The sequence below is a fragment of the Podarcis bocagei genome (genome assembly GCF_964188305.1).
Source record: "Podarcis bocagei genome assembly, chromosome: 13".
NCBI lineage: Eukaryota > Metazoa > Chordata > Lepidosauria > Squamata > Lacertidae > Podarcis > Podarcis bocagei.
Genome location: NC_138138.1, coordinates 40,418,639 through 40,490,563, shown reverse-complemented (window position 1 = coordinate 40,490,563; position 71,925 = coordinate 40,418,639). Strand labels below are relative to the sequence as shown.

The 71,925-nt window shown below is 44.9% G+C and overlaps 2 protein-coding genes across 2 annotated transcripts; one reads left to right on the top strand and one right to left on the bottom strand.

Moving 5' to 3' along the window:
• The first annotated feature begins 35,665 nt into the window (after nucleotides 1-35,665).
• On the top strand, nucleotides 35,666-43,766 carry LOC308572571 (uncharacterized protein). The gene is made up of 2 exons (XM_081168738.1): nucleotides 35,666-35,889; nucleotides 40,377-43,766. The coding sequence occupies exon 2, from the start codon at nucleotides 40,377-40,379 to the stop codon at nucleotides 42,081-42,083; it is 1,707 nt and encodes a 568-aa protein (XP_081024864.1). The 5' UTR covers nucleotides 35,666-35,889; the 3' UTR covers nucleotides 42,084-43,766.
• Nucleotides 43,767-43,835: 69 nt separating this feature from the next.
• On the bottom strand, nucleotides 43,836-68,448 carry SPN (sialophorin). The gene is made up of 3 exons (XM_081168739.1): nucleotides 68,435-68,448; nucleotides 55,605-55,723; nucleotides 43,836-46,805 (listed from the first exon to the last, which is right to left on the bottom strand). Exon 3 carries the CDS (start codon nucleotides 46,733-46,735, stop codon nucleotides 45,563-45,565), a length of 1,173 nt encoding a protein of 390 aa, XP_081024865.1. The 5' UTR covers nucleotides 46,736-46,805; nucleotides 55,605-55,723; nucleotides 68,435-68,448; the 3' UTR covers nucleotides 43,836-45,562.
• Nucleotides 68,449-71,925: the final 3,477 nt, after the last annotated feature.

Below are 71,925 nucleotides of genomic sequence, written 5' to 3'. Positions count from 1 at the left end.
GGGGGAGGGGTGTTGTGTATTGAGTCAAAGGATTTTATATCTGTATTATGATTGTCTGTTGTAGGACCCCACAGTACCTGAGAGATTACGTCTGCTGTGCTCACTAGGGGGGGAGGGGTGTTGTGTATTGAGTCAAAGGATTTTATATCTGTATTATGATTGTCTGTATTTGCATTAGGGTAAAGTAACTGCCTTTTGGTTCCAGAGGGTACAGCTACTATTGGTTCATTTAAGCTGCTGTATTTGGATCCTCTGTCTTATTGGTTCCCTCCAAAAGGCAGGACTGTGATTGCCTGATATTGTTCCCTCCAAAATGTATCCTTTCTTGCTAGTCCCCTGTCCCTATAAATGTAGCTTTCCTCTCCCCAGACCTTAGTCTTGTTGCTTTAATAAAGAAGTGTTACTAGAGAACTGTCTCCAGCATGTTATATCAAGAGAGCTGAAATCACAAACCCCACGTCACAACAATTACGGTGCTTTGAAGCTCTTTAGATATGTCTGTCATCAGTCACTGAGTGTGTTATGCAAAACCATACTTCTTTCAGTTCAAGCTGAATGTTGGAATATTCCTGGCAGATAAAAGAAAATACTTATTCATGCGGCACGTTGAACAATGGAACTCACTTCCACAGAAAGCAGTTGTTGTTTAGAGCCAGTGTGGTGTAGTGGTTAAGAGCAGTAGACTCGTAATCTGGGGAACTGGGTTCACGTCTCCGCTCCTCCACATGCAGCTTCTGGGTGACCTTGGGCTAGTCACACTTCTCTGAAGTCTCTCAGCCCCGCTCACCTCACAGAGTACTTGTTGTGGGGGAGAAGGGAAAGGAGAATGTGAGACTCCTTTGGGTAGTGATAAAGCAGGATATCAAATCCAAACTCCTCTTCTTCTTCTTAGTCGTTTAGTCGTGTCCGACTCTTCGTGACCCCATGGACCAGAGCACGCCAGGCACTCCTGTATTCCACTGCCTCCCACAGTTTGGTCAAACTCACGCTGGTAGCTTCGAGAACACTGTCCAACCATCTCATCCTCTGTCGTCCCCTTCTCCTTGTGCCCTCAATCTTTCCGAGCATCAGGGTCTTTTCCAGGGAGTCTTCTCTTCTCATGAAGTGGCCAAAGTATTGGAGCCTCAGCTTCAGGATCTGTCCTTCCAGTGAGCACTCAGGGCTGATTTCCTTAAGAATTTAGGAACAGATGGAATATTTGGTCCACAACCACTGTCAGAGGCATTATGCTGGGAACTGCAGGTAGCAATATCAAAAGCAACACGATGGCCAGAAACAATTACAATGTGAAAAACTTCATGGAACAATTCAAAACATCAAAACTAACAAACTGAAGTCTCTGAAAGTCCTTAAATGAATCACTTTATCTGACGGAGAGCAAGCTGTGAAGCTTTGTATAATCAGAAAATGTCCAATTCTGATGTCCAACTCTGAACTCTGCTGAACAGTGTTTCCGGATAGCAACTACTGTTTCATTGAATTCTTCATCAGCCAATTAATTCACCACTCGTAAGTAGAAATATATGTAATTTCTTCATTAACTGAAAATAAAATATCCAAATGATGACCTGCACATGCATAACAACAACTTCAAATAGCGTAGAAATTATAAACTGTAACATTAAAAAAGTTACATACCCAATCTTTTCCTGAATAGATATAATATACATGAGAATGAAAAATACTCTGGAACAGTGCTCATGCAATTATGTAGTCACTGTTACTAACAACATTTTTTGAAAAATATATATAGCCAACCCCAGGTGATACGAATAACTAGGAGACCGAGTTTAAAGACATAGTACAAAGTAACAGCAAAGATACAGATAATCAAATAAAACAATTGAGGTCTAATTCAGAGTTCAGTCCCCCTGCAGGTAGGCAGAGTGTTGTTGAGCTCACAGAATCACAGAATCATAGAGTTTGAAGGGACGTCAAGGGTCATCCAGTCCAAACCCCTGCAATACAGAAATCACAGCTTTCAGCCTTCCTTGAGTTTGATATGCATTCTTGCTTTCTTTGTTGTAAGCCGATTGGAGCATGATTTCTTAAAACTTTTTTTAAAAAAATAATTTTCATTTTTCGCATCACACATAAAACAGGATAACACACAACACATCAGCAACTTTGACAGTGGAATGGTCTCCCTCAGGAGGTTGTGGACTCTCCTTCCTTGGAGGTTTTTAAGCAGAGGTTGGGTGGCCCTCTGTCATGGATGCTTTAGCTGAGATTCCTGCACTGCAGGGAGTTGGACTAGATGGACTCCACAATTCTGATTCTATGCTTCTAGGATTGCAGCCCCAATGAAATCCATTTCTGATTCATTTCCAGAACTAACCACTTCTCCGTTAGAGCAATTACCGGTAAATGATTTATAAAATTACAAGTGAGGAACGCAGCCTATATCCTTGTTCTTCCTGTGTGTGGCAATTATTCTGTCCGTGGTGTTTCTTCCAGTTGTAAGATGCTATGCCTTTCTTTTCCTTGGCTGTTGCTGTTATCCATCATGCCTTGGGCGAATCCGATATACAACGTAGTGTGTATTTAAGAAAAGAAAATCAATAAATTAGCAATGGCAGGGGCAGGGACAGAGGAGATGTTGAAAGGAAGAGGCAAAAATTTAGACTATAAACTGATGGAAACAGAGCACAAAATGGAGGAGACTAGTAACTATTTTAATTAGAAATAGGAACTAGGAATTAGAAAGGAACCAGAATGGGACTTCTTATTACATTACCTCTTAAAATATTGTTGGATACATTATATGAGGGACAGCCAGTGTGGTGTGTCCTCAGCTGGACTACAACTCCCATCAGCCCCAGCCATCATGGCCAATGGTCAGAGACCAAATATCTGGGTGGAACCACAATAGCTACCCTACTTTAGAGTTTGCCTACTCCTAGATGGGCTGCCCTCCCAGGTTGGTGAGACTCATCTGCCCCTCACTGCCCTTCCCAGCACATGCAGAAACTGCATTCTTGACCGGTGGACCCATTCTTGGTCTCGTCTGCTGATTCCACTGGAGCCTATCTTCGCATGCAGGGTAAGTCCCTAACTACCCAAGGATTTGAGACCCACCGATTACCCTCAGCTGGTTTAGCCAGCCAGTCAAAGCCATTCCTGGGGTATGGTTCTCCAATCTGTTACGGTCATCTAGAATCCCAGTTCAGTAGATGCTGAGCCGAGGGGCATAAATGCTATGCATCAAAAGTCTTATGTTGTAAATTTGATTTTTTTTAAAAAAAACACCACATTTTTCTCATTAAAGGAGGTGCAGAAAGGAACCGTTGCTGGATGAGTCCTTCCTAGTTTGTCCTTGACTTGTGAAATGATTTCACCGATAATGAGCAAATGCAAGTTTATTATGGGAAGCCTGTGCTAAATGGAGGGCTGTGGCTTTTTCTCATTTTCCATTGTGAGGCTAAGTGAAATTTCACTCCAACTGGCAAAACAGAAATGATGGTTTCCGTGTGCAGGTGTCACAAGTTTCCAGAGGAGCCAGTGTAGTGTAGTGGTTAAGAGCGGTAGACTCGTAAATCTGGGGAACTGGGTTCGCTTCCCCGCTCCTCCACATGCGGCTGCTGGGTGACCGTGGGCTAGTCACACTTCTCTGAAGTCTCTCAGCCCCACTCACCTCACAGTGTTTGTTGTGAGGGAGGAAGGGAAAGGAGAATGGTAGCTGGTTTGAGACTCCTTCGGGTAGTGATAAAGCTGTCAGCATCGCCCTTGAGCCAGTGCCACCAACTGGACTCATCCACTTCAGCCCCGACCGGGCTAGGCGAGCTGGGTAGCACTTCCAGAGACCACCTTTTGCACAGGAACAGGTCAAAGTGCTGTGGACTCACAGCTTAGAGTTGTGAGCACCGGATTCACTTCCACAAGAAGACAGTCGTCGCACAGCAGAGTATAGCAGCAGAGTATAGCAGAGCATAAATGACTCGGAGAGCAGCTCTGTAGAATATCTTCTTTATTCTATCTACAACTATAATACACAACTATATACAGAGCTAAATGAGGTCTAAGCATAAAGAATGCTGAACTGCACTGAGTGCCTGCAGCTGCTCTTAGCAGCAACTTTATACACACAATCTCTGACACTCAGTCTCTCTCTCTCCGACACACTGACTGACTGACTGATGTGGTGCTGGAGCAGAATAAGTAGAGAGCAGAAAACCGCCCCTCCTCTCTAGAAAATCACCAGACTCATCAGGAGATTCTTGGATATGGGAGGGGTGAAATCTCCTCAAAAGCGGGATATCAAATCCAACCTCTTCTTCTTCTTCTCCAAACTCTGCCCCCAAAATATCAGATGGATAAGCAATTGTTTAGCAGGTCAATAAATGACCATCTCTTTATATGTCAGGCCAGAGTAAAAAGTTACCCACTCTGTTCTGCATTCCACTTTAGGCGACACACCTAGAGATAGATTTCTTTCTTGTTTTTAGAATTTTCTAAAAGGTCAGTCAGGCGATTTTAAAATTTGATGGTTGCTGGCCATTATACATAGAGTACAGAGTTCTCTTAGTTCTTAACCCTTTCCACCGCTCCCAGCTCTCACCTGGGGCCTTCCCTTTCTCCTCAGCCTCTCACCCTGGGAGAGCAACATTTCCCTATTTGAACCATTTAAATCAAGGAGGAAGAACCTGTGAGACTCCAGTTATTGTTGGGCTACAACTCTCATCAGCCTCAGCCAGCATGACCAATGGTGAGCGATGATGGGAGCACATCCCTCATAAATATCCATTCCGTGTTTTCTAATTTTTAAGCAGCTCAGCTGGGTTCACTTGCTTGAATGCTGGGTGGAGCCCACATGGGAAGAGGAAGAAAACTCCAGGTGTTAACTCCAGGTGTTGAAAACCTTTCCCACACCCAAAGCATAGTATGGAAGCTTGGATTGTCAATACTGAGTCAGCGTTTGCAATGTTTAAGTGCAAGCTATTTCTGCAAACGACACCCCGGTCAGGAGCTCTTTGTCTAAACGAAGCCGACCAGACGCTCCAAATAAAATAAGGCCAAGCTATGGCAAGCAGCTTCTGGCAATACAGTGGTACCTCAAGTTACATACGCTTCAGGTTACAGACTCCGCTAACCCAGAAATATTGCTTCAGGTTAAGAACTTTGCTTCAGGATGAGAACAGAAATCATGCTCCGGCGGCGCAGCAGCAGCGGGAGGCCCCATTAGCTAAAGTGGTGCTTCAGGTTAAGAACAGTTTGAGGTTAAGAACGGACATCTGGAACGAATTAAGTACTTAACCTGAGGTACCACTGTACTTTGAGACAAGTGGAGCTGAGCTCTCTCAGGTGATAGAACATTTTGGACTTAGTTCGAGGGCTTTTTTTCAGGTGCAACTCACCAGAACTCAGTTTCGGCACATCTCCGGTGGGTGCCATTGACATTGTAAGAGAACGAGGGAGGCGTTCATGGTGAGTTCCAGCACCTATTTTTCTAGAAAAACAGCACTGCTTAGAGATCCTACCATTTTTGTTTGTTCAGGTGAAATGGTCCAAGGTAATATGTCACATTTCCAACATGTTTGGCTCAGCATAGAATAAAGGTAAAGGGACCCCTGACCAATAGGTCCAGTCGTGGCCAACTCTGGGTTTGTGGTGCTCATCTCGCTATATTGGCCGGCGTACAGGGAGCCGGCGTACAGCTTCTGGGTCATGTGGCCAGCATGACTAAGCTGCTTCTGGCGAACCAGAGCAGTGCACGGAAACACCATTTAACTTCCCGCCAGAGCGGTACCTATTTATCTACTTGCACTTTGATGTGCTTTCAAACTGCTAGGTTGGCAAGAGCAGGGACCGAGCAACGGAAGCTCACCCCGTCATGGGGATTCGAACCGCCAACCTTCTGATCAGCAAGTCTTAGGCTCTGTGGTTTAACCCACAGTGCCAGTGGGTCATAAAACGACATAGCAATTTAAAGAGAGCTCTCATTTTTGAGCACCACAGTTCAGAATAACCACGACAATTTCAAAACCTCCAGAGTTCGAAATATTTGTTGGTATCTTCCATTCATTTTAAACCCTCTGTAGAAAAAGTGAAATCATTATTTGGTCATGTTCGATGGCCCTCTGACCATGGATGCTTTAGTTGAGATTCCTGCATTGCAGGGTCTCTTCCAGCTCTGCAGTTCTATGATTCTATGTTTGCACCATACCCTTAAACCCCAAAAGAATATTGGGAGTTGTAGTTTACCCCCACAAAGCTACAATTTCCAACACTCTTAAGAAACTTCAGTTCCCAGGGTTCTTTGGGGGGGCACTTTCAATGTTTGTTATTGTTGCTTTCTGTCCACAAACAACACTTCAGAATTTGCGTTGCATTTCCTTTGCACTGAAATGAATGGGGCAGAGTAATGCAAAGCAACGTAACTTATGTAATTAATTCTGTCAGAGGTTTTCAAGCTTTTTGAGTCCACAGCTCCCTTGACCAACTACAATTTTTCTGCAGCTCCACAGTGAGGTACCTTGTAGAAACTTGTGTTGTTTCATCCTTTAGCAGCTTTGCCTATCATTTTTTAAAGGCTTCAAATTTACGGTAAGCAGTAGAGCTTTGAAAAGGCTTTTAACAAATTATGAGTCATTCATTGCCCTGCTAATAATTGTTTTTTTAACGTGGCACCCAATACAATAAAATTGAAATAGGATTATTAAACATCCTCAACACCTGGCAGAAACTCAGCCACGAAATGGAAAGGAAAGGCACTCTGCACATGCTAGGATACACCCTTCCCCTTCAATTATGACATCAGCTATCCCAAGGTATAAGAGCTTTAGTGGGAGCAGTAACCTTAAAAGACACAGACGGGTGTGTTTTGGACCGCAAAAAGTGGTTTTATCACCGAGATTAGCATCCCTTATGTAATCGTCGCAACAAGCACAATTAAAAGTGAACTTGCCTCCTGATAAGCATTGCAATTGGGCCTTAACTGCACATTTCAAATCGTTTATCTAGGGAACAGACTGGAACAAACAACACCAGATCAAGACAAGGTATTTCAAGACAAGGACATCTTAACAGCGATATGCCTGTCAGATCCAGTATGAGAAACTTGGAAATTCCTGTCAAGCAGCAGGACGGAAGGGAAGTAAGAGGGCACAACTGCAGAAAGAAGCAAGGACTGTGGAAAGGGATGCATGCGTTCTACAGTGGGGGACCTGGATGCATGTGGGACGGGAATCTCTTAATTAACAAAAGCAGCAGGAGAAGATAACTTGTTTGCTTGCTTGTTTGTTGCAGGTGGGATCTTCTGGCTTGCTTCGGGAGTGGGGAGCACTATAAACGAGAAACCGCAAACTCCTCACAAAGGTGTACAGCTTCCCTTGAAGTGAAGAGGGTGTTGTAGATTTGAGGGGGACCCTTGCTAAACACTATAAATTAATAAATGGTAGGATTTTGAAGCATGTGAATGGAGAAATACAAGCTGCAGAGGAACTCCTGGCATAGCTGTCAACTTACAGATTTGAAAATAAGGGACCAGCAGCCTCGAAAATAAGGGATCAGCAGCCAAAATAAGGGATTTTGCTATTGTAAAGAGTTACATACATTGGTAGGATTGACAGATGCTGTCAATCCAGCATGAGGCGGTTGTGGCACCGCTGCTGCTAAAGCACCGCCCTTCTGATTCACTCCCCATCCCCTCCTCTTCCTCCTCCCTCAGGCCGCCTCCTCAGCTGCCACCACCGCTGCCGCCTCCGGGCTTGTGGGCGGCGTGGGCGAGAGTCTCTCTCTCTCCCTCCCCCCCCTCTCGTGCGAGAAAGGGCCGATGGAACTCCTCGTGCCAGGACGGCGGTGCAAGCGCATGCTCTCTCTCGCAGTGGAGGACCCTGAGTGCTTCCCTCCCGAGCCGGGTGAGCATGAAACCCGGGAAATTTAAGGGACATCATCAATAAGGGACAGCAGCGGGACACGGCACTGGGATAAGGGAGTTTCCCGCCAAATAAGGGACGGTTGACAGCTATGATTCCTGGGCTGGCCTATGCAAAATGACCTGGCCAAGCTATGGCCATTAAGAAACAATACAGGGCCATTGGCAATGCAAGAGACCTGTCTTTCCCCCTTGCCCTTCAGCAAACCTGATGGAATAAACCCTGCTTCCTATTTCTCCCACGGATGGAAAGGCAGCCCCCAGATGACAGTCGACCTTTTATAAGCTGAACAACTTGGCGACAGAAGAAGCTTCCTCCTCGCGGGCTACTCATGGGCATCCAGCTGGCCTCTGTCAGTACAGGATCCTTTGGCTTAATCCAGCAGCCCAGGATCTTCTTATGAGACCCCAGAAGTAGAACAAGAAAACAAGATCAGTTGCTTCTGCTGGAAATGTTGTCCTTTATCCCTACAGAAAGATTTGCTTATTTGTTTGCATCTGAAAATGTGATGTCTCGTCAGCGTAACTGGGCTAAAGCAGCCTATTGGACTGGCACATTCAACGCCGCCTCGCCCATAAGCCTCGGGGCTTCCTAGATGTGATATCTGTTTGGAACTGCAGCCAAGCATTCCCTAGTAATTCACGCCAGCCAGTGTGAACTGTGTGGGATCTGTCAGCTGCAACATTAATGCTACTCCTCGAAATTGCTTAATTTTCTCTTTATCGGGAGAGACCTTGATGGGTGTCTTAATTCAGAAGGGTAATTAACTTTTAGGAAATGGAAGGTAGGTGGCAGAGCTTCTGCCTGGCTTGGGTATTAGAACAATATTTGTCTCATGTAACGTCTCTGGCTGCGTTCCTTTTTCTGGAATAACATTAAGTCGAATTCAGTCACCCACTGTATGTCTTGTAGACTTCTGCTGGAAGGTCAACCCTGTCTGGGGTTTCTTTGGGAGGGTGTTATTTCTACCACATACACCCCCGTGTTCCAAACATTATTGCAGAATAAATAGTCAAATTGTTTTGTAGACATTTGGCAAACTCACCTACATAGTTCATCGAAAATACAGTGGTACCTTGGTTTACGAACTTAATCCATTCCGGAAGTCCGTTCTTAAACCAAAGTGTTCTTAAACCAAGGTGTGCTTCCCATAGCAGCAGGGGACTCAATTTACAAATGGAACACACTCAACAGGAAGTGGAACATGTTCTGCTTCCAAGGCAAAGTTCACAAACTAAAACACTTACTTGCAGGTTTGCGGCATTCTTAATCCAAGTTGTTCATAAACTAACCTGTTCTTAAACCAAGGTACCACTGCACAGAAGTATAATTACGATTTATCAATCTCTACTAGCCATGATGGCTACGTTCTCTCTCCACAACAGGAGAGAGTTTTGCTCCTTGAACGTCCTTCATCAAAAACAACTCTCATTCCTGGAACTGCACATGCCCTCGGTTCATAGAGCTCCCAAGTTTGGACAGTGTGTATTAATTTTATATTAAATTAATCACACCACACACCTTTCAAGCCGTTGTGAGTTTTCAAGACTGAAAGCCAATGCAAACACAGGACAGACTCCAGTTTAGCACTGGTTGGAAAGAAGGAATTCCAGAATTCTTGCTGCTGTGGTGGAATTCTGGTGGCAAGGAAATGGAAAAATGAAACAATACCAACAATTACAGATTGGCAGATACTCATGTTAGAATATTTACAACTAGCAAAACAGACGGAAAGAGTTAGAGGAGTATTGAACCAGAAAATATTTGGAGAACGAAGAATATTTAAGGATTATATAAGATCATATTGTACCAACCACACCATATTAGCAGAACTTGAGTGATACTTGTAAACACAACAAATACCATTTGTGGAGTAGACGGGAACAATGCTAAAGAATATAAAACTGTGCGAAAAAAAATGACAGAATAAACAGTACAATGAGAATGATTGGAAGACTCATTTTGTTAGAAATCTTTTTTAATTAAGTGTTTATTTAAGTATTAATTAGGAAGATTAAGTTTTTTTATGTACGTAAATCTGCTTTTTTCTTTTTTTCTGTATTCTCTTATTTTCTTCTTTCTTAATTGTTTTTTCTTTAATTTTATTTTTGTAGTATGAGATTGTAAATTCTTTGTATACGTGTGTAGTTTAAATTAATAAAGATTATTTTTTTAAAAAAAGGAAAGAAGGAATTCCAATAGGAAGTCCTTCTGCCATACAAACTGGTCCTTCAGCTTTACCTTCTCAGGTGTACTGTGACACACAGAACATTATCTGAACGAGCTCCTAATTCTCTCTGACCCTCCTGCGCTCTCCTGTCTGCATGCCCTCCAACATGCTGCAAAGGAAAATCAGGATGCGTGACTTTTAGGGCTGCACTCCCACGCAAGTCGCATAACTCGCTTGAGAGCACGGCCCCCCAAAATGTGTGTCTTTGGGGTCCGCACTCTTGTGGGAGCCAGGTGACTTGCGAGAGAGCACGGCACCACAAAACGGACATCTTTCGGGGCAGCGCTCTCACGGGAGCCAAAATAGGGCATCCCGGGATCCAGTCAGAAGCCGGGGTGGCTTCTGTAATTCTGGGATATCCCGCTTAAGTTGGAGCAGTTGGCAGGTGTGCTTTCTGTGCTGAATCACTTCCTTGGTAGTTGTTCCCTTAACCTGTACCTTCCCTTTGAGTCAGTAACTTCCTCTCTCTGTCTGCTATCCTCTCACTGAGTTCTACATACATGGGTATAGTGCAGAGACTTTCTTTATTTTCCCGTACTACACTCTCAGTTCCCCTTGTGGGCCATGCATTTTGGGAATGACCAAAAGAGGCGTTTCTCTTTTTTTTTTTTTTTTGCAAGTAAATTTTTATTCAGAATTTGTAAAAGAAAAAAGAAAAAAGGACAAACAAATACAAAAATAAACATTTTAACATAAATTATTCATCCTAATTTCATGCTATACAAAAAGTAAGTGTACAATCATACAAAAAAATAATATAAACATTAGGCTCTACTTAGCCTTTGACTTCCCTTCACCCTTTTGGTAAGTATCAAATAAATCCCGGGTTGTGTAATTAGTTTATTAAAGTTTATAATTATTAGCTGATAAAGTTTTTCTAATACCGCCAGTTCCTCCTATATATCCGTTCCAATATATTTCCAAAATTTACTCCAATTTTTTTGAAATTTCTGGTCGTCTTGGTCTCGTATTCTGCCTGTTAATCTATCTAGCTCGGCATAGTTAATCATTTTGACCTGCCAGTCACTTACGTTAGGTATAGTTTCTGTTTTCCAGTTTTGTGCCAGCATAATTCTTGCGGCTGTGGTGGCATAGAGAAATATTTTTTTATCTTCATTTTTTATTTCCTTACCCATAATTCCCACCAAAAGGCCTCAGGTCTTTTGGGGAAAGTATATTTAAAAACTTTTTTAAGTTCATTATAAATTGCTTCCCAAAAAACCTTCACCTTGTTGCATTGCCACCACATATGGTAGAGGTCTCCCTCCACTTCACCACATTTCCAGCATGTCTTATTTTCTGATCTATAGATTTTAGCCAATTTTGCCGGCGTAAGATACCATCTATAGAGCATTTTCCAAACATTTTCTCTCAAACTCGTACAGGCCGTAAATTTAATATCTCTATTCCACAATTTCAACCACTTTTCAAACTCGATGTTATAGCCGAAGTCAATTGCCCATTTAATCATTGCCTCTTTGACTTCCTCGTCTTTTGTATGCCATTCCAGTAATATGTCATATAATTTAGACAATGTTTTGTTTTTACCTTCTATTATTTCTATATTGAATTTTGATTTCTTGTCCTCAAAGCCCATTTTTCTTTTATCTTGCTTTAACATATCATTCACCTGATGATATTGTAGCCAACCGGTGAATTGATCCTTTATTTCCTCATACGGTTTAAGTTTAAGCCCTTGTTCTGATTTTCTTACCAAATCTTCGTAAGTGGCTAACTTCCCTTCCATGTTGGTTTTTTTTATTGTTAAGACCTCTACCGGTAAGATCCACCATGGTGTTTTTCTTTCAAGAAGGTTCTTATTTCTTTCCCAGACCTGATATATTGGTCCCCTGAAAATATGATTTAAGAAAGCCCTGTGGACTTTCACCTTCTCATACCAGAGATATGCGTGCCACCCGTACCAATTATTGAAACCTTCTAAATCCAATAGGTCTCTGTTCTCCAGTTTTATCCAATCTTTTAGCCAAAGTAGGCACGCTGCTTCATAATATAGGCTCAAATCTGGGAGAGCAAAACCTCCTCTTTCCTTTTTATCAGTTAATATTTTCATTTTAATCCTTGGTCTTTTCCCCTGCCAGATGAATTTCATCAGGGTTCTCTGCCATTCTTTACATTGTTTTAAACCTTTAATAACTGGAAGAGTTTGAAATAAAAACAACATCCTCGGCAAAACATTCATTTTAACCACTGCTATCCTCCCTAAAAAGGAAAATTTCATCCTCCCCCATATTTCCAGATCTTTCTTTATTTTTTTCCATGTAACTTCATAATTATCTTTATATAGGTTTATGTTTTTTGCCGTGATCCACACTCCCAAATATTTCACTTTTTTCACCACCATGATTTCCACTTTTTGTTCTAGATCTTTCGTTTCTTCCTTAGTTAGCTTTTTAACCAGCATTTTAGTTTTATTCTTATTTACCTTAAAACCTGCCACCTCTCCAAATTCCTCAATTTTTTGTAGTGCTTCTTTTACACTATCTTGTGGATCTTCCAAAGTCAGAACAATATCGTCGGCGAAGGCTTTGATTTTGAATTCCTTCTTTCCTACTCTAATTCCTTTCACTTCTGTTGCCTCCCTCAGTCTCTTATTAAGTACTTCCAAAGTTATAATAAATAATAAGGGGGACAGGGGGCAACCTTGTCTGGTCCCTTTATAAATGTTAAAATATTCTGTTGTATTATTATTTATCACCAGCTTTGCTTTCTGTTCTTTGTATATTGCTTCTATGCCTCTTCTAAATTTTTCGCCAATTCCCATCCTCTCCAAAACCTTCTTTAGGAAGTTCCAGGAAACATTGTCAAATGCCTTTTCGGCGTCTATGAAAACCAGTGCAGCTTTTCTGTCTATTTTCATGTCCAAGTATTCAATAATGTCAATCAAATTCCTTACATTATCCCGTAATTGTCTCCCTGGGAGAAATCCTGTTTGGTCACCATGAATTTTATTAATCAAGACCTTCTTTAATCTTTCCGCCATTATGTCTGCAAATAGCTTATAATCATTATTTAATAATGAGATTGGCCTATAGTTCTTTACTTCCATAGTGTCCACCTCTTTTTTAGGAATCAATGTAACATAGGCTTCCTTCCAGGTATTAGGTATCTTTCCTTCTCTCAATATATTGTTCATAACCTCTCCCAGCACTGGTGATATTTGGTTAATTAATATTTTGTAATATTTGGCCGGAAGGCCGTCCGGTCCCGGCGCCTTCCCAACTTTCATCTTTTTGATAGCCTTTTTTATCTCTTCCTGTGTTATTATCTCATCTAGTGCTGCTCTTTCATCTTCTACAATTTGTTCCAGATGGTGTTTTTGCAAAAATTGATCTATTTCTTGTTCTGTTTCCTCTCCTCTTTTATACAAATCCTTATAATATCTTTGGAATATTCTTTTTATTTCTTTTGGTTCTTCCATAATCATATCTCCTTCTTTTATTTTACTGATCGTACTCAACTTCTTCCTTTCTCTCAACTGCCACGCTAGATATTTCCCTATCTTATTTGCGGACTCAAAGTTCTTTTGATTCATCCTCTTAATTTTCCACTCTATCTCTTGGTTAATTATTGTAGCAAATTTAGCTTGTAATATTTTTAAGTTCTGTTTTAAACTCTCTTCACTAGGGTTAACAGTTAATTTTCTTTCATTTTCCATAATCTGTGTTAAAATCTGCTCTTTCTTTTTTTCCTTTTCTTTTCTTAATTGGCTATTTTTCTGAATCAAAAAACCCCTCATGACCGCTTTTCCTGCGTCCCACACCGTCTCTATGGAAGTTTCTCCATTTAAGTTCCACCTAAAGTATTCTTCAATTGTTTCTATAGCCTTATTTACTATCTTTTGATCATTAAATAAATATTCATTCATTCTCCATCTGGCTGTTTTAACCTCTCTACCTTTTAACTCCATGGAAACCGCACTATGATCTCCGCTGAGTACTTCGTTCAGAATTCCTTTGGCTTTCTTCAAAGCTTTAGAACTATTTCCCAGCTTTTCCTCTGTTGTCGGAGGTCCGCCGCTTTCACTCGGAGCCTGAGGCTTCACAGCATGGAGTCTGGTGCTTCCCCTTCTCGCTGCGGCTCCAGCCTTGTTAAACGCCGGCAACACAGGCGAGTATGAGATTGTAAATTCTTTGTATACGTGTGTAGTTTAAATTAATAAAGATTATTTTTTTTAAAAAAGGAAAGAAGGAATTCCAATAGGAAGTCCTTCTGCCATACAAACTGGTCCTTCAGCTTTACCTTCTCAGGTGTACTGTGACACACAGAACATTATCTGAACGAGCTCCTAATTCTCTCTGACCCTCCTGCGCTCTCCTGTCTGCATGCCCTCCAACATGCTGCAAAGGAAAATCAGGATGCGTGACTTTTAGGGCTGCACTCCCACGCAAGTCGCATAACTCGCTTGAGAGCACAGCCCCCCAAAATGTGTGTCTTTGGGGTCCGCACTCTTGTGGGAGCCAGGTGACTTGCGAGAGAGCACGGCACCACAAAACGGACATCTTTCGGGGCAGCGCTCTCACGGGAGCCAAAATAGGGCATCCCGGGATCCAGTCAGAAGCCGGGGTGGCTTCTGTAATTCTGGGATATCCCGCTTAAGTTGGAGCAGTTGGCAGGTGTGCTTTCTGTGCTGAATCACTTCCTTGGTAGTTGTTCCCTTAACCTGTACCTTCCCTTTGAGTCAGTAACTTCCTCTCTCTGTCTGCTGTCCTCTCACTGAGTTCTACATACATGGGTATAGTGCAGAGACTTTCTTTATTTTCCCGTACTACACTCTCAGTTCCCCTTGTGGGCCATGCATTTTGGGAATGACCAAAAGAGGTGTTTCTCAAATGTCAGCAACATGTGCCCACCCTACCCCTGCTCCTCCTGCTCTGGAACAGTTACCCATCTGGTTAGGACACCGGAAAAGGAAGTTTCCATTACAGGCAGCAAAATGAATAATCCTTGCAACCTCATTGCCACTCATGACGAAATCCAGTGCTGTGACTGGACTGAGTCAGGACACCTTCCTGAAGTGCAACAAACACTGTTGTAAACAAAATCTGGTCTTGTTCCCTTATGGGGTACACAGGAGCCCTTATATAGTCCTTTATAGGTTCTCCATCGGTAGGAGAAAATAACAGAGGCCAACCAGAGAATACTGAGAAGCAAAGCAGCTAGTAAGCCTGATCTTTATTGAACTGTTGCAACAGGGTGCCCCCTTCACACGCAGGAGGAGGAGGAGGACCCCGAACAAAGGTGTGCCCACCCTTATATAGACATTTTTAATTCCCTGCCCTGGAGTTCAAGACCACCCCTCCATACATCATACATACATCACTGAAGGGTTGTAACCCAAGACCACCCCCCACAAACATCATACTTATATCACAGAAAAGGTGGTCTACAACAGAAATTTGAATGTTGTTGTTTTTTCTGTCTGCCAGGTGAGCAGTGTAATCACACTGGGTGCACAGCCAAAGAGGGTGCCTTCTCAAAGCCTGGCTTCAGGAAGGAAGCGTGAGGGCTCTGACAGGATCCTAGAGTCCTTCTGCCTCTTCCCAAAGCCGGGCAAACACTTGCCAGGCGTTAAGAATGAAGTAGGAGGGCTCTGGGACCCTGCCATTGTCTTGTTCCTCAGTCCCAAAGCTTGGCTTAAGCTGGAGCCATGAGGGCTGGGGGGAGGGCATCAAATACTGGCCTCACACAGAGCACCGTATTACCAAGGTCTGCCCCTGAGCTCAGAATTGTAAATACAAACGTGACCAAAGGAAATGACTCTGAAAATAACAGCGAAAAAATGTTAAATACAAAGTAAGGAAGATGTTTTGCTCTAGGCTCTAGCCTGGACTAGGGCTGGCCAACGTTGGAATATTCTAGAAAGAACTTGAGAAATGGTCTTGAACAGGTTGCTAGGCAACAGAAAAATCTCCCCGGCAACAGGTGCCTTTATTAAGGGCATGTGGTCAATAAAGGTGAGTCAGTGTGTAGATGAACAGAAGTTGTAAATGAGTCAGCAATTGAGTCTCAGAGCCGGATGGCTAGAGGAGAAGGAATTATGTTGTTTTATTTTTTTTATTTGACCAGTGTAAGTTTTTGTAAATAAGGAAGATGTTTTGTTCTAGGCTCTGGCCAGGACTAGGGCTGGGCAATATATCAATATATCGTCCAAACCCAGTTTGTATAGCATGAGTCATGGTGTGTGTGTGTGTGTGTGTGTGTGTGTGCATTCTATGCACAAATCACAATGTGGGGGAAACCGTACAGCATGTCAGTGATTCTGGTTTCCCCCCGCAGAAATTTTTATTAGAGTTTTCACAATACAATATATCCAGATTCCTGCAGCCCCTGTTAACTCTGCTGGCTCAGCCACCCTCTGCCTCTTATGGAGGACAGCGAATCACAAGAGCAGGCACAGGCAAAAATCATGATGCAGGAAAAAACATGAGAACAAGAAGCTGGACTAGGTGAGCCGTGGGCCTTCTCTTGCTCAGCTCCCTCTGCCTCAGCCTCTCTGGATGTTGATGATTTCCTTGCTGGTATCTCAGGGTTGTGCCCCACGTTAGTAATACTCTGTATCACTGAAATCGAGGGACCTGACTGACGCAGGTCCATTAATTTTGGCAGGTCCACTTGGAGTATAACTTTAAATGGGCAACAACCCATAGGCGCCTTTTTGTGTTGAGTTTCCTTTGGCATCAGTTTGCACAGCGGGACATACCACTTCCTTTCCTCACCTGGTCTTGGCATAATCTTAATATATTCCATTCAGGGATGAGCAGGAAATGAGTTAGAACCTGCAAATACCTGGGGCGCACAGCACCCCACACACGCCTAAGCTGGCTTCGTTGCCTGCAACTCTTTGGGTTCACCCCGGTCTTTGTATCCTCAATTCCTCTCTCCCTATCACAGATCACAGGAGGACTCTGCCCAGGATGCTCCGAGATAGGAGCGAATAGTCATTGGCAACAGATGCTTTTGTTTTCGTTCTGATTTTCCACGATAAGACTAAATTCAGATAACAGGCGGAATATAGGCTGGGTGCTGTGAAAAACAGGTGCATATGAGCAACACCGATCCCAGAATAAAACACCTGCCTGGAATAGAGATGGCCAAATGTATCCATTTTGTTTTCTCTCTGTTTCTCTTTTTTCCTACTCTAAAGGCCACTTCTCCGCATTTGCACAACCGTTTAAGATTGGTGTTTGTTTGTTTTTAAAGACCTCCTGAAAATTCACCAGCATGTTAGTACAAATTTCCCTAATATACACATTTATGCAAGGCAATTTCCCTATATACAGCGGTACCTCGGGTTACATACGCTTCAGGTTACAGACTCCGCTAACCCAGAAAAAGTGCTTCAGGTTAAGAACTTTGCTTCAGGTTGAGAACAGAAATCGTGCTCCGGTGGCGCGGCAGCAGCGGGAGGCCCCATTGCTAAAGTGGTGCTTCAGGTTAAGAACAGTTTCAGGTTAAGAACAGACCTCCAGAACGAATTAAGTTCTTAAGCCGAGGTACCACTGTAATGCATTTCTGCATGTTATTTCCACTAATATATGCATTTTATGCACACCTTTAAATGCAAACTGAATCAAATATCTCCTCCATCCATAACGTGGAAGTGCCCTTGGTTTTGTACATTTCAAGAACTCTACCTTTTTGCAGGAATTTTGTGGCCATGATTCCCTCCTCTGAATCAGCATATGAAAACTAATGAAACTGAGCCATTTGGCAAAACAGTTTTATTCATCACAGCAAGCAGTTTTTACTTCTAATAATAAAGCATCAGGTTGAATCCTTCCCGAAACACCAGTTTCCTGTAGTGACACACACACACACACACACACAGAGAGAGAGAGAGAGAGAGAGAGAGAGAGAGAGAGAGAGAGAGAGAGATGCTAATAGAGCCATAGAAGGGGCAATACACAGGCACCATTTTGTTCTTGTGCTCTTCCCCTTCCATGGCTAATTGCAGCTTCAGGAGGCATTTGAATTGGGTGTACCAGTTACACTCCCATTTATTTTGCTTGCCATTATTCTCAGTGGAAGACCCAGCCGGCTATCTTCGGGTGGTAACTTTGGTGTTTTCATCCAGACAGCATAGATTATTCAGACCTCCAGCTATTCCTTGAAATGGTTCAGGCAGCCAGATTTCATATAGATAGGCAGGGCTGGCCCAGGATGTTTTGCCCCTAGAGGCAAAACAGAACGGATGCCTCTGCCGCTTTGCACCTGTTTCCGGCAGCCTCTGTACGGTCTACGCTGTTAACGGAGAAATCTGAGGGCTCCCTTGGACAAAAAACAAGGACACCAGCCAGGAATACCAGAGCAAAACCAGTAGGCTTGGTCTTTATTGAAGACTGTCACGACAGAACTCCCACAAGGTGGAACAAGATGGAAGCCCCGAACAAAAGAGCCCCCAAACTTTTATTAACTGCTAATCCCCATGTTACACCCCCCCAAACTACATCACTCATACATCATGGTTTCATCATGAAAGGGGAGGTCTGGTGGCAGTAATCTGAGCATCCTGGACCCTGCCCCATGGTTCTCCTTGCCCTCCACCAAACACCCATCAAGTGTAACAAAAAAGATATTTACATTTCCCTGTTTCCCAGCCACGTTAATCACACCCTTTTGTCTTCATCTGGGTTTGTCATTTCTGGAATGGCTACCTGTCTGGCACTCAGGTATCAGGATGGATTTATCAGTGAATTGTTACATTTGGTATCGTGCAGCAAAGGCCCTTTGAATAGATAGGAAGAAACTGTGATGAAGTGTTTTGTGGGGACAAATCACAAAAGTCACAAAAGCAATTGTGCTGATTTTGGGAGTGGGCTACCTGTGCATGGTATCTGCTGGAGGGGCAACACCCCCCCCCCAACCTATACATAAATTCCTGCAACAATGCAGTTGGCAAAAGTGCAGCGGAGGAGGAAGCAGAGGTGGCCAAAAAGCACAGGAGATGGAGTGACAGCTCCTCCCAGTTTCTGTGTCTCACCTTGCCTCATGGGTAGGCTGGCCCTGTAGATGGGACAAAAGCATAGCTGTCAACTTACAGATTTGAAAATAAAGGACCAGCAGCCTCAAAAATAAGGGATCAGCAGCCAAAATAAGGGATTTTCAGAGCACAGGTATGTTCAACTTCTGAGCCCCTCCAAGCCAAAGGCAGAAAGCCCAGCCAGCAGCCAAACGAAGCCGCAAGTGGTGGTTCCCACAGCACAGCAACCCGGCAAAGGGGATGCAGCAAGGGAAACCACCGTCACCTCTCCGCTGGGAAGCGCTGAGCAAAGGCGAGTCCCCAGGCAACGCGGCCGATTTGATCGGGACAAGGCATGCAAGCTCCACCCCCCCGTCGTTCTTAAGACTCCTTATTGGGTGAAGAATGCAGCCAAGCAACACAGTTGAAACCTCCCTCCTCCCTGGCCGGCAGGGAGGGAAGGAGAGGAGCTGCTTCCTTTGAAACTCGGGAAATTTAAGGGACATCATCAATAAGGGACAGCAGCGGGACACAGCGCTGGGATAAGGGACTTTCCTGACAAATAAGGGACGGTTGACAGCTATGGACAAAAGGATCCTCATTTTAGAGGCAATTTTAAAAGGTGCATCTTCTACAAGCTTCCCATTGGTCCCAGGGCGGGACCTAGCCAGTCTTCTAATGTCTGTCATTTGAGTGTTTTCTACCCTATTGCCATGAAGGCTTCAGGCCTTTCAATACACCTCCGAAGGATCAGAGCAGCCACATTTCAGAAAGATGGAATAATGGGCTCCCACTGTACAGACAGTTTTGAAAGGCACCCAGCCTGCTATAAGCTAAACAGAGCTACAAGGCGACAGAGCGGAGGAATGAGCAACATCTCTAAGACAATCTGATAGTTATTCTGACTTGGAGGTGCTGCTAAGAAAAGAATCCTACAGATAAAACACTTTCCCACTCTGACAATTTCACTGCTCTCTCTTCTCTTCATCCTTCTGTGTAACCTTCCCTTACCTGAACAGACTATTACAGGGCTGCCTTAGGAAATACTGGCCTAGATGTAAAAAAATTGTCTGACAAAGTATCTGGCAGTTTCCTGTGCACAGTGGCTTCTGAAGCACATGAGTTTATTTCGAACATGTTACTCTTAATGTTGTAGGGTACCATTTTCATGCTTCAGCTCTGCCAAGAAGACCAATTTCTTCATCATCTGCACTGTTCTCAGCAGGACTCCCACACCTATCAGTGACTTCTACTGCAAGAATAAAATCCCCAAACTATTGAGTTTGCAGCGCTGTTTCTGACCCGCTGCAATTCATCTCATACCAAAATCTATCGTATTTTTTGCTCTATAGGACTCACTTTTTCCCTCCTAAAAAGTAAGGGGAAATGTGTGTGTGTCTTATGGAGCGAATGCAGGCTGCGCAGCTATCCCAGAAGCCAGAACAGCAAGAGGGATTGCTGCTTTCACTGCACAGCGATCCCTCTTGCTGTTCTGGCTTCTGAGAGTCAGAATTTTTTTTTTCTTGTTTTCCTCCTCCAAAAACTAGGTGCGTCTTGTGGTCTGGTACTTGTCTCACTGTCCACCATGGCAAAATTATACAATTTTGCACAGTGAATTACATGCCATGCATAACTTACAGAAATTGTATTGTCACTATGTTGTTCCATTGCACTGTGGAAATGCAATGCAAATGTTATTCCACCCCAGTATGGAAATGCAAAGTGTAAAGGAAATGCAATGCAAATGGCTGAAAAAACATAATCATGCATTGTTTGCAGACCAAAAGCAATTGCATAATAATTGCATTTACTGGATTGATTTCCGTTCCAGGCCTAGGACAAATAAGCAAATATCTGCAGTATCCACACCTATTCCCATTTCCTTTGGAATCCTCCAGCATCCCTATCCTATTGTTCTGGAGGGACTGAGTGAAGAGGTTTAAGGGGGAGCCAAACCTTCAGCTGTGTGATGGAAACCCATGAACAGTCATTGACCTCTCCTGAAGGAGTGTCTCCACCCCCATCATTTAGCCCGGACACTGAGGTCCAGCTCTGATGGCCTTCTGGTGGTTCCCTCGCTATGAGAAGTGAGGTTACAGGGAACCAAGGCAGAGGGCCTTCTCGGTAGTGGCACCCGCCCTGTGGAACACCCTTCAGATGTCAAGGAAATAAAGAACTATCTGACTTTTAGAAGACATATGAAGGAAGCTCTGTTTAGGGAAGTTTTTAATATTCTGTTGGAAGCCGCCCAGAGTGGATGAGAAGGCCCGGCCAGATGGGCGGGGTATAAGTATTATTATTATTATTATTATTATTATTATTATTTCTCAAAAGTCTTTCCAAATGCATTTTAAATACTAGAGTGAACTATGCATACAGAAGAAGGGAAGAAAAAATGAGAATGAGGCCTGAAGGTAAACAGTAAGAATAAGGTTTCGCTTATGGCAGGTAGTGGGAGATGATGTATTAGTCACTGAACTGCTGACAGAAACACCAAGAAATTACACCCATCGCCATCAGGTAGAGGCAACCCAGGTGACTTATGGGCATATCTTTTTGATGTTCCTGCTGCACGGGGGCATGGGAATGTGGCTCTGCAATTGAGTACTGAACTGATGGTGGAAAATTCTCCTCCCAGTGTTGTAATATGTCAGCAAGACATAAAAGACCCATTGTTCCCGACCTTTGCCTTGTCATTCCTGAATCCTGAGTGCCTTCAGAAAATCAGCTGTGCCAAAAAAATCACCAAGTAAAAACCCCCATCCATGATGCAACCCCTTTTATTTTGCTTCAAATATTTCCTTTTAAACAATAATAATTACAATATTCAGGTTTTTCAATAATGGCTATAGTATTCATTAATATTCATTAATATTAATATTCATTAGTATTCAGTGCTCTCCCCCCCCCAAAAAAAAATATGTTTAAGGCTTATTCTAATTTTCTTACTCATATTTAAATACTGCCCCTCAATGAGGCCAAACTTAGATTCACAAAATGTTTAGGGGTATGCGTCCCACCAGAAAAAAAGCAATAGAGCTATTAGTATGGGGGTGCCAGACCCTTAAATTCCTGGATCCAATACATTCTAGATTTTAATCAAGCATCCTGAACCCCTGGGTCCAGCAAGGGTTGAAATATAAGCCAGGCCAATTTCCTGTTGAGATAATTGCCTGGGAGATGGTCCAGTAAGAAAACAAAAGAAAGGTAATGAGCCCTTCAGAGAGCCAAGGAGAAGGGGTGGGGCACCTCCTCCAGCTCAGAGTTAGTTAGAAGACAAAGCCAGAGTTTGAATTAGAGTCTTTAGGGTTGGCTGTGATGTGAACTAGAGGAACAAAAGATGCAGGCTGATAAAGGCAGCAAGCTGGAGAGCAGGTCAGAGTGTGTTGGTTGATTTCTGCTTGAATCCAAGGCTGTGGCTGTGGGAGAAACAAGACCCCTTTAGGGTGTTGGTGCTGTGAACCCCTCCATCGCTGACTCACGTTGTATATATGTGTAAAGAAGCCATATATCCTAAAAACACCAAAGTCTTCTAGGCGTCATTCCCAAAAGGAAACACAAACCCTGGGTTAAGCATCCTGACCCCCTGGAATCTTGCACCGCTCAGAGATAGGGGATGGTGTTATAAGAATTTTAAGGTCTTAGATATGTAATAAACATTCATAAATTACCAAGCAAACACGTACATAAATATATAAACCACATGTCTGGAGCAGCACAGGAAGACCATCCTGAAACCATTTTGACAATCAAACTGACCAAATATTTTCTCTGCAAGGAGGGAGGGGGTGAGGGAACCTTCCCATTGTCTCAGGAATTGAGTAATCACCATTTCAAAGGAATGGCCAGACTACCAGGAAAGGCAATCAGATAACCTGGCAGACAGGAAAAACAACAACATTCAATTTTCTGTTGTAATAATAATAATAATATTTTTTATTTATACCCCGCCCTCCCCAGCCAAGGCGGCTAACAAGCAATAATAAAAACAAGTTGAATGATTACAACTTAAAAACAAAATTAAAATACAACATTAAAATATTGAAACATTAAAATATTAAAATGGAGGAGAAATGGAGGAGAAAGGAAAAGAAAAAAGAAAGAAGGGAGGGAATCAAATTGGCTCCAAGCCAAAGGCCAGGCGGAACAACTCTGTCTTACAGGCCCTGCGGAAAGAAATCAGATCCTGCAGGGCCCTGGTCTCATGAGGCAGAGCGATCCACCAGGCCGGAGCCAGTATTGAAAAGGCCCTGGCTCTGGTTGAGGTTATTCTGACTTCCTTAGGGCCTGGGACCACTAGGGTGTTGCTATTTATGGACCTTGAGGCTCTCCGTGGGGCATACCGGGAGAGGCGGTCCCGTAGGTACGAGGGTCCTAGGCCATGAAGGGCTTTGAAGGTCAAAAGCAGCACCTTCAATCTGACCCTGTACTCCACTGGGAGCCAGTGTAGCTTGAAAAGCACTGGGTGAATATGCTCCCATGGCAGAGACCCCGTGAGGAGTCTCGCTGCAGCATTCTGCACCCGCTGGAGTTTCTGGGACAGCTTCAAGGGCAGCCCCGCGTAGAGCGAATTACAGTAGTCAAGCCTGGAGGTGACAGTCGCATGGATCACTGTGGCCAGGTCGGGGCGCCTTTTCTGTGATGTAGGTGTGATGTTTGTGGGGGGTGGTCTTGGGTTACACCCCTTCTGTGATGTATGTATGATGTATGGAGGGGTGGTCTTGAGCTCCAGGGCAGGGAATTTAAAATGTTTATATAAGGGCAGGCACACCTGTGTTCAGGATCCTCCTCCATCCTCCTGCATGTGAGGGGAGCACCCTGTTGCAACAGCTTTAATAAAGATCAGGCTTACTAGATGCTTTGCTTCTCAATATTCTCTGGTTGGCCTCTGTTATTTTCTCCTACCAATAGGGAACCCACGTAAGGACTCTATATGGGCTCTTGGATACCCCATAAGGGGAAAAGGGCAGATTTTGTTTACAACAATGGCATGCAGCAATACCTCCAATAAATAAGGCTTTTTAATAACAGCTGGAATACACACAGACAGAACACAAAAAAATGCCCAATATTATAGCGGTATACCAAGGGTTGTATTCAATGCTATTGTTATTCAGGGTAGACCTATTGAAGTTACCGTAATTAACACAACTAACTTACTAAGAACAACAATGGGCTTGACATATCGTCTGAAGCATATTGTCTAATACAGACAACCACCCATTCAATATGTGGGCGACTGCGCACATGTGCATCCTGATGAACACAGAAATGAAAACGTCACAAAAAAGGGGGCAGAATGGGACAGGAGACAAGCAGAACAGAGTTTCTGCAGGCTTTTTCTACAGTGTTTCCATTTCACTGACACATGCCAAGCCTCGGGTTGTGACCCCTGCGTAAATGGGGGGAGTGCCTGTATGTCTGTCAGTGCTTCAAATTTCAAATTCAAATCGAAATAGGTGTTGATCAGAAGGTCGTCTGATACATGTTCCTATAACAGCGCCATTGCTTCAGATATTGATGACACCTGTCATCAATTTGCTCAGCTGATGTAAAGGGCAGCATCTGCAAAACATGGGGAAGGCGTTGGCCAAATATGATTGGCTGTTGTCGAAGGAAATGGCACTAATACATTCTGTCTACTGTCGCACAATCCACAGTAATTGGTGGCTCACCTGTCACATGACTTTCTCGGTGCCTTAGGACAGAGGGGAACGATCACATTGCTTCAGTGTACCACTGCAGTGGAAAAATACACCTTGTGCGGCTATGTCTACTTTTATTTTTCTCAATTGCTTCTCTCATCACCGGCTTCTTTTGAAGTTCTTTCATACCAATGTGGGGATTTTTTTCTCCTTCGTTTCCACAACTCTCAAAGCACTGATTTCACACAATAAATCCTTCGTTTCAACACTCCTCATATTTTGGCATTCAGGAAGAATCCTCCAGGTTGCTGCAGCTGAAGTCTTTTCCAGTACAGTGGTACCTCAGGTAAAGTACTTAATTCGTTCCGGAGGTCCGTTCTTAACCTGAAACTGTTTTTAACCTGAAGCACCACTTTAGCTAATGGGGCCTCCTGCTGCCACCACGCAATTTCTGTTCTCATCCTGAAGAAAAGTTCTTAACCCGAGGTAATATTTCTGGGTTAGCGGAGTCTGTAACCTGAAGCGTATGTAACCTGAAGCGTATGTAACCTGAGGTACCACTGTATAGGTGTAATAGTTTGCTCCTTGTTTACACTGCCATTAAAGAGATGAATTGAGCCTCAGAAGGTCAGCAGTTCGAATCCCCGTGACAAAGTTAGCCCCCTTTGCTTCATCCCAGCTCCTGCCAACCTAGTAGTTCGAAAGCATGCCAGTGCAAGTAGATAAATAGGTACCGCTGCGGCGGGAAGGTAAACGGCGTTTTCATGCGTTCTGGTTTCTGTCACAATGTACTGTTGTGCCAGAAGCAGTTTAGTCATGCTGGCCACATGTCTGTGGACAAACGCCGACTCCCTCAGCCTGAAAGCGAGATGAGCACCATAGTCACCTTTGATTGGACCAGGGGTCCTTTACCTTTACCAGACATGGACAACACCTTGTGTTTTCAAAACAATATCATTCTGCAAGATATCATGATGTGACTGGACTCATCAGGTGTGGCTTTTAAAAAATATTGTTTTAATATTATTCTCTATTATTGTTATTGCTTGTGTCCACTTACAGCTCTGCTATACTCCTTGCTGTCAGCTTCACTACCTTCCTCTATTTCATATAAAGGAGGTGGTGTAATTTACTACACACACACCCCCAAAAAAAGATTATCCAGGAACCCAATCAAGTTTGTAAAATGTTTCTGCACTTTGTTGGTTGGAAGATATAGATATTTATCTGTGTATGTTAGAGATGGGGCCAGACATAAGCTGCATAGCTAGGCTTTTAACATGATAATGATCTCTGGCGTTATTACAGAAAGATCAAGAGACAGATTAAAACTCAAAGATGGAATTCCTAGGAGGAATAATTAAAAGCAAAAACAAGCTCAGGATAAAATAAGAAGCCTGTTTTACTCTTGATCTTGTTGATTAAAACAACCCTAGAAAAACAAGAACCCTAGAATCTTAACTCCAGATCTTTGCTCCTCCCTCTGTTTCCTGCCTGTTTAAAAAGCTTGTGTATTTGGGTCACTGTTTTGTGGTGGTATTCAGCCACACCCCTGCAAATCCAGGCTGGGCAACTCAAGCTGGTTTGGAGCTCTTGTGAAACAAACACACTGACCCCCAAAAATATCTGGCATTTTTTCCTTCTTGGAAAGCGGTAGTGAAATGCACTGGAATGTGTGGATTAACATTTGCTTTGTCGCAACGCCAACTGAAAGCAACCTGACTCAAGGGTTGCACAAGGCAGGCCGAGCAGTGAAAGCAGGAAAGGCCAAAATACAGGAGATGTGGAAGGGAGATCTCTGATCAGATCTCCTGACATTTTGTGTTTTCCTTTAAAGTAGCCACAGGGATTAAGGTGTGTGGTTGTAGCCGTGTCCAGATTTGATTGGAGCATTGAGGGTTGGATGGGGCTGATTCAGAGTCTCTGTAGCTGCTCCTGAACTAAAAATACTAGGACTGTTTCATGATCACCTGCTTCCAGTTTGTCACGTATAGGTGTGTTGAGATCTCTGTTGGAGACCTTGATCCACATGCTCAACTGTCTGCGTGCCAATGAGTAATAATAATAATAATAATAATAATTTATTATTTATACCCCGCCCATCTGGCTGGGCTTCCCCAGCCACTCTGGGTGGCTTCCAAAAAAATATTAAAATACTGTACTACATCAAGTAGGCATATGCAGGACTGCATTGTACATTTGCATTGTTTACAAAGTGGGCAGCAATAAATAATACTTATGGCAGGCTCTTGTGATTAAATTGCAAAGGAGGAACATACTACCGGTACGTATTCTCAGAGGTATTCTCTTCAGCCAACCTAGCTAAGGTTACATACCACTCAACTGAACCGCTTTAAGCGGGACATCCTGAAATTACAGAAGCCATCCTAGCTTCTCACTGGATCCCGGGAAGTCCTGCAAGAGTGCGGCCCCAAAAGACTCCCGTTTTTGGAGGCCACGTTCTCACGTAAGTCCTGTGACTCACATGGGAGCGTGGCCCTGAAAAACAAATGTCCCAGTTTTCCTTTGCAGCATGTCGGAGGGCATGAGGTTATATGTGGGAGGCTCCCATTTCTAAGAACAGTCTTAATTCAAATCAATACTAGTTGAAACTTCATATGGCTGAGGTTCTCTTTATTAGCCCTGTTTTAAAACAGCTGCATTGGTTGCCAGTTCATTTCCGGGCCCAGTTCAAGAAGCTCACACAGGAGCTTAAAGCCATAAACAACTTATGCCACAAATATCTGAAAAACATCCTCCTTCGCTACAGACTTTCTCAGCTGTTAAGAGTGGCAGAGGGGGCTCTCTTGGTAATTCCCCTCAGAAATATTGGGGGGAGTAGCGGCCTGGGAGAGGGCAATCTCCATGGCAACTCCTTGGTCGTTCTTCCCCCCAAAAGTGTGCCTGGCACCTTCACTACATAGTTTCCACCGTATGCTGAAGACACACCCTTTGTCCCTGGCCTGAGATAGGCATTTTCAGGACCTACCCCATTCTTATGATTGTAACTTGTTTTAATTGTTTTCTCTATAGGATTTTACATTGTTGTAACCCATCCTGGGACCTGATGGCGTAGTATGGGTAATAAACTGAAATAGCAACAGCAATGGGGGCATGAATCGCCTCAGATAGACCATAGCTCTACAGGAGGATCATGTTGCCTCAGATGAGCTTGCCCATCAACTGAGATATACGTCTGAAGCCCTACTCTAGATGCCTCTACCTTCAGAAATTAGGAAAACGACTAATAGGAAGAGGGGGCCTTTTCAACTGTTGTGGGACAGAGTCCCAAAAGAGCTACTGCATTTGCCTGCTGACGTATTACCTATACTACAGATGCCAGTCCATCCTGTTTGCCTGGGCTTTTAATGCTAGCCAATACCTGCTCATCACAATGGTGTTCAGCATTAAGCCTTGCTTAAGCTGTTCCTAAGGGCAGCTCTCCTTGTTTATTCTTGTTGATGAACGATGCACAGCATGCAAACTGCCCGGGAGGCTATGTTGAGGGCAAAGGCGGGGTAAGCTTTAAAAATCACGTAACATACATTTAACCATCCTTTGCCTCTTCCATTAAGGAAAACATAATCTTAATGTAAGATGTGGCATAGATGCGGATGGGACAGGAAGGGCTGGTGCCTCGTGCAGCCTGTTCCTGCATCTTCATCTTATTTAACCTGGGATGTCCTCGTCTCCCTTGCTGCAGGGGATGCAGCGGCTGGGATTAGCTGATGAGCCACAGCTTTGTATGCATAAAAAAATTGTTCCTCAGCATCTCCAGATGGAGGATCTGAAGCTCCGTAGCTGATGAATGGGAAGTAGCCGATGGGAAACCATTTTAAACACAAGGGGTTCGGGGAGAGCCATGAAACTGCAGGCTAGCTGGCTTGACACCTGTTCTGGAAAAGCTGGCAGAAAGCATGATTATCAGTGACATTATTCCAGCCTACAGAAGAAAATAAGATTCGTTGAAGAAAGATCACCATGGGAAGGGTAAGTCCTGTTTCACTAAATGTTTTTGAGAATAAATAAGCATGTGATTGGAGTGATCTGATAAGACAGCATGTATTTTGACTTTCAAAAAGCTTTCAATGTTGTCCTTCACTAAAGGACAACTGTGCCAACTTCACAGTCGTGGGATAAGAGGAGGGGCCTGTTCATCAGTTGATAACCAATTAAAGTGCAGGGGAAGATTGCAGACTGTTGCGATTTTCATGAGGGATTCATTCACAAAGTGGCAAATTCAGATCGATCGGAAGCTCTTGAACAAGAAAATTGCTTCCCCTGCCTCCTCTATGTTTTGCGACAAGGAAAGTGGTAAGGAAATGCACTAGAAAGAGTGAGACGGCTTTTGCTCGATGCAACTTTGTCTACTCTCCCAGCAAACAAATCAGGGCAAATGCTCAATAAACAGGTCATCTGGAAGCAGAGAGACTAAACAGTTCTCGCAATGGGCGGATGAAAGACATGCTCCCCATCCCTGCGAAGGACTTCTATTTTGGGACCATAACTTTTGAACTTGCTCATCCATGAACTGCGACAGGAGTGAGCAGCGAGACAGCCAAGAATGCCGATGACACAATAGTAAAAGCAAAATGTAACCATGAAGAAGTCCAGAAGGATCCTCCCCCAGACTAGAGGAAGAGGCATAAAAATTACAAATGTGGTTCAGTGTAAAAAAGCGTGAAGCAGGGATGGGGAAAACCTGTTGGTTTCAGTTTCTCATTTTGAAAACCTTAAGTTCAGTTCTGCACTTTTCCATATTACTTTGGGGTTGTTGTTGTTTTATAAAGTCTTCATAAAGCTCAGCAAATTTCACCTTAATATACACATTTTGGGGGACAGGGAGTTCCTTAATGCATGTTATGTTGTTTTCACTAATGCACAGGACCAGATTACCAAATAGGCAGAGTAGGCACCAGCCTATGGGCCTTTTGGGTTCCCCACAACAGCGGATCAAAATAATATTGATTTGATCTTGAAAGAAAACTAAAACCTTGTTGTTGTGCCCAATATTGAGCTGGAAGCATGGATAAAATTATGGAATATTGGTTTGAGATTTACAGGATGTATAGCTTTAAAGGAGAATGTATTAAAAATGATGTATAGATGGTATTTGACGCCAATAAAATTAGCTAAAATGTATAGGAAAAGAGACAGAAAATGTTGGAAATGTAGGGAAGTAGACGGAGATTACTTTCATATGTGGTGGACTTGTGGCAAGATAAAAAGATTCTGGGAGTTAATCTATAATGAACTTAAAAAGATATTTAAGTGTACTTTTCCTAAAAGACCAGAGGCATTTTTGCTAGGTCTGGTGGGAAAAGAAATTAAAATAAAAGACCAGAACTTGTTCATGTACGCCACAGCCGCCGCAAGAACTTTACTGGCCCAAAGATAGAAAACACAAGATTTACCAACCATCCAGGAGTGGCAGGTGAAGATGATAGATTTTGCGGAACTTGCCAAATTGACAGGAAGGATCTGGGACCAACAGGACCAGAGATACAATAACAATTGGAATAAATTTATTGAATATAATAAAGGAGAACAACAAAAATATTAAGACACTAGCAGGACTGGAATAACACCTCCAATGTAAAACAGTAGAGTTATGACAATAATATACGCAAAAAGTATGTGATGTGTATACCAGCAGTCGGGAGGGAGGAAAGTCAGGACTCGGCAGAGTCAAAGGGATTATAATGTGACAATAAGGATTGTTGGAAAAAGAATTACATGTTGAAAACAATAAAAAATTATTTGCAGAAGAAAGAAAGAAAGAAAGAAAGAAAGAAAGAAAGAAAGAAAGAAGGAAAACTAAAACCAAGCTTTCTTTGTTCAGTGTTATCCCACTAGAGTGATGCACAAGGGGGGACCTGAGATTTCAGCTGCCTAGGAACCTCCACAGGGTTTAATCTGGCACAGCTAATATATGCATTTTAATTTTGCACACATGACTTGGCTGGGGAACTGTATTGCAAAATTCAGAACATTGCACAGTTTGAAGGATGGCTGTTTATTGGTCCATGTATGGTTCTGGCAAGCGTGGCGTGTGAAGGTTCACCTTTAAATACAAACTGAATCAAATACAGTGGTACCTCGGGTTAAGTACTTAATTCGTTCCAGAGGTCCGTTCTTAACCTGAAACTGTTCTTAACCTGAGGTACCACTTTAGCTAATGGGGCCTCCTGCTGCTGCCGTGCCGCCGGAGCACGATTTCTGTTCTCATCCTGAAGCAAAGTTCTTAACCTGAAGCACTATTTCTGGGTTAGTGGAGTCTGAAGCGTATGTAACCTGAAGCGTCTGTAACCCGAGGTACCACTGTATCTAGTGTCAAGTCATGCATGTGGGGCAGTGTAGGAAGCCTAACTCCACATATCCATCGCTGACAGTGACAGATCAGGAAAGGGATGTTCAGGTCATGATGAATATCTCAACCAAAACATTGACTCAGTGTGCAGCAACTGTGAAATGGGTGGGTTCCATGTCAGGAATCATCAGCCAAGGGATTAAAAATAAATCTGCCAGAATGAGTGTACAAATCTATGGTGCAACTGTACTTGGAATACTGGGTGCCGTTCTGGTTGCCCTGCCTCGAAAAATGTACTGTTGGTGGAAAAGGTGCAGGAAGAAAGCAATCAAAATGGAGGTTGGGATCTATGAGAAAAGTTTTAAAACGGCAAGAGGGGACATGACAGAGGTGTTTGAAGTTATGCATAGTGTGGTCGATTGTGTGAATAAACATGGTATAGAGAGGAAATCGATGCAGAGAAGTTTTTCTTCCTCTCTCGTAATACTAGACTCCTGGATGATCCGATAAAGGTGAATTGAAATGCTCCTTTCCCACACCGCACACTCCCTGCCACAAGATGTGATGATGGCTGTCGGCTTGGGACAGCCTCTACATGGGGATTAGGCAAATTCACAGGGAATGATATAACAATCTCTAGTAGTCAGGGTGGCCTATATAACTTACCTGCAGCACTAGAAGCGGCAGGCCTTTGAACACCAGTTTAATAAAGTGCTTTCCTCTCACCACTGGAGACAAAGACTTTTATCTGCTTAATTTGCACGGCGTTCAAGAACATTAACAACCGCAGCAGCCGATGAGTATGAAAAATAAAAATGTGAGACGAAAAGAAACAGTCTTGCCAAATAGCAACAGCATAATTCAAAACGGATTCAAAAGGTTCCACAGGGCAGAGATCCCCCTAAACCAGGGGTGGGGGACCTGTGGTTCGTCAGATGTTTTTGTTGGACTACAACTCCCATCATCCCTGACTATTGGCCATGCTAGCAGAGGCTGATGGGAGTTGGAGTCCAACAACATCTGGAGAACCCCAGGTTCCCTCATCCCTCGGGTGGGTTTGGTGTGCTTCCAGGCGAGTGTTCATTTGTGGGATCAGTGCTCCTCATTCATGTACAATTTTTGCAGCTGCCTCATGATGCCATAAAATGTTAGCCTGGTTTTCCATCCCCCTGTTTAATTCAAATTCTTCTGCAGAGATGCTTTAAAAACAAAAACAAAAAAACTGATCCTAGCAACCTGTTTCTGATATCTGAATGATCCACTTCCAACATTAAGTCCCTGTCTGGAACCACCCTCAAGGCCTGCTTAAATAAGCAAGTTCTCAACGTTGTGGGAAGAGATGGGTGTTGATGCAGTCCCCCCATTCTATACTTTTGGTGTCACCACCAAAAAGGTCCTGCCCTTTGTGTCTGCCTGCCTGCATTACCTCTGATGGAGATGCATACCCACTATACCTTTAAAGCAAATTTGAGAGACACTCTTTCCCTCAAAGAATTATGGACACTGTAGTTTGCCTCACAGAGTTCTGAGCAATGCTTAAAAACTACAGACCCTCCAAGTGTCCCTAGGGTATGGTAGGACGTCTCTCTTTTCATTGGGGGGTTTGGAGGACCCTCTGCAAAGCGACCCAGAACACTGTTGCCACCTTCAGCTGCCAGGTAAAGGCTACCAGAGTCTACCAATGGAGGAGGGATCTGCCCAAAATCACTTTGCCCAAAGCCCCCTGAAACCTGAAGCAAGTCCCAAGTAGCTGCTGGCATAGAAAAGACAATGGGACACTATGATGATCGACAGGCCCAGCCCTACTGTTGGGCAAGGAGAAACAGGCTTCTTTGGCAAAATTGAGGGAGATAGGCATTGTTGTGAAGCATGGGTGCCTGAACCTTCAAAGTGTCCCAATTCCCCAGGGACAATCCCGGAATTATGAAGGCCGCTCCGGGTTCTGATTTGATCCCAGAATGTCCCGATTTCCCTCGCCAGAGCTGCCACCGCCAAGCTCAGGGAGGAGGAGGAGCCAATGGTTGTCATGAGTGGTGACAGCAGCAAGGGACCATCCCATTGCCTCTCCATGGCCTCTGCATGACTGCCGCTTCCGGCATCCTCCCTTGGGCAGCTCATAGCAGCTGCTGGAGAGCAGGTGAGGAGGAGGGGAGACTGTGGCCGCCAAGGCCCTCCCCCCCAACACGCCATGTGACACTGAGGGGCAGGCAGAGGTCAGGGTCGCCCTGGGTGGGAAGAAATAGGAAGCAAAGTCTTGTTTTTTTAATATGTAAAATGCTTTGTGAGTCCCCATCTAATCTTGCCCATTTCGTTTCTTTCCCCCCAAAATTATTTTTATTATTTTCTCAAATTGTTACTAATCAAACCAAATGAATTTAATATAGTTTCTTAAAAATGAGGTTTCCCATCCCTGTTCCAAACATACGATCATCATCATTTCCTCGCATAGTGGAATCATTTTTTATTTAGAGTCCAGTTGACACCCTTCACTTGCCATTAAACCATTCTTCCAGCTGGCCGCTCTTTTCACCTTACAAACAACACCTCCGTTACATCTTATAAATAATCCATTTCATTGTTGTTCCGGACCTCGTGTGCTGGGAGAGTTAATTACTATCTTCCATTGTTTGGTTCGTTGCAGTGTTTATATGGATGGTACAAGGTCACATTCCATTCCTTCCACTGTTTACAGACTAGCGTACGAACTGCAGCCATAAATTCAGAGTGCATATCCAAACTCCGCCATTGAAGTTCCACTTTGGAGTTCTTCCTCAGCGCACAGCTAAAAGCAATATCTTTTCTCAAATTCGGTTTCATTCACCGCATCTGTTCGGCAGCAGTTCATTCCCCACCCCCACTCCATTCCTCCAACAGCACTCCTAGTCCAGTCCAGGAATAATTTTAAAGAAATTGCATTCAACCTTGGTCAAATGAAGAAGGCATAGTAAAACCTTGTTGGTCCAGGAGCACCTCTTGATTAATGCCAATTGTCCAAATTATTGAGGAACCAACCACAAATCCTGCCCGAGACAGAGGCTCATCCATGGCAGGGACACACTCCCAGGTTGCACCCACTCTGCCTTTCAAGTTGGCAGACACTGTCATAGTCCTGTTCTGCCAGCCACAGCAGAGAAGAAGAGGAGTTTGGATTTGATATCCCGCTTTATCACTACCCAAAGGAGTCTCAAAGCAGCTAACATTCTCCTTTCCCTTCCTCCCCCACAACAAACACTCTGTGAGGTGAGTGGGGCTGAGAAACTTCAGAGAAGTGTCACTAGCCCAAGGTCACCCAGCAGCTGCATGTGGAGGAGCAGGGAAGCGAACCCGGTTCACCAGATTACGAGTCTATCTCTCTTAACCCCACCTTCTCTCTGTGTGAGGGGAGCTCAGTGGAGGGGGAAGCCAGCCAAGTCTCAGAGGGGAACGTGCCTGGAGGCAGAGTCGGCAAACAAGGTCCAGTCCTTTCCTAAGGTCAGGAGTATCTCAATTCATGTAGTCAGACGATACGGGGGTCAAGAAAGCCGAGCGTCTATGGTAATGAGAAGGAAGAAGCAGCAAGGTCTGGTCAGGAACAACGAATGTCATTTCCAGCAACTGACCGAGGCTGGAAACTCTGCTTTAAAAAGCTGGAGCCAGCTGGTTCTCATCAGGAGCAAGAAGGCTGATCAGCAGCAGGTAGAGTCACTTCGTCTTCTGCTTCTTCAGGCTGCTGCTCAGCAGGTGAAGCCAACTCCTGGCCCATGACAGACACGGGCTTGAGTGGCGCAGCGGGATGCAGTGAGCTCCCCAGACCCCACTGGGGAACATTGCCAGGACTTTTGCATCATAAATCCTGGCTTTCCCCTGCCTGAACCTCCTCACTGCCCACAGAGAGCAGCAAAGAGTTACCGCCATTGACTTGTGACGGAGCTGGAAACCCATTTCTTGCCCATTTCTAACATTTAGTTATTGGTGTGTGTTTTCCTTTTTGTAAATCTACCAAAGAATAGCATAAAATATAAGCTGGATTTAGGGGTTTTCTCAGGACGATGGAGGGTATGTGGGCTGTGTCCCATTGGCATAGTGGTGGCGGCACTTGCCCTTCTTCTGACAGGAAGTGCTCCGCAGTTGGGGGACAAAAAAAAAAATGGGTTGAGGAGGGTCAGTTGGTGGGGAGTGAGAAATGTCTCTATTTTCGTCTGAGGAATGTGAGAGGGTACGTGTGGTGAACCACCTAAAAAAAGCATTGGTCCTAGCATGAGGAAGCTGTTTGGTGCTTTGCTACAGGCTGCAAAAGGCTCTCATTGTCATTGTCATTCTAAGTTTGCAAAAGAGGCGGGTTTGTGCGGGAGTCAGAGGAAATTGGATAATATGGGATACGGATGGTTCTTTCCCAGTATCTTTAGGAAAATCGGGAGCTGTCAGCTTTTCCCACATTTGCGGTTTTAGGGGCAGAGTCTCGGGGTTTTCTCTGTGTATGCAACAGGAACCTTTGCAAAATATCCTCGGTTGCGGTCTCCTCTGTGCAGAAGCCTTAATCACACTAACGATCAGGAGGAGCCTTTGTTTTGCCACAGCAGCCCAAGATGCCCTGTGGGCGGTTGTGGAATTTCTTGGCAGCAGAAGTGAGGCTGCCTGCCAGGGCAGGAATCCAAGTGAGCAGGGAGTGACTCAATATATTGTCGGGCCCTGCCACACATTGTCGGTGTCTTCACCTGTGCTCTCGGTCTGACTGGCGGGTTGTTTGGCTGCCTCCAAACTAGGATATACACTGCAGGATTCAGGATCAGCTGTGGTTTGGCCAGAGGGTCTGGACTCCAAAGCAGGACGGATGAAAGAAGAAGGGGAAACCCACGTAGCCAAGTTATCAGGTACGGAGAGGAGAGTGAACAGGGGCACGTACATTTATTGGCTAACAGGGACAAGAAGCTAATGTGGCCCAATGGTTTTGTTTTCTGAGAAATAAAGCGAAAGAAGTAACTTGCGAAGGGGGCAACTCCATGGCAGGTTAAGTCACTTCGCACAAGAAAACTCAGAACCTCGGGACAATACGTCGTGTGGTAGGAAGGCAGCGGAGGTTGAGAGAGCCTTGAAGGCAGCAGTTCACAGTTTAGGAGAATTCCACCGCATTTATTAACTGATTGTTTAAAATGAAGGCGGATTAGAAATCAAAGCATTTAAAAAACCCCAATAATACTAAAAGAAAAATCTCACAAAAATAAGCAAACATATGTACCGCCAGACAAGACACCACATTAGTGTAAAGTACCTGGGTCCAAGGTTTAGTAGTCTGGCATCCAGTTTAGCTCCCCAAGCCTTGACTAAATTCTAACACCTACTGGACCCAGGGAATTAGGGGAGCCTGGCACCTAGAAACCCATAGCAATATGTTAGTGGCTGAAAGATTCCACTGTTGGGATTAGATGAGTGAAAACATGTGAGGAGAGGCAAGTCAGAAGGAAGGAATATGGGGGCTGTGAAAATGTCCCACCAAAGAAACGTAAGAGAGAAGGAAACTTCCAGTGACAGTTCTACCAGGTCTTGCTTCCTGCTGATAGGAGGGGGCCACAGAAGCATTGGCACCCGCACTAGACGTTTAAAGCAATATCATACCACTTTAAACTGTCATGGCTTTTCCCAAAGAATACTGAGAAGTGTACTTTGTTAAGGGTGCTGAGAATTGTTAGGAGAACTGTATTCCCAGAGCTCCTTGTGAAGAGGGATTGACTGTTAAACCATTCTGAGGATTGTACCTCTGAGGGGGGAGTAGGGGGTCACCTAACAACTCTGGACACCTTTAAGAACCTACAGTCCTTGCCGGGGGAACCATAGGTGTCTAGATGCTGCTTTCACATGGAGCCTTAGGTCTGCTTTGTAACAGTTGCATTTGTATTTACATAGAAATATGTATAGAAAGCACACACACCTATATGGCATCAGATCCAGTACCTTTAATCTACAAGAAAGAAGATTCCACCTAAACATTAGGAAGAACTTCCTGACAGTAAGAGCTGTTCGACAGTGGAATTTGAGGCCAAGGAGTGTGGTGGAGTCTCCTTCTTTGGAGGTCTTTAAGCAGAGGCTTGACAACCATATGTCAGGAGTGCTCTGATGGTGTTTCCTGCTTGGCCGGGGGTTGGACTCGATGGCCCTTGTGGTCTCTTCCAACTCTACGATTCTATGATTCTATGATTCTATATCAGATCTCGAGAGAGAGAGAGATCCAATACCCCAAGCTTCAGTCAACTCAACACAACACAACTCCCTCTCTGTGTTCCCGTCTTTCATTCAGAAACAAAGGGCACTGCCGGGTGAGCTGCTCACTGAGCACGTATCCTGATTTGTTTGCAGGGAGATTAGGCAACAACTGCATGTACACCATATCTTTAAAGCACGCACCCCAAAGGAATTCTGGGAATTGTAGTCTGTACCGTCAGAGATCTACAAATCCTAGCTCCCATCACAAACTACAGCTCCCGGGATTATTTGGTAGGTGGGGAGTGGTGTCATGTTATTTAAATGTATAGGGTATATGCAGCCAGAAGCTATTTAATGAATATTCATTCTGATTTGCTTGTGGAGTGGTTAGATGACATTCCTTCAAAGGAAGTGTCACCCTACATTTCCCAGTGCATTTCCCAATAGTTTTGCTTATCACAAAAACTCTGAGCTTTGGGGGGAAGCGGGTTTGCTGAGCAAGGCCTTGGAATCGACAAAAACTGCACAACCTGAGTTTGCAAGTGTGTGACTGAAACCCACCCAGCAATTTCAAGAGTCTGGAGGTGCTCAGGGAGGTATTCCCAACAGTCAAGAGATCATCTCCTAACTATTAGTTCCCATGAATGAAACATAAAGCAACCATCCTGGACTACAAACCAGCAATCTGCCTGACAAAGGAATATTCTGCTAGCAGCTGTCATGCTAATGTTGAAGGAAGTAAAGAGGCCTAGCCCTGCAATCTGGGCCAAGTGACCCGCTTCAAGTGGAGCAGAGGAAGGCAGGGACTAATGCCTGAACAAGGCCTCAAGACCTCGTGAAAGGTTGGCCTTAGCTGTGGGCAAATCAGAGAAAGAGGGAGAAGGAGACAAAAGGAAAGAAACTGATGATGGAACAGGCATGAAGAAAGGAGTGGACAAAAGAGGATGACGGTGAAAGTCAATAGGAAATGGAAGTTGCGGAAGAGAGGATGAAGGGAAGTCCAATGCTGGCTGGACCAGAGGTTATCAAGCTTAAATCACTGCAGGATTACGGGGCTGGTATGCTCCAGAAAAGGTTTCCCCAAGCCTGGGTTGTTTACTGAGGTTTCACTCTGGAAAGGAGCAGAAGGCTGGAGACAGAAAGCCAGGCGTCAGCGAACCTGGCAGGTAAGGCTTAAACAGGGCACTTCCAGACCACCACAGTTTTCGGTTGGGATCCGATCACATACCTGCCAGTTCAGGTTGCCCAGTTGCAGTTGGTGAGGAGGTCTTGCACAAAGAAACCACTTTCCCAAAGGTTTGGACTTCTTCCAACCAGGAAAGCTTTGGGGAAATGCTTTGGAAAGTGTGGCATAACTCCTGCTTGGTGCAAGTCATCTAACCTCCGCACGCGCAAATTGGGTTGCATGTAGGATAAGGCTGTCAATGACGACAAGCCAGCAATAAGCCTCTGAGCACTAGTTCCTGGGAATCACAAATTGCAAACAAACTGTCCTGATTTTCCAGGGACAGTCCCGGAATTACAAAAGCCATCCCGGTTTCTGATTTGATACTCCAATGTCCTTATTTGCACCATCAGTGCCGAGCTCAGGGAGGAGGAGGAGCCGGCGCTGTGGTAGTGCGAGGGAGCATCCCGTTGCCTGTTCATGGCCACTGCTTGCTGGCCTTCCTTTGGCAGCTCGAAGAGCAGGGGAAGAGGAGGAGGAGGAGGAGAGGCTGCCACGTGACAGCCAGGGGGGAATGGAGCGGAGTGCGAGCAGTTTTTAATATAAAAAATGCTTTGTGCATCCACATCTAATCTCACCCCTTTTTAAAATTTATTTATCGGTGTGTGTTTTTTCTTTTTTGTAAATCTACCAAAGAATAAACTAAAATAAAACCAGGATTAAGCAGTTTTCTCAGGGCGATGGAGGGCGTGTGTGCTGTGTCTTGGTGGTGTCACTTCTAAAACGAAATGCTCTTCGGGGCATGGGACAAAAAAAAGAGGGGGTGTTGTTCAGGGTCAGTTGGTAGGGCATGTGGAATGTCCATTTTCATCTGAGGAATGTTGGAGAATATGATATTAGGAAAGTGCTGTTGCATTCAGGTCCTGCGTGGCCACTGTGAGAGCAGGCACCTGTCAGGGACCGTGCTGAGGAGGGCTGCAATGAGGAGGAATGGTGGGAGCCACCTCCTCCCCCTGCTCTGCTCCTGAATCTTCCCAGGAGCAGGAGGACAGTATAGATTTAGAACAGTGGTTTGCAGAGGGGCATAGTTCAGAAAGCAGAAGCTGGGAAATACTGGATGGGGAACAGCTAGGAGAAAAAGCACTGGGAGAGAGAGAGTTAACAGATTCACAGACTTTGGATAGTATCCACCAACACCCCATCTCCAAAGTCGCGGAGAGCTCAGAAAATGTCAGAACAGAAAGCCCAGAGGCTACAAGCCCATAATTCAAGACGTAGGAGTGAAGTAGATTAATAGGGATGGAGGAGGGAGTGACCCTTAATTGGGAGTACCTCCATTCTGGGTAGACGCTTTCTTTCGTTCTTCGCTGTGTTTATTAAAGAAACTAACTGGTAAGAACTCCTTTTGCTTGATCTGCTCATTTACGGCCATGGGGGGGGGGGGGAGCTGATTCCCTGATGTCTGACAGCTGCAGGACTAGATGGGCCTTTGGCCTGATCTGCTGGGGCTCTTCCTATGTCCACCCTGGAAGCTGAGGAAGAGAGTTCTGTGCTTTTCCCCTTCACCCCACAGCCCAGTTTGGTTCACCCCAAATAATGCAAGCACATTGACTAGATTTGGGGGGGCAGGAGGCCTTCTGTGGGCACCCCTCCCCGAGCAAGTCCATCTTCTCTGTGTCACAGTGCCTGCTCCCCATTTTTTTGCCATGAGCCCAACGTGGCTAACACCCAGAAGGAGAAGGCAAGGCAGATATAGACAGCCACTTCCTCTCTTCGCTTGTGTGGTTGCTTGCATAGGGCAGGTGAACAAGAAGTGAGGGCAAGGAGGGGGCTAAAGGCTCTGTGGGTCGACAGTGGGGCCTCTGTTGTGGAGTGTACCTCAGTTATTGCCCAGTGGTACCAAATCCCGGTGCTGGCCCTGGGTAGAATTCCAATGCAGGTTCCTGCCTGAGGCCTAACCTCCCCTTTCCCACCCCTACCCCTGTCTCTCCACAGATGTCCATCATCCTCTCAGGTCTTATCCATCTCTTTCGACCATTGCTATCCTCCCTCTCCGGTGCACTCGACTGCGAGGGCTTGAACCCATGGTACTTCCTGCTGGGCCTCCGCATCATGGCCATCTTCTTCGCCAACGGCCCCTGGGACAAGATCAAAGACGACACCAGCTGCAGTGTCACCGAGGGCGAAGGCGACCTGTCGCGAGACTTCTGCACAGCCCTGTGCTACAACCAACATTTTCCTGTCTCCATCGCAGCAACATGGGGGCTGGTATTCATCGCGTTGATCCTTCTCGTAGGGCTCCTGCGGCTCACCACCCCCAAGGAGAAGAAGAGGAAGAGGAGGAGAGAGAAAGAGGATAGGGATAAAGGGGAAGGCTTGGCCATTGTTGCCACAGCATCCCACAGTGGCGTCCCCGACATATCCACCATCTACAACGTTGGGCGCCGTGGTCTCCCTAGGCACTATGGCCACGACCATGCCCACCATCGCCACCCTGCCCACCATCCTTACTATACCCACTGGGATGATTGGCACGGGGGGCATGCGGCTCCCATGGCTGAAGGGTATGGCCCCAGTGTGAGCTATGGTCCAACGGACACTAGGCAAACCAAGATGGCCGCACATCAAGGTCACGTGAGGCAAACCACTGCGGCATCCTATTGTGGCGAAAAGGAGCAGTGCCACGTGGCCACCAAGAGCACCTCGGCCTCCCTTAGCGGCTCACCTTACAAAGGCAAAATGCCCCCTCAGTCTTGGTCAGGTGACGAGCACAGAGAGCCCCTCCATTGGAGATACGCTGACCCTCAAGGACAGGGTGGTTTGGCTAATGATGGGTATGCTATGGGCACACCTAAAAGATACATCGGCCAAGGTATCTGTGATGATGGCAAATACAGCACGGCCACTAAATGCAAGTCAGACACCGAAGGCAGCATGGGCTATGTCCCTGCCCATCCCTGGGTAGATGACAAAGCAAACATGGCCATCAAACGCAGGCCGGCTCAGGGGTGTAAGGTGCATGGCCAGCGCCACGTAACCTTTGACACCACAGGCAGGAGTGATGGGAACTTTGGAGGCAATGTGTGCAACCAGCCATGGATGGCTGGAGACTCCCACTGCAAACCCGTTGGCCAGGCACAGGTCATGTCTGGACCAGGCATGGCTGCCGGGCCGATGCTGTGTCACCATGGAGACACGGCCTGCACATGCACCGAGGCTGAGCCATGTCACGCGACCCCGCCATGTGAAGCTGCCCACCACCACGACCGACACAGAGAATCTTCTTCTAGGCGGAAGAAGAGGCCCAGGATCACTAACATTTGTGGTGTCCCCCTCTTTGATATCTGGGTGGGACTTATCCTTGCCTTGGAGATCTCGTTCCTCTGTGTCATTTTCATCTTCCAGATGCCCAGGCTCTGGGGTGCGTATTGGGTATGCACCCCGTCGGCTACCAGGTGCCAGCAGAGAATTGAGTGCACCATAAATGGCAGGGCTGAGAAGCGGGTGGCGCTGTGGGGGCTGGTTTTCACCTCCATCCTTTTCATCATCACCTGCGCCGGCTACTTCCACCTGCGGATGTGCTGGAACGAGAGCTGCCAGAGAATGTGCGGGGAGAAGGAAGAGGAAAGCCATGAAGAAATGTGCTCTGAGGAGTCGGAGGAGAAGGATGACGACAACAGAGGGCGTGAAGTGGGGGTGTGAGAAGGGTGGCGAGAGGCCCAGACAACCACCTCAAGCCTCGGATCACAGGCTCACATCAGAACTGAGCGTTCCTCCATACAAGAAGAAGTCCCCTCTCAGGAAAAATCCACAGGAGGATTCTGGGAACTGTAGTTTATCGAAGGTGCTAAGGGTTGTTGGGAGACTTGTATTCCCACCCCAAAGCTATGATTCCCAGAGTTCCCAGTGAAGAGGGGTTGCTTGTTAATCTGCTCTGTAAATTGCAGCTATGAGTGGGGAATACGGAGGGTCTCCTACCATCTCTCAGCATCCTTAACAAACTACAGCTCCCATAATTCTTTTGGGGGAAGCCATGACTGTTTAGTGGTATCACAATCCTTTAAAAGGAAGGTGTGAGTACGGCCTCAGTCTGGTGAATTCCAACGTGCCACCCTGAAACTGCAAAGTGTGGAATTTTGTCACTTCTACATTAACTTAAAAGTCTCCGTTTTCCTATTCCAGGCCTTGTTTTCTCTGAGATTGTCAAGGTGTGTCTGGGGAGCAGCCCATGCAGCAGTCTGAAGTTTAGACTGTAGATGGCGGGGTCTCACGTGACTGAAGGTTCTTCCGTTCAAAATAAAATCTCTTACATACAGAAAACAATAGATTCTCCAGGTCAGTGGGGGTTTTATCAGCCGGAGCACACTGGAGCGCAGTTCTGGCACCTCTCTATTGTTGGAAAAATCTTTGCCAAGTTTAGACATTGCTTGATTTTCTTGTGCTATTGTTGGTGGTAAAGAATGCTAGTGATGTATTTATTTTACTTTCTTTCCTTTTTTGTTTTAAAATGTACCATTTCAGTGCAGTGCTTATTTGTGACAGCTCATGCTGGTTCAACGAACGGGGAGTACCAATTAGTGAAGAGAGATTTTTGTGGTAGATGAGAGTGGTATAAAATTAAAGGGGCGGGGAGGAGAGAATAAAACAAGATGCTTCCTGAGCCATTTCCCTGCAGCAAGTTACCTATAATGACTTCAAGAAATCTCTTAAGATCTGGAATCAAAGGAATGTAATTTGGATGAAGTTCAGATGAAGGAGCAGAATGAATTCATACACAGGGAAGGAAGGATAATTTCATTTCTTTTTAAACCACAGCACGCTCATTAGTTTAATTAGCCTTTAACCAACTTTGAGCAAAAGGGAGGGGTTACAACTTCATTGAAAGCACAATCAAGAGGTAAGAAGTACATACAACCGCCACCCTGAAACTGTGCCCCACCCCAGCCTGTAATAATGGCAGGCAAATCAACCCCAGGGTTGATTTAGGCCCCTAATGCAGGACCAGGCCTTCTCCTGTGTACCCATACAGATGAACAACCAGTTTCTATTAAGGAGAGCCCAGGAGTCCTGCAAACTAATTGCATGCAAGATAAACACCACGAGCAGAGATTAGAGCAATTAATTCCAGCGTTCTGAACGCCGCCTTTGTTTTCTTTGAGATGAAGAACTTTTGTTAAATCACTTTTGCACCTTCATTGACAAGATTTGAAAGGTTCAAATCATCAGGATATGGATGCTATTGTTTAATTGTTTTCAATGTACTTCCGGGTTAGCGGAGTCTGTAACCTGAAGCGACTGTAACCTGAAGCATCTGTAACCCGAGGTACCACTGTAACCTGAATTTTAGTATTATACAATATAAAAAGATGGGTGTACTGTGTGTCAGCTACATTGTCACTCGGAACTGATTGAAATAGTGGGTTTCGACATCGTTCCAAACCACACTCCAAAAAATTAAACCAAAGTAAAACTTCTTTATTGATATATTTTGATACGGCAACACACAAAAATAAATCTCTGCAAAAAAACACAACAAATTGATGCAAACAGCAATTGAACATATAGTGAACACTAGACAGGGTTATCCAGAGGGTGAATGGAGGAGAGACAAGTAGGGAAAATGGCAGATGGCCTCTTGCACAGCTCTTTCTATTTGTTTCATTGGGGCTTGTGCGGGCAAACACACTCACAGATTATGACCTGCAGCAGAAATCTAAACTGGACCAAAACCAGCATAATTGCCATGTTTTCTCCTCCAATGAACTTTGGAACCTGTAATTCTGTGAGGATTTTAAAGCATCTATCTTGTGGTGCCCTAACACTGGCTTTCAGAAAACCAGTAAAAAACTTTTGTAGATTCTTTGGTTTGGTTTCCCTAAGTGCCTATTCACAAAAGTATCATTAACTATTTTGTACTAATAAGTACGAGATGATTACACATGTTATCTCAGCCAAAACAACAGTGTGGCTTCTTTCATCTTAGGCAAACAAATTTTGTATGTGGCATAAGCATTCGTGGATTAGAAGCCACTTCATCAGATAAAGAAGATTCAAGTTCACAAAAGCTTGTGCCGCTATTAATCCATTTGTCTCTAAAGTGCCCTAAGCCTCTTTGTTGCTTTTGCTGCTGCACACTAATGTATCTACCTCTCAGGAAATTGTTGCCTCTCACTCCAAGGGAGTTAGAAACCTCAACTCCTGGGTAAATAAATCATGGAGAACCCACATCCCACCCACTCCAACGCCTTGATAATTGGTCCAAAAGAATGACCGAAGCATATTAAGAGGCAACAATCTGTAATAATGGGTCCTGAAAACCCACTTAACTGTAATGGTTATCCAGAAATAAATATTGCCCATTACTCCAGCTACACTCCTCCCATTTGTGGTCTACTTTAAATTATGAACATCTATACTCCGCTTACCCTGCAACAGATCTTGGAGAATTGGCTAATAAGGGTTCGTTCACTGGCTGCTTGAAAAGATGTACTTTTGATATGATACATAGCAGTAAGCTGTCTGGTTGGAAAGATTTGGGATGGTACCTGCATTAAATGAGAAGAGTGTCCATATGAACCTACATGCCCACTGGCCTGGATAGATTTAAAGAATAGGGTTGTGATATCTGGCTAGCCTATTCGCACTTCTGCGTTAAAAGTCCCCTGCAAACTGGTTCTGATAATAGGGCTGTTTTCGACGTTGCGGAAAATCGCAGCAAATTTGATGTCGTCAATTTACCCTCTTTCTGAAAATGGCAACCAAGACTTTCTGCTACAAATAGAAGGCCGTTGTTTCTCCAGCACAACCTCCCTCCTCTTTGTAGCCCTGGATTTTCCACCTGTACAACCACACCAAGGTGTTTTCCGCACAGCTGCGAAAAAGCAACAGCTCAAACCCCTTGTCTTCTAGAAGGAAAAAGAGGTTTGGTGAAACTAAAGGTGGCTGGGAAACCAGGACTCCTGGTTTAAGATCACTGTCTCTACTTTGCAGATACCATACAAACAGGAAAAAGGATGTGGTCGGAAACACTGATGGTGCAAGCGTTTCTCTCCTGGGCTCCTCCGCCCTTCCACCAGCTCCGAATGGATCGGGAACAGGGCCAATGGAGTGTCCTAATATACTGGAATGGGGGTAGAAAGGGGCATAAGAAGTGTGTCCTCCGTTGGTCGTTGAGGAAGAGGCTACTCCTGGTTAGCTGGGGGTGGAGGGAACACGATCTCCTGAGAGGACTGCTTGGTGGATTCTGGGAGTTTACCATTTGCTTGCCCAGAAGCCTCTGGGCTGGAGCCTCCGCCAGCATCTCCACAAAGCAGTTTCTGGTTCTCCCCGCTCTCTCCTTTCTCGCCTATTTCCTCCATGGCTACCGAAGGCACCCTTGACTGACGCTTGCCGGAGAATGTGATGAGTGTGTTGCGCTTGGTCTCCTCTTCCTTTGCAGGCACTGCCCCTTGCTCGACATCCCGATCCAAGGCCGAGTCGTCTGGCAGCGCCACCTGCCCTGCCCACCCCTCGTTGAAGCTGGTTGAGCCAGAGCGGCGCCTTCGCCTGCAAAGGAGGATGGCAATCAAGAGGATCAGGAACAGAAGGGCACAGAGGACAGCGGCCACAATTATTCCAGTCTGGCTCTTCTTCTCAGGGCTTGCTCTTGGGCCAAGGACAGCGCTTGTTGTTTGGGGGACAGCTGTCGTGGTTGAGGGCCACTGAGCAGGCCAATGGGTGCGGTTGTCCATTGTTTTGGTGTCATCTACCACATCTTGTTCTGGCTTCGGACTTGGCTGTGCTTCACCCTTGGTAGTCTGTTTTGAATTTGACCTTGGTTTGATGCCAGATGTATTCCCAACAGTAGTCTTGAGAGGGGCTGTTGTTGTATTGAGAGGGTTTGCCACGCCACTGGTTGTACCAGTTTTTTGTCCCACAACAGCTGCTTCTGTGGTAGGGCTGACTGCAAATTTTTGTCCCACAACAGCTGTTTTTGTGGTAAGGCTGATCGCAGGGCCGGTAGAGGGATGGGGGCCTGATGTATTGTTGGTGATAGTTTCATCTTTATCTGTGCTGCTATCTTGGAGAGCAGTCTCTGTAGTGGCTGCTTTTAGAGACAGTGTTTTAGCTGCAGCAGTGGACTGAGACAAGGGGAGAGCTGAAGGCTTGGCTGGAGAGGCAGAGGTTGCAAGCTCTGTGCCCACCCTTTCAGTTGTGAAAGTTGACGTGGGGAGAAAGATGGTGGTCCCCACAGGCCGTGTGTCTGAAGTAGCAGAAACTTGCCCATCAACATGTGCAGCCACAGTCAAAAGAATAAGGACGCCAAAGGGTGTGCCGTAGCCAATTATTTGCCTGAGAAGGGATTGCGTTTCCATGGCGGCAGAACTCCAGAGGGCAGGGCCTGCTTGGCTAGTGATATGTCGTGGAGCAACACGGAACAGCAACCTGGGAACAAAATGTGAAAAGTTTTTAAAAAACATTTTTGCCCCTGGAAGATTGCACTGAAAAGAGAGGGGAGCAAGAGAATATCTAAACACCTGGGTTTTTAAAATTAGGGACCCGTGAATCCTTCTGATGGGTTGGGGACTTCGTGCTCAGGACTCCTTTCCAGCGTTTAACAAGGTCTGGAGCTGACCGCGCCCTTTCTCTAGTCTTGCAAACTAGTTTTATTTGGTGAATTGATTTGTATTGCTTTAATGTAAAAGTTGTTTGCTAGTAACATAAAAGGAAGCTGTCTTATACAGAGTCAAACCACTTGGTCTATCTAACTCAGTGCTGTCCCCACTCACTGGTAATGGCTCCCCGGGATTTCAGACAGGGATCTTTTCCCCAGCCCTGGGGATTAAACCCGGGACATTCTGCACTCAAAGCAGATGCTCTAACCACTGTGCTATCAACCTTCCCCAGCGGCTTTGAAATGAACATGATATGCATTGGATAAGAGCAGGGCCATCTTAAGCATATCCAGCACTGTGTGCAAAGATTCCTCTGCCGCTGCCCCCGGCAACTCCAAAACAAGGGAGGGGGCGGTGGAAAGTGCCCTCTGCCTCCTCCACCGCCCCGATCCCTGGCGTGGTGGCAGCGATCGAGCAGGAAAACGTGCTGGCGGACATGCTCTCCAGCATCGGGCCGTCCGAGAAGGCAGCCCGGGAAGGCGGTGCACTGCCTTTCGCCAGGAGGCAGGAGGAGGACAGCGACCAGGAGCAGGGCCATCTTTAGCAGATGCAGAGGATTGGGGAAGGAGCTGCACGCCCGCCAGCCATACAGTTGGCGGGGCGCAGCTGGCGGGCGTGCAGGGAAAGGGGAGGCTGCCGGTAAAGCCGCGCAGCTCCCCCACTCGTTAGGGCGCCTCTGAGAGGCCAGCGCCCTGGCGCAACGAACCACTAAGTCCAATGGGAAAGACGGCTCTGGATAAGAGAGAAAAATATAGATAGCTAGAAAGAAAGAGAGTTGTATGCAAATCTAGAAGGACAGAAGCATATGATGAATAAAAGGATGTATTTGTGGGATACTCAGTCCCATATAACCAACATGCTTAACTCTAATTAATGCATGGAGGGGTTAAGACCATAGAGTAAGCTGTCCTGACAGGCTTAGGTCACTCTCTCTTATCTTGGGAGAAAGGGTTATCAAGCTTTCATTCTTCCCATTACACCATTTGCACTCCTGCTAGTAAGGAGGCTAAGCTGGTTGCTCCAGATTAGCTTCATGGCTTTCTGCAAGCCATCCTTTTGTTTCTAGGCAAATAACCATTCACCACTTTAGAACTTTAGTTTTACTGCCTGTCTTTTTCTGACTGCTACATGAGAAAGCACATGAACCTGATCTTTGAAGATTTTGTATGCAAACCATTTTTAACTTGCCAAACATGTAGTCTCTTTCTATGCTAATGGAAGAGGAGGACTTAGGAAGCATCTTAGAAGGGGATATTTTAAAGATCCACCAGCCTATATTTCCACGCTTTACTTTGCTGTGTATTTTTTAAAATTTTAAATCTCTGCTTGGGTTCTCTTACCAAAGGGTACTTGTGCCAAACATGGATCTTGGCATCTGTGAATTCTCTTTTAAACCAGACAACAAATGAACCAGCAGTATTTTCAAGTCAGGTGCGTGAGAACTTTAAAAAAATGGGGCTCCAATCAAGAGGAATTCCTAAGGAATATGGTGGACAGGAGCACTCACTATTTTGTGTCTGGGGCTTGGTTGAGGGCAGAACTGCCTACAACTGTTCTAGGAAGGGTTACCACAAGGAGTGGCACTTCCTACCAGACAGACACATTTCTCACGTCTGAAATCCACATACATCTGCAGGAGGGCAGCAACCGATGCATCACCGGAAAAGCAGGAAATGCATCACTCAAAAAAAAGTTAACAAATGATGGCACATATAATTTATAGGCATAGCTGAAAAATTAGAATGATGGGGAGGGGCTGAGAAGAGAAATGTTAATTGTGTGTTTCATGACATATGGCCAGTTAAGCAGTTAGGTGGAGAAACACAGCCCAGTGTCAACAGGTGGGGAGAATAGCCCTTTTGTCAATCATGTAACACCACTGGGGTTTCATGTGACTGACAGGCAGGTTGTTCCTCCCACCTGTCAAAATCTCTTGTGTGAGGTTCCCAAGCACCCGACAGCCAGCTTAACTGTTGGGTGCTTGACCCTTTGCTTATTCTTTTTAATAAATAATTTTTATTGAGTTTTCAGTTTCTTACATATTTTTTTTTACAAACTTTAAAATATTCAGTGACTTCCCTTCTTCTCCTTCCATGGTTCATGTTACATATCATACATTCCTGCATATTTTACTATAACCATTCAAATCAATTTTCCACTTTTACACCAATCAAATATTGTTTACTCTGTTGAATGCTGCCAGTGTTTTCAGCTTACAATTATTTTCCATATATTCAATAAATATGTTCCACTCTTCTTTAAATATATATTCCTCTTGCTCTCTTATTCTGTGTGTTAAGCTTGCAAGTTCTAACATCTTAAGTTGCCAATCTTCTTTACATGGGACCTCACTCACTTTCCACTCTTGGGCTAACAGAACACGGGCCGCTGTTGTTGCATGCATAAATAAACTTCTGGCACCTGGGAAATTCTGTCTGGGTTATTCCCAACAAAAAGGACTCTGGTTTTTGGGGGAAGGTAAATTTAAACATTTTTTTCAACTCATTATAAATCATTTCCCAATATTCTTTTACCTTTCTGCATGTCCACCACATATGAAAAAAAGTTCCTCCCATTTCTTTACATTTCCAACACGTATCTGATTCAGCTTTATACATCTTAGTCAACCTACTCGGAACTAAATACCATCTATGAATCATTCTCAAATAGTTCTCTTTCAGAGAATAATGTGTGGTAAATTTCAAATCTCTTTTCCAGTGTTTCTCCCAGAGGTTTAGGTCGATATTGTGTCCTATATCTATTGCCCAGTGTGGAGTGCTTGACCCTTTGGGAAGTACTGAACAAAGGGCTGGAAAAGTGTGTCTTTCTCTCTCCCCCCCCCCAAAAAAAAAATCAGCTGATAGAGGCGGAGATAGAAACTCAGGTTTTTCAGGTATCAACAACATGGAGGGGAACTCCTTCGTATAGCCCACAAAATGCTTCCACAACAAGGCACAGGAGCGCATCTTGCTTCAGGCAAAAGAACAAGCGGGAATTTCCTTTAAGCTCCCAGTAGTTCCTGTGAAGCCACACCTGGGCATGGTTTGGGGGGAAACAGCTCTCATGGGCCAAATTGGGACTTCTGGCAGGTCAGGTTTGGCCCGTGGACTGGTGGTTCCCCACCCCTGATTGAAGGGATCTCTTTTATTAGGGTTCAGGATCTAGAATTAGCACACTGTGCCACTTGGACGGGACACACCTTCCTACAGAGGAGCCATTCAAACAAAGGGCTGCTGTCCTCTGTAAAGTAGGAGACAGGACCAGATTATTTCTGCAGCCTTCTCAAGTCTTACCCCACAAATCAAATTGAACGAGGAGGAACTGAAAGAGACAGGAAAGGGTGGGGAGCAAGGCTGATGAGGTTTTTGGGGGGAAGGAAGCAGGGATCGGAAGAGGAAGGTGTGGAACGAGCCGATAGCTGAGAAATACAAGTGAGGAAGACCACATACGAACAGGTTTCCATGCTCCAGATTTCCCTTGTGGTTTTAATTTGAATGCATTATAGACACAAGCATTTTTTTTACATTTCAGAAGCTTCCAATCTTTGTTAGAAGCCGCCCAGAGTGGCTGGAGAGACCCAGCCAGATGGGCAGGGTACAAATATTATTATTATTATTATTATTATTATTATTATTATTATTATTATTATTATTATTATTATTATTAAGATTGCATGAGTGATGGCTCAGAGCTCAGCGGCAGAGCCCATGCATTGAGTAGTAAAGATCCCAGGAGCTGCAATGTAAGATGAGACCTATCAGACCAGGCTGTTCGGGACCCGGAGAGAGGCTCTGTATAAATGCCATGCATATATTTGGGAAAAGAAAAGAAAAAAACCAGAGAAGAGTCTAGAATGGAGTTGCCATCTTTGGAATCTCATCTGTGCTTATGCATTTTTCAGAGTTATATCATGCCTGAGCTCTTTTGTGGCAAGAGCCTGCTATATCAGGTCAGTGGCGCATCTAATCCAGCATCTGTTCTCACACGCAGCCAGAGTGCAACCCTCCTGTGGTTTCCAGGAACTGGTATCCAGCAGTATTACTGCCTCCAGCAGCGGAGGCAGAACAGAGTCACCACCATAGCTAGTCATTGATAGCCTTGCCTCCATGAAAAGGTCTAATTTTCTTTTACAGCCATCCAGACTGGTGGACATCCAAGCCGTGGCCTAGCCGGTGAGGCTGCCCAACTCAATGGTTCGGAGGGACAAAATCTCCCCAACCAGCAAGACCACACGCAGGATTTTCCACTCAGGAAGAATAGCACTTTTGCTGACGGAAGTGGCCTGTAGTACGAGCGGCAGAGCTAACCGCTCACAACGCCACCTCGCCATCCAGTACTAACGGGCAGCTAGGGGGCAGGAGCAAACATTCAATTCTGTCCTCATTTAAAGGCGAGCCTTTCACTTTCTGAAACAATACATGAACCAAAATGTAGCCGTCCTTTGCAGTTCGCCAATTTTGCAGCACGGTTCTCCAGCCGAGTCACACGTACAGAAATGCAGCAAAGTGTGCACACACAAAAATGCACATGTGGGTGAAAATATTGTACAAAAATGCATTCTATTGGGGGAAATTGCTTTGCAAAAATGTGTAGACTAGGCACAATTGCATGCAAAAATAAAAATACATATATTAGGAGAAATTAGCACTGAAATTTTCACCTAGACTCTTTTAAAAAAATTGTCAGTTGATGCGGATAGGGAGCGGTGTAGCTGTGATATAGCAAATAGATCAGAATGGAAGGCGAGAGGTGGGGCTGTCAAATTTTGGCCCTGCAAAGGATGCCACTGAAATTTGAAAGAGCAAAGTCCGCTCTTGGTGTGGTCCAAAGGCACATGAGTCTACTCCCTTATGGATGCAAAGAAGGCTCAGTGCTGATCAGTGCCTGGATGGGAGACCAGCTGAGAACTTACATGTGTACACTGCCTTGAGTTCCATAATAAGAGAAAGGCAGGATACCATTGTAAGAAGGGCGGTAGGAGTCAACCCCAAACCTGCTGAAATCCCATGCTGGCTTGATGCTGAGGAAGAGAGCAAGCAAATGGCCCAGTCCTCATGCCTGCCCAGAAGGCTAGCAGAGACTGCAACTCCTTCAGCTCACTTGTCACACTTTCCTCACTCACTCACTGAAAGTTAGCAAAAGGCAGTGGCAGCCAGGGCTGGCGGTTAGTCCCCTGGTCAGGGATGGGCCATGACACCTGCCCAGCCATACCATACCCTCCAAGACCTTGAAGCCAAAATCCAGGACGCCATCTTCCTGGGCTGCATTTTCTCATTTTTTTATCATGAGAACATCATGGCCATGGTTCCCCCCCCTCCAAAAAAAGAATGGGCAAGGCACCCAAAAACAAGTGCTTGGGGATACCATGTGAGATCACACCCTGAAGAAAGTGCTTTTCCGGGGGTGGGGGGATTGCGCCGCCAAACCATGCAAGATCACAGCAACCAAAATGGCCACTTTTCTCTCATGATAAAAAAAAAAGGATGCCCCATTTTTTCCTGGGATGCTTGTGGGGTATGCAATATCAACCTCTGACACCTCCACCATGCCCCAGAGCTGGGATTAGGAATATGTGTGTATGTGTGTGCCTGTTGAATAGGAAGCTGGCAACTGGTGGTGGCCATGAGGAGATTTCTTCAGACAAAGGACCGTTTCCTCTCATGGGAACCTGGCTGCTCTTCCATATCAACAGGGAAGACCCAGGCTAGGTTTTCCAGAAAGAAACATCCAAGGGTGGAGTCTGGAAAGTTAAGATAGAGCACATGACATAGTATTTGGGGGAATACTTCAAGGGCAAGTGGTATTGCTGAGAGAGTTGGGTGACGCAGTGGAAGCTGAAGCCCATTGAGGGACATCTTGGCCAAGGCCTGCTGTGAAACCTTAAACTGGCACTGCCCAAGGCCCTACCTGCTGCCACTTGCAGCTGAAGAATTTCCCTCACGTACCAAGTCATGTGCCCAGTCCAAATATCCCTGCCAACCAACTTGGCACCAGAGTAATTATGGCCATTAGAGAATTACCGTAAACTCAGAGGCTCCTGATATTTTGCCACCCTCCACCCTTGAACGTTTCCTTCATCTTAAGAAGCTGCCAGGCTCCTACGAAAGGAGACGGCCCTTTAGGTATCCTAGTCTGACATTGAGACATTATCTTAATGAGATAATTGTGTGTAAATGCTGCCTGTGTGCTGTAACACTGTTCTGCTGTGTACGTTTATTATATTTCTATCCTGCCTTTCAGCAGGAAACCACAATGTGTCTCATGGAAGGAACATAAAACAAAAATGGGTCAAAGGAGGCCAATGGAAGGGGCCTCGCTGTGTGCGCCCCACAAAATGGCTGACCGCTGAGAGAACCTGGGGAGAGGAGGGGCTGGGTGGCAGTTGTGTAAGGCGGGTGGATGGAAAGGGCCGCTCCCTCTTCCTGCCACAGCCTGCTGCTTCTCTTTCTAGTGTTTCTCTCATGCTGCCATAATTAAAAGAAATAGAAGCAATAAAATATAAGAAAGAAAGAAAGAAAGAAAGAAAGAAAGAAAGAAAGAAAGAAAGAAAGAAAGAAAGAAAGAAAGAAAGAAAGAAAGCTGAATGATCAGGGTTGTTCCAGCCCACGGCAGTTCTCTGCCTGAAGCATTGCCTCATCCCTGCTAGGCCCAACCCTCTAAACAAATATTGCAGTGCCATTTGGACACCCATTTCATGTGTTTCCCTTGTTGTCTCTCTACAGGGCAGGCTCCAAGTCAGGGGAAGATCCTGGTATAATAATCCTTGGAGAGGCTTATCCTCCACCCTGAGGATAAAGGATGAATATATCTGCCCATTTCAGTTTCTCTCAGTTCCTCAGTTTCCCAGTCTTAAATTAACATCTTTGCATTTCCACAGCAAATTGCAATCTGTTTTTTTAAAAAATCCTCATGAAAATTCCTCAGTTTTTTGAATGCAAAATTCTCTCCAAAAAACCCCATATTTTTAAAGGTATGCAGTTTTGACTATTGGGCACATTTTTTTTGTAAGCGACTTCCTATAATGCAATGGATTTTTCTACATTATCTTTGCTAACGTATGCATTTTTGTGCATAACACAGGGTTCCCAAATTGTGTTTGCGGATTACCAGTGGCCCATAAGCTTCATTCAGGTGGTCTGTGCCATCTCCGCAAAGGACACTTGCACTCTGAAGTCTATCAAATTCTATGGAATTTAAAGTGCAGTACAAGCACATACAGTATAACAAATAAAAGCAGCAACAAAAATGCATTTCAAAATCATGCAGCGTCTAGCACAGCGCATTGCAATTGCTACAGCAGGCAGGGGGGGAAATCATCAAGTGGTCTGCCAAGACCCTCAACAATTCATGTGGGAGGTGGAAAATTGGAGAAGCACTAGCATATGCGTTTTTGCACACCTCGGTTTGGAGATCTACACTGCAAAATCTGGAGAGGTGCAAATTCCAAAGGATAATTAATTGTGCATTGGCTTGAGAAGCGTGGATTAGGAAGTTTCTCATTAGAATGCAAACAAATTTCTACCTTATCCCATCCCTTGAGGGAGCAGAGAAGTGCTATGAGAGGCTGCCCTGAAAGAAACTTGTCCTCTGAGTGCTTTTCCTGCAGCTTTTGGGAGGGGGATTCCCCCCATCTCACCACAATGGACCATCTTCTGTCAGTTCCTGCGTAGGAAGCTCAGACAGGAGATGCCAAGAGTGTGCACGTTGTGTCTCCTCCACTGCGGCTCTTCTGAATCTACTGTGAGATATCGTAATCGAAGGCGGGTGTAGGGAAACTTGAGGGCTGTGCAGCACTTTCACTCATCCACGCAGCATGGAATCTGTGACTTATCACCATAGAAAAAGCGTGCTCACTGACTTTCCACGTTTCGGCATGTGTTATTCATGAGCAGCAAAGAGTTTAAGAAATGCATCCAGCATCCAGGAAGGAAAATGTGGCTGTAGACTATAAAACTATATAGCTGCCTAGATTATAAGAGTGAAATCAGGACCAGAAACCTGATTTAGTCCTGTGGAGACTCCTGTGCCAACTCAAGTCATTATGCCGCCTGAAGCTGAGCCCCAGAAGTACTGCCTCCCTTCTGTTAGGGCCGGCACTTCAAAAATTCAAATTCCTGCCTTTCCCCATCTCTCTATCATGGTCCTGCCTGAAGCAGATTTCTCTATTTTGCCACTTGGTCGAGATGCTGGATTCTCTGCATATAGCAGCCTCTTTTCCACTGTTCTTCCAGCTCTTTCAGCTCTTAATCCCAGCTCGGGGCAGACAAAGGATTTGATTTAGAGCCAGGTTCAAATCCCGCCTCGGCTAGTCGCTAACCTACCTCACAGGTTTCTGTGAAGATAAAATAAATGCCCAACAGAACTCCTTCGAGGGATGCCAGGTGGACGATACAACAAACGCACTTTAACAATGCACCTCTCATTTCCGCAGCTGCCACCCCACCTTCCCCACAACCATTTCCACACGATACTTTGCAATTTTGCTCTATCCCAAATGACCAATGCCCCACCATCCCGCTCCCCTCTACCTTTTGCTTAGGAAGAAGGCTTCACGCAATGCTGGTCCCACCTTTTGAGGGAAGGTTCTTGTGGGGCAGGCCTCAGCTTTGCCTTCGCCTCACCAATATTCTGTTTGGCCAGGCAGGAAGGAGTGAATGAAACCAAGAAGGAGGTGGCGGTGGAGAAATACTGAAAAAGAAGAAGCAACCGTTAAATGCACAGAGAGAGAGGAAGTGGTGTAGTCAGCTTGGCAATGCATCGCGGATGTGAGAGGGGCCTGCCCACGTTGGGACATGTGGGGAGACCGAGAGGCTCTTGGAACCAAGGACCACCAAAGTTATCCACCCTCCCACACAAAATGCTAGGGCGGCCGACGTGAAGAAAGGGTGCCTCAGAGCTCATGCAGAGTGCACTAGCCTCACCAGTAAGCAAGCTCAGCTCCGCTTCCTGCACCCACAGCCGAGGAAGGCACAACCACAGAACGGCCGAGGAAAGTAAGATGGATGGGCTGCCAGGCAAGCAGACTGGCCGTGCAAGTGGATGGTGGTTTTCATCCTGCTCAGACTAGGGCAGTAACGTCCCCTTTTAGTCATCTAGATATCAGTAGGGCAACCACAGGCTCCCTGAAGCTGGCAAGCGCTTATCTTCTTTTGCACATCTTCCCCTTACTGCTGTGGGACTGGGTGGGGTATGTGTGTGGGTGTGTGACTTCTCTAAGTCTTCCTCTAGAACATCCAGACTTGAGAATATCTCGGTGGTTCCACTTCCACCATCTCTGGGCAACCACAATGGAGAGGGTCAGTGTGGTGTAGTGGTTAGAGCATCAGACTAGCTGATGGGAGTTGGAGTCCAACAGCATTGGGAGAAGCACAGCATCCCCATCCCCGTTTTAAATGGTTGGCCCAAGTGCTACAAGCCCATTTCAAGCAGCAAAACGTTTTTGTTACCTCCACAGTCTCTGTACCCACCAGTGTTGTGGCGGATGTATGCAAATCTTGTGTGTTGTGTATGTAGGACTACCAGACTAACCTTGTCTTCTAAGAAGGAAAGTGCATTGCACTCTAGGGTGTTTACTCCCAGATAAGTGGAATTAAGTTTGTAATTAGACTGGGTCCCTTTCTGGCCTGCCCCATGTCTGCAGCCTGGTTCTAGTTTGTCTAATACAGTGGTACCTTGGTTTTCGAACAGCTTAGTTAAAGAAGAACTTGGAACCCAAACACTGCAAAACCGGAAGTAGGTGTTCTGGTTTCCGAACTTTTTTTTGGAAGCCAAATGTGCTCCGTTTTGTGTCCCCCTGTGTGTTTCCTGTTGCGCTGCTACTTTGCGTCCCCCCCCCCAATTGTAATTCAAGCCTTCCATTTCCGACTGCAGTGTTCTAAGGTGATATTTGGAGCTTATATTTGGTGCTTTTGTTTTTGCTATTTATTTTGTGTTTTTTTATTTGAGGCTTTTTCAGTTAATTTGTTTTTGTGACTGTGTGAATCCCAGTTCAGCTATTGATTGATTGATTGATTGATTGATTGTGTGACTGTGGAAATGGATAAAAGCCTCCCATCCAAACAATGACTATCATCGGTGCAGGTAAGAAAGATTTTTTTTTTAAAAAAAAATTATCAGCTACAATACTGTTTTATTTATTTTATAGTACAGCTGAGGAAACCAGCAAGTACAACATGTCAAAATCCTTTGAATAGTAAATGCAATCCCATGATTACACAGCAAACTCAAATGATCAGGAAAATCCTTCTCCAATATCCTCTACACTCCCCAAATAATATTTATTCATTTGATTGATCATAAAATATTTATATATTTGTATTTACTGTTTATATATTCCACTATTCATTTAAAAAAACCATTTTCAACAATCATATAAATAATCACACACATATCAGAAATCAGCCAACTGTTTTGAAAAGATGCATTCTTCATTGCCTGCATAAGCCTGACTGAATAGAAAAGTTTTTGGCAAGCTTTCAAAAGCTGAAACAGAAGGTGCCTGCTAAATCTCTGTTGGCAGAGTATTCCCAGGACTGAGCTGATGACACTAAAGACTTGGTTTCTTCCCAAGCGACTCTTGGGAAGACAATATAAAGACAATATAAATAGATGCTTCACTTTCAGAAGTAGAATTCAAGGCTATTTTAAAATAAGCACACACTGAGCCCGTGGCCCACCTCGCCTAGTCTTGTACCCTCTGTGCAGTATGGTCTCTCCAGGGTCTTCAACACTGCGCCACCATTATGTGTTTGAGCTGAAAGAGGGAGCTGAACCTTGGAAAGGCCATAGCTCAGTGGCAGAGCAAACACTCTGCTTTGCTGGTTCAATTCCCAGCATCTCCAGGCTTGGAAGCACCCCTGGTGGAAACCCTAGACAAACCACTATGTTCCCCCATGGGACTCCCTGCTCAGCTACCCCTGAATTGTGGCCCAAAACATGGAGATTCAAGGAATTGGACCCAGGGCCTTGTGTGCCCAGCCCCTGAACAAACACTCCACTCCTAGTGGCACAGCAAGAAAACTGCTAGCACATTTGCAAAGCTAAGCAGGGCCCAGTATGGTTTCAAACTGGATGGGAGACGGTGTGTTGAGATGCATGCATCGCAGCGGGTCAGACTACATGGCCCACGGGGTCCCTTCCAACGCTACAATCTTACGATGAACTGCTACGCCACTTGGGCCTCATGGCGGACCCTGTCAGCATGGTGTGTTGGGAAGGCAAATTTAAGCCTTTTCTCCCCTGTTGCAGTCTCGAAAAAAATGTCCCTCCCCATGGTTGATTGCAAATGAGATGCCCGGCTCATTTGGGGCCTCAGCAGGGGTGGCAGAGCAAAAGGCTTCTCCGGGCACCGAGATAAGCGCAAAGGGAAGCTTTTCACCTGCTCAGTTCTGGCATGGCAGTGTTTTGTTTCAAGCCGCAGGGCACGAAGAAACGAAAGTCACAGAAGGGATGCCTGTCTGGGGCAGCCTGATAAGGGCCCATGAACTGCAACGGTTGAACAACAAAAGGAGTCGATAAGGCAAGACCAACACAGGAACGGCTGGGTGGTTAAACTGCAAAGTTAGACGGGTTAATCTAGGTCTTTGATACGGAACGGAAGGGGGGGGGGCTCCTGTTACAATGTATCCATTCTGTTTCTGCTTTTGCCCTATAGTACAGAATGGGTTTGAAATCATTGAAATCTTTAGAAATTGATATAAAATCAACCGTAACTCCGATTTCTTCGCTCTTGGTGTCATTCAGCTCAGTTCCCCGTGGACTCCATGATGCTATCCCTACTTCCATAATCCCCGAAGCAGCAGGTCACTTACGCAGGAACTTCTTAATCCTGTCAGATCGTTTCGCCAAACCTTTCCTCTAGGCAATATTAGGTGGCAGACGATGCATATCTCTGACCCATTGTCTTGCCACCACCGGTACTCAATAAATGTGTATCTATGTATATTTCCCGCTCCGCATATCCCCCCTCCCTCATCCGAAAATGCTAATTAATGTAATCCCACCTTTTCATAATGTATTTATGACATGTAAAGTATATTCATGATGTAACTTGTGAAACCCAACCTTCCCATAATGTATTCGTGACGTTTCATGCACTGTATTCTGGGATATGGAGGGAAATTTCAAAAGTTCATGTCACCCCTTTCTCTGGGTTCAATCTCGCCTTGAACCTGTTGCGCAATAAACTTGGACCTTCTGCAGTTTGCTCCTGTGTCCGGCTGAGCTCATTTTCTTCCGCAGGGACCCACGGACTTAGTCCGATGAGCTGGGTGGCAGAGTAACCCCGCACCCAGATTTTAGCCGTAACAGTTGGCTGCCCAACGCGGGGCTTGCGGTTCTCCCGAGCTGCTGACTGGGGGCCCCGAAATCTTCAGCCGGCTCCAGGCCATTTTGCCTGGGAAGATCCTTTTGGACCCCCAGCCATCTTCTGGGCGGTAATCGAAAGCCCTAGGAGTTCAGCCGGGGAGCAAAAGAGGGATCCAGCCGGCTTATTCATCGATCCCGGGATCATCATAGAAGACGCGTGAGTATAAGGAAAAAGGAAAATCCAGTGCACTGGTGGGAAGGGGGTGGAATCTCCTGGCAACTGAATTCTCTGCCCTCCTCTCTATCGCTCCTTCTCGCCTTTCTCTTGGTCCGGTTAGTGAGAGAGACCGTGGACCGCTGCTCAACCCGAAAGGGGGGTTCTGAGCTCTATCCCTTTTCCTTAAAATCTCCAGCCAGCCGCACCAATTGGGAGCCCGAAAGTAAGACGGAGAGACCCGACTTGAAAGATAGCCGACTTTCTGCAACGGGCATCCCAGTTGAAAGCAAGGGGTTGGAGCTCTCTTTCCGAACTTCCCGAGCGTCCTTGCTAGGGGGCAGGAAGTGGTCTTGCTTTCTGTATCAATCCCAGCCGCACCGGTCGAGCTACATACCACGTGTACTGTAAGCTCGCTTCCGAAAGCAAGGGGGATTTTCGACCCGAAATTCTATCCAGGGACCACCCGATCTGGCACCGCATGGCGCGGGCGTCCAGTAGGGCCCCTTTTCCTGAGATGTGACGATAGGTAGGAGGTTGCCAGGAGGGATAGCCCATGAGGAATTGGGCAGGACCGGCAGAGTGGAAAGAGACCCCAGGTTATAGGAAATAAGGAAATAAGGAAATAAGGAAATAAGGAAATAGGAAATGGAATGCAAGGAACCGGATAGCTAGAGCTCTCTAAAACCCACTAAGGAAGTTGCCAGGCAACTAGAAGCCCCTTCTCCTCTTTACTATATGTCCCTGTACTAAGCATACCAAACCCCTAGACATACCAATCCTAATCAGCCCCTCTCTTTCCCCCTTCTCTATCCCAGACACCCCCCCCCCAAAAAAGGAAAAAGCAAAAAAAAAAAAAAAAAAGCAACAACAGCAACGCATGCATCTATAAAGGGGTACCCAGTCAACCAAGCGTTGTGAGCCCTACCAGTTTGATTAACTGGTGGTGTGTTTGAAGAGGCAAGGAGGCTCATAAAACCATGTGGGACCTTCCTACTAATTTCACTTAATGAAGCCAAAGGTAGTGGCCCAACTCCTTGCAATAACCAACTAAAGGATGAGAATATATATGTTTACATGTTTACATGTTGTCTGTTATGTGTGTTGTCTGTTAATACATATATGAGAATATGTATGTTTACATGTTGTCTGTTATGTGTGTTGTCTGTTCCTTCTGTCTCTGGCAGACTGCCTTTCTTAAGTGTGCATAGTTTAAACTGCAAGCTTGCTTCAAAATTTAAATCTAAGGAAGCCATGCTGGATCTTAGCAGTCCTAAATAAGAGAAGATGAGAATGAAGTGTGCAAATGTTTACCCCACCTCTTGCTTTGCCCCAACTTTTGAGATTGTGAGTCTACAGTCTTATTTTGGAAGGTGCTTTTAACCTAATGTTTCTGCTGCAAAAGCCTAGTTGAGCACAACTGCTCTCTCAAGCTAAAATGCAGTGTATGCATTTCATTAAGCGTATGCCTATAAAAGTATGGTGTTCATTCTAAGAAAAATATTTGAGTCCAGTTTTAACTTTGATTTGGTTGGACAGAAGAGTTATTGTAAGGCTCCTGATATCAGTCTCTATAAGACTTCATGGCCTCTTTTGTTAGAAAATGCCCCCCCTCCCCCTTGTTTCACTCTGCCTCTTTCAGTTGTTTTCTCCCTTCTTACTTCTGTGCCAGGTAAATTTACTCCCGAGTAAGCTTCCTTTAAAGGAAACTGCAAAGAGGGGAGGGGGCAACACTTGTGTATTCCCTTTAAAAATTAAATCTAGGGCTGCTTTAACTGTGCTTTATAAGAGATCCTCTCCCTATCTTACGAAAACTGTTCACTTCTTCCTTAAATATCATTTCAAACTCACTCAAACTATCTCAAGATCTGCAAAAAGGGTTCTGTGTAAAGTTATGTACTTTTATTTTCCTCTTCCTTAGTACATGATATGAGCATAGATGATTCCTTTCCCAGCTGTAAATCTGTACTTAAATGTGTATGCCTCTTTGGTAGTACAAATCTTGCTGCGAAATCTTGCTGTGAACCCTATATTTTGGAGGGTTGGACTAGATGACCCCAGGGTCCCCTTTCAACTCTCCCAATTTGTGGCTGTGTGGAAGGCTATGTGTCTGCAAGCATTGGAGGGTAATTCTTAAATTCTGGTGTGGTAATGGAGTTGAAATTCAGCCTAGCTTTGCTCTTTAGTTTTAAAAGGTGAGAGGTGAAGCCCAACTGGTAATATCAAGCATTTGAGTGATTACAGTGTTTATCATTTTGTCTACTATTTAAAAATCAGATTTAAAAGTCTACTCAAAGTTTAAGCACATACAAATGAATAATCAAGTACAATTAGCCTTGACCAATGACTGGCCATTTTTACTCATAAATAAGAGAGCGGTTGATTGTTCTGCGAAAGACCAGATAAAATGACCAATAATGATAGCCCTTTCCTGTACATAAAGGAAGGTGAATACTGTACTTGAATTACTGAGTTTCTCTTTTTGTGTTTTAAAATCTAACTCTACTTTTAAAATCTACCCCTTACCTTTCCCTTCCTTATTCAAATTGAGCCAAAAGATGCAACATTTTCAATGGTATAAAAGGTTTCTGAGACATGAACTCTGCACATGCACAGAGGCTAGATCAGCTTAAAGAGAGAGAGAGAGAGAGAGAGAGAGAGAGAGAGAGAAAGGAGGGGGGAGAGAGAAGGTTTGGAGAGCAGTGTGCTGCAGGGAGAAACCTTTCCAAATTTCCTTATGTAAAACGTGGAACCATTGAGGGAAATCATCCTTAATGTGTTTTGCTCCAGGGGCTACTTAAGACAAGAGTTAAGTACTGGACATGCCAAATTTTTTTCACAGGTAAATATCAAAGCACTCCCACTGTGAGTTCCTCTCTTGAGTAGTTTCTCCCCCCCCCCCATGGGATTTAAATTTTATAAGAGGTTTTTTTGTGTGTGTGTGTGTATATGCCTATACATTGCCTATACATTTAGGAACAGCATTTCCTGACAGGCTTCTCACATGAAATAATTTTCCCTTTTAACAGGATATGTGAACCCCGATAACAAAGTGTTTGTCCCTTTTCCTCCCACAGCAACTTTCTTTCTGTTCTGTGAAACAAGTCTGAATCCCTGCTACAGTTTGACTTCCATCTCTTTGTGGCTTTGACACTTTTTTTAAAGTTACAAGTAATCTGTTTTCATTTATTTAATCTGTCTCTCCATGATGTCTATGAAGTTAATCGAAGCACAACCAAACATTGTTTGTGGAATGGTATTTGTTTACCTTTTTGCCTGAGCATTTCTTATTAATTCTGTCATTTTGGCTAGTGCAAGGTACTTGCACAACTTTAAATTGCCATTCATTTTTTCCCTTGGTATTAAGTCATTTTCCAGTATTGTCCTATAGCCAATGTTGTCACATCAAGAAACACTCTTTTATTTTCATTGTTACTTCAGATTTCTTAAAATTGTGTGTCTTAGCATTTATTTATTTTTCGTTCCTCATAAGTCATTGTGTGTGTTTCATTATTATTTTAACCTTGTATTTTTTACAGTTCTCTTTCTCTCCAAAGTGAAGGAAAGCAAACGAACTTGGCAGATAATAACAGTAGTTATAGGAAAATGTGATAGTAATATTGCAATGAATGAAACGCTTAATGTGCTAAGATTTTTTATTATTTGCAGCTTCCCATGAAAACTGGAGGACATCCTTCTTGTCTAACTGTGTTTTTAAGTCGCCCCAAAACCCTGCCCCTTACAGGATATCACTTCTACAGATGTGCAATGATGAAAAGCAGCAACAACCCCTTCGCCATCACAAGACCTGCAACGCCAGAGTTTTCAAAGTGCCCACAGCTATCTCTTTCAAAGGATATAGACTGATGGGGAGTGGGGCTGACAAAGGGGGGAGGAGTTGAATTGCAAGGACATTTTCCCACTTTTGAACCTTAAGACTGTGCTCCAGGATTCAAAAGATACATACGTAAAAGATCACAATTGTGTCAAGATATGTAACTGATATTTAATTAGTTTGTTTTGTATTATGTGTTATTATGTAAGAATGTTGAAATGTGTCTGACAGTGTGATTTCCACAAAGGGGGGCAATTTTGTGTGTAATTGTTTTTATGTTTAATGTCTTATTGCTTACACACCAATGGAGAATTCTCATGCATTTTATACTTTCTAATAGCTCACACTATTGTGTAGTCCAATGTTTAGATCAACTTGTAACCACATTTAATTGTTCCACCGCCAACTTTCCCTATCCATTTTAAAATGTGTTAAACCTCGTTTTGCCAAGGACAAGCTTCTGGATCCACAAAACACCAGGTACATGAAGGTGCATATGCTTTGGTTTAGCAGGAATGATTTCTTATAGACTTAAATTGACTTATTTGGACAACTGCCCTTGTTAAGAATGGTTTTCTTTTAACAGATTGGTTTGAAGAGATGAGAACCATGGGGCAAGATAAATTCAAATTGGGCTCAGTTTGAATTGGGCAAGTGTATCCAGGCTGCAATTAGCCTTTTGGTCCTTTAAGTGCAAGTGAGCAACCCCCATGCGTGCAAAACCACAGCCTATAATAGAATCCCATAGGAAGGCCAAGGCCAAGGCATCTCCCTCACGAGATGTCCAACCTGTGCCAGCTATGGTGAATGCCAGGCAACATGGTTAAATGAAAGCCCCGAGGGGATTCAACAGACAGGATGTGTTGCTGTAGCACTATGTCAGTGTGAGACCACAGAAGAGCTAGCTTGACACCTGAGAAATACACAAAAATGGCGAAGGACAAAACACCAACTGCATTTTTCAGTCAATAAGACCTTCCTGCTAGGTGTAAAGCATAAAACACTATTGAGAATGCCACAAGTAATTTAGCAACAAAATACAAGAGGTGTTCTTTATATAATACCCTATATGCAGCTACCTGCACTGCTATACTTGCAAATGACCGTAAGAGGCATGGCTTGCAAGTCCCTTTCAGGTTTGCATAAAGACACACATCCCATTCACCAAGATTTAGGGTGCGGAGAAAAGATTTGCAAGTTCTTACAGAACTTTAATGCAAATCTATCTCCGAATGGGGGACTGATACGGAACGGAAGGGGGGGGGGCTCCTGTTACAATGTATCCATTCTGTTTCTGCTTTTGCCCTATAGTACAGAATGGGTTTGAAATCATTGAAATCTTTAGAAATTGATATAAAATCAACCGTAACTCCGATTTCTTCGCTCTTGGTGTCATTCAGCTCAGTTCCCCGTGGACTCCATGATGCTATCCCTACTTCCATAATCCCCGAAGCAGCAGGTCACTTACGCAGGAACTTCTTAATCCTGTCAGATCGTTTCGCCAAACCTTTCCTCTAGGCAATATTAGGTGGCAGACGATGCATATCTCTGACCCATTGTCTTGCCACCACCGGTACTCAATAAATGTGTATCTATGTATATTTCCCGCTCCGCATATCCCCCCTCCCTCATCCGAAAATGCTAATTAATGTAATCCCACCTTTTCATAATGTATTTATGACATGTAAAGTATATTCATGATGTAACTTGTGAAACCCAACCTTCCCATAATGTATTCGTGACGTTTCATGCACTGTATTCTGGGATATGGAGGGAAATTTCAAAAGTTCATGTCACCCCTTTCTCTGGGTTCAATCTCGCCTTGAACCTGTTGCGCAATAAACTTGGACCTTCTGCAGTTTGCTCCTGTGTCCGGCTGAGCTCATTTTCTTCCGCAGGGACCCACGGACTTAGTCCGATGAGCTGGGTGGCAGAGTAACCCCGCACCCAGATTTTAGCCGTAACAGTCTTCAAGGATGCGCTGGTGTACATACGAAACTCTTGAGGTGAGAGGAAGGTAATAGAGGAGTAATACAGTCTCACCACTGTAACACAGTCCGAGAGCTTAAAGGGCTGATCTCAGAGCGATTCTTTCAAAAAACATAGAATTTATTTCACACAAACACACACTATATTTGGGGCTTAGGTGTTTGGAAGCGGAGGAGATGTCCCAGGGCGTATTTTCAGCATTACTACAATCCTACCACATCCCTGAGTGAGTGGACTTCATGGTTTGGAAGCCCCACGTCAACCAAGGGGGTCAGACGAGGGTCAGAAGCAGAGCAGGAGAGAGAGGACCACTGCCATGAGGATTCCAAGGCTTGCTGTCAGACCACCAGATCCAGCTGTTGCAGCTGGTGTGGTAGTTGATGGTCGGCAGCCAGCCCCACAGCCCCTGTTACCATGGGTTTGGGTTGAATTTCTCTCATCTGGAGGCAATGCCCTCGTTTCTCCTTCTCCCTTCGGCTGTCCTGGTTTTGCGCTTGGTTTTTTGCCGGGTGACCTCTCAGTGGTGCTGATGGTCGCATTCGGAGGCCGTTTTGCAGCTGCAGTCAATTCTTTGGAAAGAGGCTTCAAGGTAGGAGAATACACTTCTCCAGAGGTTTTGTTCGTTACATTTTCTCTGGATGTATGAACCGAAGCGATTGCATTTTGAGACGATTCGTTAGCTGCAACAGTGGGATGAGGCAAAGATTTGTCTTGAGGTTGTGTGGTTGCATTCTCCTCACCATTTGTGGCCACGGCCAAAAGGATAAGGAAGCCAAAAGGCATGCTGTAGCCCATTATTTGCCTGAGAAGAGATCTTGTTTCCATAGTGTCAGAACTCCAGAAGGCAGTGGAGCAACAAGGAACAGCAACCTGAGGACAAAACGTAAAAGAAATATCCAAGAGCTAATTGGGTTGAATTAGCAAAAATGACGGCAACAATTAGAATGCAATCTAATCAAAATCTCAATCAGGAATGGAAATGTGTAGAAGAATACATGACCAAAAGATGCTCCAACAAGAATTTATTGATATGTATAGACTGATTTCACAAAGTTAAGTTAAGCTAATCAGATATATAAGATTGAATGTTTAATTATTAAGATACAAAATTACAATCTCAATAATAAAGTTACAAAATAATAACAAGGAAGTCACGCAGGGGTGGAGGGAAGACACAGGGCAAGAAATAAGAAATGGATAAATGTTGGTACGTAATGAAATGCGAAAGTGTGAATTTACGAATATAAAGTATTTGTATCATTATGTAAAGATTTCATATATGTATTGCAACATTAATAATAAATAAATGAATGGGGAAAAAGAAATATCCAAGAGCATGCATTGAGAAAAGAGGGCAGCCAGCAGCTACCTCAACTCATAGGCTTTTAAATCAGAGAAGTGCTAGTTTGAAAGGGTAGTTGGCGTTTGGTTCATTGGTTTGGAAAACGCAAATCTGATGCGTTTGAATTTCTGCCTAATTGGTTATGAATGAATTCCTCTCCATCTCTACAGTTCAACCCCATCATTGTGTTTTTCCAGTTGCAAGGGTTTCGTTATGGCCTCTGCTTGTGTGACAGAGTTTGGGTGGAGATGAGCTTTCCCTTTCATGCATCAACAAGGATGGCGATGCCTGTCTCCACTGGCTTCCAGAGAGATCACTTGCCCCACGCAGCAACTGACCGAGGATCTAGACCGAGGATTTCTACAGCGCTTGGGGACACAGCCCTATTTAGGTGGTATCACGGTGGTCCGAGGGCTTGATTCCTTGCTGTAACCTGGTCTGTGGGAATGCAGGGAAGCAGCTGCACCAGGTGCCCAGAGGGGTGAAATATTTTAAATACATATAATTAGCATTCGCAACCCGCAGCTCAACATATTAAAAGGGTGCAGGTGGTGAATCCTAGAATGTGGCCAGGCGTGCAGAATCCGGCTGAGACGTTGGACTTGCCATGTTTCAACAGGCCTTCCTCATCATGTGGCAATCTTATCGTTTCTAGACAGCTGTCAGCTCTCCATTTTCAACTCACGGCTGGCGCCGCCACCAGGCAAGGCCGGGCATCTGTCATTTGCGTGGTCCAGAAAGCAAACAAAAGATGGCATAGATTTATGAGGATTTTGCATGTGTAAATGTATATATATAGCTGGTATATGTATAGCTGCAAATTAAAACTAACATTGACTGTCGGTGACCTGTCTATCTCCTTGGCCTATTGTTCATATTATATATTAATATATTAGTTATATCCTGCCATAAAGGATAAAGTTCTGTTCTACTATTAATTCGGTTTGTTATGAATTTTTTTCATAAACAACAGAATGTATCTCTTTATGACCTAATACTATTATCAGTATTATTGTTCTATATTCCACCATTTCTACAAGCTCAATGTGGTGTGCATGGTTTCCCGCCTCGTCATTTAATCCCCACAACATCCTTGTTAGGTAGGTTAGGCTAAGAGGCAATGACCGGCCCCCACAGGTGAAAACAGGAGCCTATTTCAGCTTTCATAATGCATGAGGGCAGCTGGGGAGAGGAAGACTGGATAACTTTATTAGCCCCATTAGATTTATCTGTGGCTGAAACATCCTTTCTGGCAGAGCTTCTGTGCTCTTGGTTGCAGTGGGTACGAGCTCCCCTCCTCTGGCATGAAGGCAGCATACTACACCTGTTGAATTTCTACCTGCCACCCAGCTGCTAAATTGCAGAAGACCCTTGCCAGGGCTCCACAGGCTGTCCTGCGGGGAACGCAGTGCTGGCCTAAGACTTTTTGCTGCTTGAAGCTGAGTTCAAATTGTGGGCATGCACGCACATAAACACAGCTAAAAATTCAAATTAAAAATTCAAATTCCTGTCTTCCTCTATCACAGGAAAGAAAAAGAAGAGACGAAAAGGTGGGACTCGGAACGGAGCAAAGCCTTACCCACTGAAAAACGCCATTCCCAACCCTGTTTCCGCCCCCACCCTTTTGAAAAGCAAAAACCATCAGGGAAGGGCAGCACTGGCAGAGACCAAGGGGGTGCATTGGGAGCGAGTGGGGTGGCTTCTTCGCCATACCTGCCAATGGTCTTGTCGAGCAGTTGCGTCCAGACTAGGCTAGCAAGGTCCCTCTCTGAGCGTCTGCACATCTGCAAGGCGACAAACATTTGTTGACGTCCTCGGCTGCTTATCTCCCCTTGCCTGTCTCCTTATCGGCGCTGGACTGCGGGTGGTGGGAGGGCTTTATCCAGGCCCTCCTCCCAGCATCTTAACACCCAGTCCAGAGAATGGTGCCACTGTTATTCGGCAGCCGCTATGGAGAGGGCATGATGCTGGAGGAGACTCTTGAGAGTCCCATGGACTGCAAGAATTTCAAACCTCTCCATTCTTAAGGAAATCAGCCCTGAGTGCTCACTGGAAGGACAGATCCTGAAGCTGAGGCTCCAATACTTTGGCCACCTCATGAGAAGAGAAAAAGACCCTGATGTTGGGAAAGATGGAGGGCACAAGGAGAAGGGGACGACAGATGACGAGATGGTTGGACAGTGTTCTCAAAGCTACCAGCATGAGTTTGACCAAACTGTGGGAGGCAGTGGAAGACAGGAATGCCTGGCGTGCTCTGGTCCATGGGGTCACGAAGAGTTGGACATGACTAAACGACTAAACAACAACAATGGAGAGGGCATTCTCAGGGGTGGTCCCACAGCTAGCTGCCTCCCAGCCCAACAACTCAAGGAGAAGCATGGGCTCCCCTGTCCGAGATAGTTGCTGCATGTACTTGGGCTCTGCACCAGGCAGCAAAATGCCTTGGGCCTTGTCTTTGTCACCTGCTCTCTCTCTGCCCCCATCACTGTGGTTGTGGCTAAGATCTTTGTATGCTCTGGTCCATGGGGTCATGAAGAGTCGGACATGACTAAACAACAATAAACAGTTGTGTGTTGTGTATGATGGCACTAGACTAACCTTCATAGAGTTTTTCTCTCTGAGTGAATCTGGCAGTAGCTAGTGTAGGTGCCTTCCCTTGCATTGATGGGCTGACTGTTGCAGGAGCATTTCATGGGCCCATCACCAAAGTCATTTGGCGATATGCTCACCCAGCAGCCATTGTGTGTCTGGCGCCCAAGGAGACTTTCTCAAAATTCCAAATATGCCCACTGGCCCCCCAAATGTTGGCAACTTACATTGTTCAATAGCTATTTTCCCCCACCCGCCAAAGCCACTGGTTGCCCAGAAAATTGATATGACACATACATTATTATTCGAGGTAGTAGTAGTATCTTTTTCTAGAACAAAATGGTGCATGTTCCTAAATAAATAGTATTAGCATCGAGGGCAGCAGGTCCAAACCCCGTTTTACCTGTACTTGTGACTGGTGCTGTGATTCAAATGAGTTTTAAAATGCAAAACTTATTCAATAACAGAATGCAATTCCTTATTCTAAAATCAGTTTTAAAAACGAACCGTCTAAACCAGTTAAAACTTATTTTAAAACTCTGAAAAACTTCTTTGAAAGAGTAAGCAGTGTGGGCAGGGATTATTGGTGGGATTGTCCCTGTTTTCCTGTGACATCAGCAACCGTCTAAAAAATGGTGAGATTTAGCAGAAATTTATCCAGGTATGGGGAAAGTGTGAAGGGAAGATTTTCTCCTGCTCAATTTTGGCATGTTAGCCTGTCCTTAAATGTTGTGGGGCAAGAAAAACAAAAGAAACATGAGGAGGCGAGGTCTTTGACAACCTGAGAATGGCTTGAGTACAGCAGGAGCTGAGATAAACATAGAAGACACCACAGGACCAACCGCAGGAAAGGCTGGGCATGGGAACTGCAAAGGTTTTGCGATATAATCTGCATCTAGTGTGTTTCGAAGAATGTGATGGCGCGTTTATATCTGAAAAGCCTGCTTCTTAATATAAGCAAGAAGTAGATAGTTGAGAAAAGATGCAGGTAATCTAGGGTAAGATCAGGCCCTCTAGCCCAGCCAAATATCTTGAGGGCCAGTGCTCGGTGCGGCTGCTTCCAGAACATACAGAGGCCACATTCGCATGAACCATTGAAATTTCTGTGGTACCGCTTTAAACTGTCATGGCTTCTCCCAGAGAATCCTGGGAGCTGTAGTTTGATAAGGCTGCTAAGTGTTGTTAAGAGACCCCCATTCCCCTCCCAGTTACAGTCCCCAGGAAATTAGGCTTACTCTAGTCTAGAACCTTTCAACACATACTGATTTCCTAGGATTAAGGAGAACCTAATGCACAGGACACAGGTGGCGCTGTGGGTTAAACCACAGAGCCTAGGGCTTTCCGATCAGAAGGTCGGCGGTTCGAATCCCTGTGATGGGGTGAGCTCCCGTTGCTCGGTCCCTGCTCCTGCCAACCTAGCAGTTCGAAAGCACATCAAAGTGCAAGTAGATAAATAGGTACCGCTCCAGTGGGAAGGTAAACAGCGTCTCCATGCGCTGCTTTGGTTCGCCAGAAGCGGCTTAGTCATGCTGGCCACATGACCCAGAAGCTGTACGCCGGCTCCCTAGGACAAAAAAACGAGATGAGCGCCGCAACCCCAGAGTCAGCCACAACTGGACCTAATTGTCAGGGGTCCCTTTACCTTTACCTAATGTACAGTTTAGGAAGTTTGTGCAGCAATAATTAGGTTCCACACATGCTAATTAAATGATTAGAAGCAGCGAGTGCAGAGGTCAGATACACACACGGATCTGCCTTAAACACACAAGTCTGGCTTTTTCCTGGTTCTAACACACAAGCTCTAATTAAATTCCGATGTTTGCTGAACCCAGACATTTCGCACCCTGCTGGATCAGGCCAACAAGCCCATCTAGTCCAGCACCTTGTTCTCACAGTGGTCAACCAGAAGCAGGGCTGGAGTGCTCTCCCTTCCTGCAGTTTCTGGCAAGGGGTATTCCGAAGTGTTGCCGCTTCCCATTGTGGAAAGAGAGCCGAGCCGTCACCTGCCATGTTCTTGAGAACATCTCACAACAGCAGGGTGTTGGGTGGCGATGACAGAAAAGGCTTTTTTGCGTCACTTCAAAAAGCAGTAACAAAACCCTCTGAGAATGACGGGATAAAAACCCAGCAGCCCATCACTGAGTTATTTTAAATTATTTATTATTTTCTATACAAACTTAAAATGCTGCCTACTGTAATACAATATAAAACAAGCCGCAGGTCAACCATATTTTTTTTTAATCAGCATATTAGCATAAACTGCCAAGAGCACTAGAACCATTACAAAACATCCACCATTTTGCTTCGTTGCCACATTCACTCTTGCGCATGTCAGACGCACAGTTGCGGTTTTTGAAAGCCTGCTTTCATCCTGCATCAGCAGCGGGTTGGTCTAGTTGAGCTCTGAAGCCCCTTTTAACACTGTGACCGTACGATCTTCCTGTTTGGGCAGTTTAATGTGCGGGGAGGAAGTCCTTAAGGGCTGGTCACTTGTAGGAAACCAGAGGGCCCCAACCCTTTAAGCCGAAATGGCATATTTTGCATGGGAGATGTATGAAATGAGTCAGGTTGGAAAGCTTAAAAAATGGGTATTTGATGAAGCAAAACGTCTGTGG

Coding starts and splice junctions, on each gene's coding strand:
- LOC308572571 (XM_081168738.1), top strand. CDS start 40,377: ATGTCCATCATCCTCTCAGGTCTTATCCATCTCTTTCGACCATTGCTA.
- SPN (XM_081168739.1), bottom strand. CDS start 46,735: ATGGAAACGCAATCCCTTCTCAGGCAAATAATTGGCTACGGCACACCC.